Source organism: Micropterus dolomieu, linkage group LG15, assembly GCF_021292245.1.
Source record: "Micropterus dolomieu isolate WLL.071019.BEF.003 ecotype Adirondacks linkage group LG15, ASM2129224v1, whole genome shotgun sequence".
NCBI lineage: Eukaryota > Metazoa > Chordata > Actinopteri > Centrarchiformes > Centrarchidae > Micropterus > Micropterus dolomieu.
In genome coordinates this window covers 19,805,084-19,876,748 of record NC_060164.1, presented here as the reverse complement: position 1 = coordinate 19,876,748, position 71,665 = coordinate 19,805,084, and the positions used below count along the sequence as shown (strand labels likewise).

General features: G+C 41.2%; 1 protein-coding gene and 1 pseudogene across 2 annotated transcripts in view; both read right to left on the bottom strand.

The window, feature by feature from the left end:
* rgs17 (regulator of G protein signaling 17) overlaps positions 1-20,933 on the bottom strand; it is a 27,567-nt gene extending 6,634 nt beyond the window's left edge. Inside the window, exons 1-5 of one of the 2 annotated variants that reach the window (XM_046070045.1) lie at positions 20,727-20,933; positions 17,827-18,228; positions 12,589-12,719; positions 658-732; positions 312-543 (exon numbers count right to left, since the gene is read on the bottom strand). In XM_046070045.1, coding sequence (XP_045926001.1) covers positions 312-543; positions 658-732; positions 12,589-12,719; positions 17,827-17,829 — 441 coding nt within the window. In that variant the 5' untranslated portion in view covers positions 17,830-18,228; positions 20,727-20,933. Of the gene's footprint in view, positions 1-311; positions 544-657; positions 733-12,588; positions 12,720-17,826; positions 18,229-18,515; positions 18,656-20,726 lie in introns of those variants that run through there. The other variant, XM_046070046.1, reaches the window with a different exon arrangement.
* An 11,542-nt stretch (positions 20,934-32,475) lies between these two features.
* LOC123984518 lies at positions 32,476-65,106 on the bottom strand (annotated as a pseudogene).
* Between the last annotated feature and the right edge of the window lie 6,559 nt (positions 65,107-71,665).

Genomic DNA, 71,665 nt, shown 5'->3' with positions numbered 1-71,665 from the left:
CAAGAAATGTCAGGGCATCACCAAAGTCATTAGGATTCATTATATGAGGACTATGAATGTCTGTACCACATTTCACAGCAATCCATCCAATAGTTGCTGAGATATTTCAGTCTGGACCAAAATGGTGGACTGACGGAACGACAGGCCGACACTGCGGCCCCTAGAGCCGCAGTTCTAACATGGCTAAAAGCTGGCTGCTGTCATTGAGTATCTAGAAAGTGTAAAGTCTTGATTTCATGTGATATGGTCATGTCTTTCTCTACTTCTATGGCGGCTCACTTATGTTGAATTAACACATATACAGCCGGTACCTCTTTGGGTGACAATATGGACACGTAGTCTTCGTATATGATCCTGGCCTTCTCCTCCACCACCGTGGGGTCCATCTCCTTTTTCAGCTCTTCGCAGGCCAACCAGAAAAGCAGGTTGTCCTCGCTGTACTCTGAGCGCAGGAATTCCTGGAAGACTTCCCGGCCCTTCAACGAGCGCAGCATAATCTCAAAGCTCCGTGACCACGACAGCAACTCCTCTAGAGTGGGGTGTCTACATTCGGACATAAAAAATAAAGGAAGACATGCAAGTGTGTGAGAGTGACACAAATACACATAATCACACTGATGCAGAATTCAAGACTGGATGGAGGATGGATGGACATACTGTTCTTCAGCAGCTTCAATACTGTCCATCTTGGTGCAGGTCTGTCGTTCACTCCTCTCCATCCTGTCTTCGTTCCTGGATTGGAGACAAGGGCGGATTATGCATGCCAAAACAAACCCCTGGATGTCTTTCTGGCACTTTCAATGGATACATTTGGAGTTATCATTAGATTAACTTGAGGATGGCAAGTTCCAGTAACATTAGAATTCATTTCCATCCTCTTTTATCTTCATATTTGACATTAAGGTTGTTGTTAATATCAATTTACGGCTGCACCAAGACATTGGTTGTGACCAATAAGAAAGGAAAAAAAACTCTAGAACACTAGAGACAAAATCAGTGTCAATGCTGATTGACTTTGTCTGTTGTTCCACCAGCTGTCAAAATACCCAAATGCACTCTGTTAAAACCCTGGAATGGCTTCATAATGCACAGCATTGTGAGCAGGTGAACCACGGAGCAAATAAGTGTCAGCCAGGAGTTTTAATTAATTATATCTACACACTGACAGCATGTACCAGTGACTGTCAGCAAGCATAGCCGCTTTGGGTTAATAAACACTTTATATATTCCGGCGTTCCAGCATTTTACACTCTCATCTAAAGCTGTTCCTAACTTCACTCTCCACTGATATAATTCAAAATGCTACAGGGCAACAAACAAAAACCAAGGGATACCATTAAAATAAGGCTGTGATGCAGGCCACATTTACTATCTGCGGAGCTCTTCCAACAGTAGATTTACTTTTTAATATAGGCTTACATTAAGCTAAATCTACACAATGTAGAACAGCATAGATAAAGGAGAATTGTGATTTAAATATAGGATTCAGTATCATCAGATACTCTGGCCCCACATGGATCAGGATGCATGCATATAGCTGAGAACAATTAAAATCCATCAAAACTAAAAGTAAAATAAATGTTTTTGTACATGTTACATGTGTTAAAACAACCAATACACAAACGCATGGCTCAACAAGGGCCAACTCCTCAGGTCAAGACTCTGCAGTCCACTTACATCTGAAGGACAGAGGACACACGTTTGAGGACCACCAGGTGCACATTTTAGACAGAGAAGATGGATGCTTTGAAAGAGGTGTCAAGGAAGCCATCTACACCAGGGTTGAGAAGCCGTCATTGAACAGGGGAGGGGGTCTACGCCACCACTTATCCCCCACTTACAATGCTGTCCTTTCATCACTTCCCAGGAAACACAACAAACGTAACCTATTGGCCTCAGGTGAAGATACCAACGATGGTCGTTCAGTCTTGGCCACCGGTAGTCTTAACGACTGTAACGACTGTCGTCACAGCAACCAGGAACACTAACGAACCAGCGGTATCGATGACCCTGGTCAACGACCCCACTGAGGTTAAATAGCTGAGTTTCCCTGTCAGTCAGTCAGAACTGAAGAAGTCCTTTGGATGAGGGATGAAACGTCTTCCAGTATCTTCAACCAAGTCCAGTTGCCCTTCATTTTAACCTTCGTTGGATAACTATGACCTGGATGACTGAGAATCTTCATAGGCTACATGTGTTAATTGGACATTTTTCTAACATTATTGTTTTGCATATTAACCCCTAATAACATGCATTTCATACACATATCACCTATACTAGTAATATTGGGGTATTGTAAAAAAGAATGTATGTAGTATAACCTTTAGACAGATTTTTTAAGTTCTACTTTTTCATGCAAAATACTTTTAAAGCCTCAAGGCAACTGATAATGAAACAACCTAAAGAGGTCTGATTTTACACATGACGGTCAGGCTACTTGTTGTTGCATGATATCTTGTGTGGCTCTGGAGGAGCTTTCCAAAGTCACTTCAGCTTGGGCTTAGAGACTACAAAACAGCAACCCTGCATTGCAAACTGGGGACGCCAGGTTTGAAATGGAAAGGTCTAATCACTTCAGGACCTGTACGCCCCCAGGACTCTAAAGCGAGCAGGAAAGATTGTAGCTGACCCCTCCCACCCTGGACACAAACTGTTTCAGACTCTCCCCTCTGGCAAGTGGCTGCGGTCAATCAGAACCAAAACCTCTCGCCACAAAAACAGCTTCTTCCCATCTGCAGCTAGCCTCATTAACATGCCCCAGGTCCCCCACTGACACTCCCCCCTTTCAAATAATACAAATGTCTCTGCACATATAAATATTATTTCATTTTATTTTGTATCAGGCACAAACCTGGCACATTGCACATATTTGTTGTTAATTGTTAATCATTGTTGTTCTACATTTTTATACTGTCAATTTATATATTTATGTACACAATATTCTCTTCTGTTGCAATACGTCTGCACAACACAAACCTGGAATAATGCACATGTAAATATCTGCGACGTTGTTATTTCTCTGCAAATAGTTGTATTATTTTTTTTTCTATTCTTTTTATTATTCTTATATAACTTTGCATAGCATTGTTTATTCCATATTTATATATTTCTACATTTATTTATGTCAACTGTATGTTTGTCTACGTGTAGCACCTTATCACCAAAGCAAATTCCTCGTATGTGTAAAACACTACTTGGCAATAAAGCTCCTTCTGAGTCTGATGAAAGACGCAATTGAGCTGAATTACTATGTGGGATCCAATGTTTCTGGATACTAAATATTATACTAAATATATTAAATACATACTAAAGAGTAAAAGTGAGGCCTCTGCTGCTTCAATTTAGACCATTCTTTTTTAAAATAAGTCACTTGCAAGTCCCCCAACTTTATAAAAGTGCAGGACTAAACTGAAATTGTTAATAAGGGGTCACAACACACAAAAGATTTGAACCACAGCTCTGCATGCATTTATCTCTCCATTCTTGAGCTGAAACTACTAGTTGATTAATCAATTATTTGGTAAATGGAAGATAAATCAGCTACTATTTTGATAATCAATGAACTGTTCCAGCAAGATACATCACAGAACATAATCTAGGGTCTCAGTTTTGAGGATTTATAGTGATCTGTACATCTTTGGTGTTTTGGACTGTTCAGACAAAAAAGCAATTTCAAGACCTTGAACTTTTGAAAATTGCTATAGTCACTTTTTAGTCAGTTTTCTAACATTTATAGATATAGATTATCGACTGATCCAGAATATAATGGACAGATAAATCAACAATGAAAGCGTTTGTTAGTTGCAGCTCTACTCGCAACAGGAAGCATCAGTTGGAGATTTAACCGACGGAATTAATCTACAATAAACATTGACACACATTCAAAGTCGATAAAACAATGAAGCTTCAGTTAAAGCCTTTATGTAAACACTCGAAACACACACGGTAGCCTCTCTGTCTATCGTAGCTCAGTCACACTTGCCTAGCCCACAATGCAACACACTGAGCTGTCTATTTTTGTCCCGCCATGGAGGATCTTTCCTTCCTCTTGCTGTCTCTTGTCAAAGTCCCCATTGTGCGGCATTAATGGGCTAAGCTAGCCACAGCCCCCCGGCGCACTCACAATACAGCTAAATATACAGGCTGTTCTTCACAGCTGTTTTGCATGTGATGTGTGGATGGAAATAGAAAGCAGCCCAACTAGATAAGGGCCTTGTGTGAGGAAAGGCAAGGAGGGGGTTAGAGGGTATTGGGTGGTGGGGAGGGTTTAAAAAGTAGAGAAAAAAAACGAGGAGAGAAAGAGAGGATGGATAAATAAACTAGATGTAACATGGTGTATGTCGTGACCCATTAACACACACACACTCACCCTCAGTCTCTAAAACTTCACCACAGCAGCAGACAAGATCTCCGGTGACTCAAACACTCACACAGATCTCTACCACTTGACTCATGGTATGATAGTAAAAGAAAATGTGACACAGAAAGAATTTGGTGTTCCACAAGGCAAATTATCCCTCCCAGCCTTAACATCAAAACAAATAACCACATAGGGTACTAAAGACAATTTTCTAAGGCTTGTTCTGGAGATCTGACACCGGCATTTGATCGAAAAACGCAGTCACAGAGCACTCACTACGGACCCAGTCCACAAGCTGCCACCACTTCAGATGAAGTGGTGTGAGAGAAGCAGCACATTCACCATTCACTGCCTGAAAACAATGTTTCATTCACTGCTCTCTCCCGGCAGCCACAGTGAGGCAGCTGTAGGAGCCACACAGCAGCTGCTGGTTTTGGTGCCTTGCTCAGGGGCAGCGTGGCACAGCAAGTCTTTGTGCAGTAGTGGGACACTCACTGACACATTTTTTTTTATCTTTAATTCGAGAATGTCTACAAGCACATCAGATGAACCAGGTAGAAATTAAAACTTCTCTTTGTCAATTAATCTGTCTATGGCTTTCTCAATTAATCAACAAATCGTTAGGTTTATAAAATGTCCACCACAATTTCCCAAATCACAAGGTGACATATTTAAATAGCTCACTTTGTTTTTGCTTCCAAAACCCAAAGATATTAATTGTATACTGTAATCATAGAGGAAAAGAAAAATAGCAAATATTGACATTTTGAGAAGCTGGAACCAGTGCTGCTGATTCATTTTTTGTCGATCTGCTAATCAATTAATGGACCAATCCTTTCAGCTCTAGTATGAAATATATGCCTTTTAATACACTGACTGTCTGAAGTGTACCACTAGTAAATATAATTAAATGCTAATGTTTTTTTTACTTTGGACAGAGCCAGTAGCTATGATGTTTATGTGTGCAACATAGGGATGAAACAATTACCGGTTTAACGGTAAACCATGGTAAAATTCCCGACAGTTATTATTACCGAGTACCGGGTATGGTTAACCGCGCTGTTATAATCTCACGGCAAACACTGTCCAGCGTCTCCCGGAAGACAACAGTGCGGAGATTTTTCAGTCACTCTGACGTCCGGTCGTATTTTTAGTTTTTATGAGAGTGCTGAGGGAAACTTGACTGAAGAAAATAACAATGTAGTGAATGCAGGGTGAGTTAACTTTTAGCTTTGGTTTGTCTCTTTGACTTGCTAACAGCGTGTAAACTGAAGCTCTCAGTGTTAGCTGCTCTTGTAAAAACGCTACATGTTGTTCTGTTGCTGTGTGCGTCGTGTGTCGGCAGAGTCTAATCGTCCACAGCGCATAATAACACGTTACGCTGTTTAGTCAACCAACCAGCATATCTAGAAACGCCACAGACTCCTCTGTATTTATGTCAGTTTTTGGGCTCATTGCAGTTACTATCACTGTCTTCTAAAGACTTTTTTTCATTTGTTTTCATGTAATTGTGCACGGGGTCATTGTATTACCTATAAAATATAAATATAAAATCTTGATAGTGCACATTTTTATATGTATAGGTATTTGCTGTTATTTTATTTTTTATACAAACAAAATGACAACTGTATTTGTAGTTTTCAATATAAAACTTGCTGAAATGGTTTCAGTGTGTGTATCATTACATTTTAATATTTTTTCGCACAGTTTTACAATACTGTGATAATACTGATAACCGTGCTAATTTTTGTCACTATAATCGTGATATGAAATTTTCATACCATTTCATCCCTAGTGCGACATTACTGCAAAACATGTGAAACACAGTGCGATTTTGAGTTTTAGTTGGTTAAAACTAGATAATGTTAGCTTGCCTGCAAACACCGACCAGTTTATAACTACCTGACATAGTTGTAACTTATTTTCAGTCATAAATTTGTAAAGCATATACTGTTGGTTGCAATCTGAAACCTTACTGCTAGAAGCCACTAAATACTACACAACACACCTTTAACTTACATTTACTATAAATACATTTTGAGACTGTAAAACTAAACAAGATAACTTTGTGATAACTTTCATCAACCACTGTATCAATACAACATAATTCAAATAGGCCAGAAGGGAACAAAGCTGAAGAGAATAAATTGAGTGATGGATAACGTTAAGTAGTATAGGCAGTGTAGCACAGACATTTGCAATCAAAAAGCTGATCTACATCAGAAAGCTGATTTGTGTAAACTTTAGTATAACAGATGTAAAACAAGGACAACACATAGCTCTCAGAAGGAGGAGGAGGCGAGAAGCAGCACATATTGGCACAATGGCATCCTGGCTCTGGCTAAATCTACATCTGTCAACTACAGTGGCCCTATCCACACCCTGGAAGAGGAGCTAGTATGAATGAGTGTATTAGTATAATATTATAACATTATACTAAAAGTATATTGTTACTATAATAGTAAACTGTTAGTTTGATATTAATATGTTAATTATATGTTGTTACCACTTACTTACCACTATTATAATATTAGTTCCAGTTACAGCTGTTTCATTTTGGGGTTGTTTTTTATTCATTAACTTTATGCAAGATAAATGTTCTACATGGTAGTTAGTCTCTAACTTTAATTTTAAGTAGGCTACTAACTTGTCAATAATCGTAACTATTTATGCAGAACGATTTGTTCAACATTTGGAAAGTTTGATGTCAAACTTTCCAAATGTTGAAATGTTGAACAGATCAACCAGGCTGTGATTGATCTGTTCACGAAAAGTGACATTGACGAGTGCATCGGCTTTATGAAAAGTTGAACGTGTTTCAATAAAAAGGCACAGATGTAGCTAAATAGCCAGCTAATGTTAGCCAAACCCAAAAGCTGCTTATATTTTCCCTGTCTTCTGTCTTACAGCTTCACCTGCTGACAGCGCATCTTGCTCTTGTTTTTGAGTTGCGGGGCTGTTTAAGCGGCCACAGAGCTCAGTCCGACCATGTTTTGAATGATTAGCATGGTGGAAGGTTACGGTCGGTTGTGCTCGTAAATCAGTTTTCCGGTTCGCACGGATCTATCTTTAGGGGCGTATGAGAGTGAAAGGCTCGCACGGTAGATCCTTGCGCCTAACGTTACACAGGATAGATTAGATTCAAATTTATTGTCATTGTGCATGTCACTGGCACAAAGCAACAAATACAGATAGCATCTAACCAGAAGTGCTTAAGCAGTAATTAAATAGAATATACATTATTATACAAGTGCAAAGTATGAATGATATGTAAATATAAATTAGGGCTGGGCATGTTAATGCGTAAATGCCGACAATTGTTTTTTAATCGCACATTAACGCAGTTTTTTTTAATTATTATTTCCGTTATTATTATTATTAAGTCCGTTGCTCACTGGCTCTGAATACACATAGGCCTACAGTAAAACCATGGGACACAGGAGAGTTGGGATGTTGATCAGCCTGCAAATAACCCTCCCAAACAAGTAGCGGAGAGAGGTTTCGCCAGGTTCTCTCAGGTGAACAGAAGGGGAGACTGCGCTCCGCGAGCGAGCCGTGCACAGCCGTAGCCTTTTTAACTTAAATTAAAATTATACATAGGCTAACTTTACGTGATAGGCCTGCATTTAGTTTTGTGGGGATGCTCTGCCATGTGAATTCCCCCCTGTTGAGGTCCTGATAACTATTTAGATTCTGGAAACTCACGAACAGCGAGGATCAGTCTCTCTTCCAATGATTTGTGCTGTGCGTCGCGTACAAAAAGTTCAAAACCCCGCCCCCCTTAGTAACTGTTGCTAAGTCCGACAAACTGTTGGCGCTGCCACTGTCTGTTACTGCACTCCCCGGAGAAATATTGTCAGAATTGTTGGAAAAAGCGATCTCATAAAGAAGCAGACAGTTTTGCAGTTGCGTTATAGATTTTAAGGTTGTATTCAGGCTGTCAAACTGACTCAAACAGACGAGAAAAAAAATTTAAGATAGAAGCTAAAGTCTACCACTTACACAGTACAAGTGAACCACGGCACCCCCCGACGACTGAGACAAAAGACAACGATATAAACGACAACAACACTGTTCCTGTAAAGCTGGGTAGGCCTCTATTCATTATTACATTAATTAAAAAAGCAGAACAGTAGGGCTTTATTACCTTACATTCAGTAGGAAGTTAGCTAGCGTTAGCTAACTAAAAAACATTAGGAACAATCCACAGCCGACATTTTTCTGGATTTATTTCAGGTTTTGGAAAGAGAATAAATCGTACTTCTCCTATCAACCTCTCTGGGTAGCGACTGTAATTATTACAAGTGACCCAGGAAAAGCGTTTGACCATATCTTAGAAAAATACAGCCAAAAAAAGCTAGAAAACGACTCCTTTTGCATTAGTCAATGGAGCGCAGCCATGAAAGTGTCGGACCTCAGTTAGAGCGAGTCCTATACTGCGCTGTGATTGGCCAGCTGCGTATTCGGGGCGTGGCTTACCGAAGGGTCAATTCAACTTCGGCAGCAGGCGGGTGTGTGCGTGAGGCGAGCACGACCGCGACAGTTTCACGGGACTGCACCCGCTTGTCGCTACACCTTGTGCTCGACCACTTCACCTCACTGTAACACACTTGCTACTGAACATAGACAATTTTCTGCTGCTCCCTGATAAAAGAAAAATGTTTCTGCTGATACCTGCTCAGAAAAAATCCCAAGAAAACTGGACTCTGATGGTAACTTGTTTTAACAAGCTAGATAGGGTAAGGTAATTCCCTGGCAGTGGCAAATAGCTTTGGTTTAATATTTGATTTGATTACATTAATGTTAAAGTTGAGATTTACAAGAAATATTTTATTGCTACTGTGTAAAGGGAAAACTGCTGGTAAAAAGCACCTTATTTGTTTAAAGTGTTTGCAAACCACGTTATTGCACTTTTGTGTATATAGCAGTACATTTAAAAAATGTACATACGAAAGTGTGCAATACACTACTTTAGAATTCATTATTTAATTTTGCACATAACAATGCGATTAATCGCGATTAAAAATTTTAATCGTTGCCCAGCACTAATATAAATATATGTATACATGAATGTCTAATGCTACTGGTAAATACAGGCTATGAACAGGTTATGATTATGGCAGTACGGTATGAATAACTATATAATATGTACATAGTGCAAATGTGATTATTGTGGGGATTATACAGTATGTACAGTAGGAATGTCTATGTCTAGGAAATGATTTACAGTCTATACAGAATGTGCAGTACAAATGTACAGTAGTGCAATGGTATGCTTAGATGAAAGGTGCAGTTAATAGTGCAGTGGTGTCAAAGTCCATTATGGCAGTGCAATTGGTAAGTGTAGCTGATTCAGTCCAGGGGAGGATGGTGAGTATGTGTGTGAAGGGGGGTGCGGCGTTGCGGGGCAGAGTTCAGCAGAGAGACAGCTGTAGGGAAAAAGCTGTTCCTGCGCCTGGTGGTTTTTGTCCGTAGGCTCCTGTAGCGCCTCCCAGAGGGCAGGAGGGCAAACAGTCTGTGTGCTGGGTGGCAGGAGTCTTTTCTGATGTGTATTGCTTTCCTAAGGCAACGCTTCCTGTAGATGTCCTTAATAGCAGGAAGTGAGGCTCCAGTGATGCGCTCGGCGGTTTTTACCACCTTCTGCTCTCGATGGTGCAGTGGTATAAGTTCACCAGGATGTCTGAAGAGAGGTGGTTTTTCTTCAGAGTCCGCAGGAAAAAGAGGCGCTGGTGAGCCTTCTTGACCAGGTTGGAGCAGTTAGTCGTCCAGGTGAGGTCCTGCGAGATGTGGATCCCCAGGAATTTGAAACTGGTCACACGCTCCACCATTGATGTGGGTGGATGAGTGTCAGCATTCCTCCTGAAGTCCACGATGAGTTCCTTAGTCTTCTTGGTCTTGAGCAGCAGCTTGTTGTCGGCGCAAGCACCGTGGTGTCATTTGCAAATTGGATGATGGTGTTGGAACCATGTCCAGATCTGCAGTCGTGGGTGAAGAGGGAGTAGAGGAACAGACTCATCACACAGCCTTGTGGTACGCCAGTGTTAAGGGTGAGGGTGGAAGAACAGTTGTGGTCCATCCGAATATGTTGGGACCTGTTGGTCAGAAAGTCCAGTAACCAGCTGCAGATAGAAGCACTGATGTCCAGATCTGTGAGTTTGGTGATTAACTTAGAAGGGATAACAGTGTTAAATGCTGAGCTGAAGTCTATGAACAGCATTCTAGTGTATGTGTCACTATTGTCCAGGTGTGAGAGGACAGAGTGCAGTGCTATGGAGACTGCATCTTCTGTCCTCCTGTTTTTATGGTAGGCAAATTGGCAGGATTTGAGATGTGCCAGGACCAACTGCTCTAAGCACTTTGTGATGATGGGGGTCCGTGCTACTGAGCGGTAGTCGTTGAGACAAGTTGGAGTGGAGTGTTTTGGCACTGGCTCGATGGAGGTGGATTTGAAGCAGGTCAGCACAACAACAACAGTCGCTGATGACCTAAATGCCTTGCCACATACATCGGGGGTTGGTCTTGCAGCACAGAGTCTGTCCCCTCAGGCCACACTTTTAATGTCCTCACTGTCGGTTTCACATGTTGGATGAGTGGTGAATACTTAGTGTAATAAAAACCTATGATCATAACTCACTACGTCCTGCCTGTCTAGTAATATTGGCTATGCAATATAAATAAATATGTTCACCCACACTTTTACCGTAAAAACTCTTTGGACAAAAAGGATGTTCACATTGACAAAAATATCTACAAAATGTAATACCTTGTGAAATGGCAATTAAGACTTTTTAATACTTCTTAATGGCCTTAATTTTCACTAAATTTATTTATTACCTTTTAAGACTTTTTAAGACCCTGCGGACACCCTGGTGAAGAGTAAAATCATCCTGTATACTCCCATAACACACCTTTACCACAGTCCTGTACCATATATTGTTCCAAACATTCAACTACCAAAAACCTATTTCTCTGCCTGCAAAATCACTGGCATGGACTCCAAAGGACCCATGGTAATCAATGGTCATTTTATCTCACCCCAACACAGTCCATACCCAAGGTGAGACAGATAAATATAGACTGCAGCAAATACAAAAACAGTACAGTATAAGTGATGCTCAACAGTGGAATACAAATAATGAAGTACATTTGATGGGGATTTTGCCCTAAAACTGACTTAACATCTGGCGTCATTGCTCAACTCTGAAAACTTCTAGGTTTCAGATTTCTAGGTAACTCAGCATCAGTGTAACATCACAGATTAGGCAGCACAATTAAGAGCAGGATCAACTGTTTGTTGTCTTTTCTTGTTTCCTAATACAACTAGCACTGTTTAAAAAATATTAAGGTGTAGATTGAATGTTAAGAGCCAGTGGCTTTCCCTCATTAAACACAATAACAATACAAAAAAGATAAAAATAAATATTGGCTGTTTAGTAATACAATATTTAAAGGAGCTGTATTCTTGGTATCTCTCTAGTTATATGATTTTATGATTATCAAATATGGTTCCAACACTGCTTTTTGCTGGATGATTTTTTTTTAAAGGCAGCTTCAGAACTACCCCAGTCAATGCATCAAAAGCAATGTTGCCAATTCCTCTCCAATCAAAAAAACTAATAAACTATAAACATGCTAAAGGTCACCAGATGATGTTGTGCCACAAAGTCCCTACATCCTATAAGCCCCTGCTTTTGGATAGCCCTTTATAAAGTGGCTATACTGCAGTTAACAATTGGCTATGGAGTGCTTATTTACACATCCAGTAGTTATGGAGCAACATCATTCATTATAATTAATTTGGCGTTGTGTTTATGTCTAATATTCAATTTCTTTTAGCTCTGTTTTGGTCTCTACCAACTCCTCACGGAGTTCACCAGATAATCCCTATCTGTATCTGTCTGCCGTTTGGTGCTGAGCAGGTGGTGTACAGTGGGTTTTTAGAGCTTTTTCACAGTAAACAGCTGCCTACAGAAAGTGAAAACAATACTATGAGAGCAGTGAGAGTAATCAGTAAAATAGTTGGACAGCTAAACAATGAGCTGAAACTCACTATAAAGCTCTGTAAAGCCGAGGGAAGCAGCAGATTCAAGTGATAATTCTCTGTAGTTTAATCACTACAAGTGATGCCTTTCACAGTGTCATTTGATACACTGTTATTCGAAAAATATTGATTAGAGCTGCTTTAAGCACAGAATTCGGTATAATATGGCAGTTTAGTATTTTCTTACCAGAGACACTTGCAGCAGCCGCACCAGCAGAGGCAGCAGGTGTTGGGCCGGGGCTGTCCAGGGGCCTGGGGTGGGGCCTCGATGTGTGCCGCCTGCCTTTTTCTCATCTCCACTCCACTCACACTCCGGGGCTTCACAATGAACACACACAGAAATAAACACAGTTAACTAGCCTTCAAATGACTAATAATATAACAGAGAGACCAGTTCCAAATTTGCTCCCAATGTTTTACTTGTGGCTCACCAGTAAATATATCTTTTTTAGAGAAGGAAAAAGAAATGGTGTGAGTTAGTGTGTGTGTGAAAGAGAGATGAAGCAAGAGAGAGAGCACTCGAGCAGGACAGAGAGGATTCCCTTCCTTGTACGGTACGAGGGTTTCTGGCATTAAGCCAAGCTTTTTACTTGGCTTTGACAGACACCTCACATACATTTCAATGGGCACAGAGACATAACAGGGAAGCAGGGTCTACACATCACGCACAGACCTTTTTTTATATAATCTATGCAGATATGTGCAACAAATACACAAATTCATGCATGCTCATATTAACCCATCCAGCTCTTTCTATATTCATCGTCTGTCCAGCCTGAATCCTTTGCACAGGCAGGAGATGAGGATTTAAACCGGGATACACCACAGGTGTACACACCTAATGTATTTTATACAGTGACTATGACACTAAATGTACTGCTGTTGTCTGATGGATTTTGTTTTAAATGAGACAAGTGCCTCTTTCCATTGCAGATATCCAGTATTGATGATTCTGTTTCTGAAATTAGCTCTTTGGTTACACTTGAGTCAACAGTTAGCATGGCTGTGAGGCTGAACTTACCACAGTGGTGCTTTGCACTGAATGCTAATGTCAGCATGCTAACAATGACAATGCTAACATGCTGCTGTTGCGTTTTAGTGTGAATATGTCATTTTAGGCATTTTGTGGAGCTGGTTAACTAAAGAGCTCCTACAAAAAGTTATATAATGTTATTGAGTGGAAGGCTCAGAGGCCTTCAGGACTAAAAGATAAGCAGGAAGAAACTATACGCTCTAATTTGATAAAATCTCACTTTCAGCTGCTCCTTATGTATGGACTGTGCAGTGTTTGCCAAAACTTTCCATTTGAACAGTTTAGCAAGACTTTCATGAGCCACTTCTCTGCCACTGCAGCTACACTTGCAAATGTTTTACCTATCAGCCTCAAGTAATAAAAGTGTACACCTAACAACTACGTAGTCCCGCTTTATTCTCCCTTAATGTCACTGTGGGCAGTCCTGTGCTGGTCATTGCATGGGGTTTTTTCTGGCCTTCAGAGAGCCTTTGAAGGTGAATGAAACAGTGGATTTGGCCTTACAGGTAGAAGAGGTGTGAAGAGCCACTTTTAGGCCCCATCCACACTACTCCGTTTTAGTTTACAAACAAACAAAATTAAAACAAATACGATCTCTGTCCACACCAGCGTTTCCGCTGCGTTTTGGAGTTGAGCTCCGTCTACATTAAAACGACTGAAAAAGCACAGCTAGGACCCGTTCAGGTGTACTGGGCATGCGCGTGCCAGTGTAAACATGAAGCAGATGGTCTATTCCGTAGTTACAGAAGATTTGGCTAAAGAATAAATAAAGACTAAGCATCAGACCAGGTTTTTTTTTGTTGCATGGATCAATAACGAGCTGGGACTGTTACTGAATGTAACACAGGAGTGTGGCGGCAGAAAACAGACAGTTGTAACAGTTGTTGCAAAGTAAACGGTGACATGCACAGTACAAGTGTAGGCAGATGAGTGTTATTTGCACAGTACAGAATATTTTAATAAAAATATGATGTCAAAAACCCGGTCAGCAGTATTGTGTTTCTGCTGTGCAAGACCCAATCAGAGAGCCATGCGAGAGCGGCTGCGTCATCGTTTCTAAAGTCCTCCGTTTTGGCCCGTCTTTACTAAAACGCCCTCCGGAGTTTTGAAATGCAAAACGTGGTCGGCAGCGTTTCCAAACTTCTCTGTTTTAGGTCTTTCATCGTTGTAGTCTGGACGGGAGGTGCAAACGTAGCAAAAGGTCTCCGTTTTAATTCGAAAACGCAGTAGTGTGGATGGGGCTTTAATGTCACACAACAGCCCTGACACGACAACAAACACTTAAATGAAAAGGACTCATTCGAATGCCTGAGATAATGGTAGTATACAGTCCAAGTAGTAATGCTGTTTTTCATATTCCTCCAAGTGGAAGATAATACTTTTTCTTATGAAAATGCGGTTTTCTTATGAGCTAAACAGGCCGGGAAAACCCTTATCCCACTGTGCAGTTAGCTTACACTATAACAGCGCTCTCAGATAGTCCAACAGCCAAATCTACACCAAGAAACACCACGAAGATACGAAGAAGCTAAGGAGAGGATGCCATGTCAAAACAAATTCCTCTTTTGTTACCAGATGGACGAGAAAATAATGAACATAGACATTATTTCACCAAGGGAGGTAGCGTGAAAAATGAATTTCAGGTTTGTAGTCTGTGAATCAAAAGTACGATAAATTAAACAGAACTCTTACCTCTAGAGTCATGGTTCAAATTAAACTCCACCTTAAACACTTAAAAATCCAAATAAAAATAACTGCGCTCCAGTACCAACAGAGGAGCCTTCTCTCTTCGTTCTCGTTCCCTCTACCCTGCACACACACACACACACACACACACGTGATTTACTACAATGATGATACATGGCAGGTAAGCCCGAGACAACCAGTGTGATATGCAAATGTCGTCGCCTGGCCAGTGGAGTGGCCATCAGTTATTCAGCGAACAGGCATCATCCGTGGAAAGACGCTGCTAGATGCAAACGACAGCGAGGGAAAGGCTTTGTTCTAAACCCGGTGAAGGAGGGCGCATTTACAGGTCATGCAAATATGGAGTGGAAATACAAATACACAGAGATGGGGGGGGTGAGATGATGAAAAAGAGATTTAGATCTGCAATACGGGCATTGGGCTGTTTATTGACATGACCTCCCTCACCTTTTCCACCTTTTATTAATTTATACATCATTTGTAATTGCTTGAGGAGGCAACAATTGGAACTACCAAAATATTGATTGTCATATCTAACACAGTCCAATTAATTAATCCAATCACCCAGCTTTGAAGCATCCACCTTTTTGTGCAGGATGACACATGGTGACAAAAAGGTTAATAACACTATAACAATTCAAAATTATTTGTTTAAGACATGTGTAGCACTTCGCTTCATGTTTGGTAGGCATAGTAGTCCCACACCTACTTTTTTCAAATTTATGTTCCCAGGAGAGAGCGGGAGAGTTCGCTCTGTAGATCAGTTTTAATCCTCAGTTTTGCAATAAAAAATAGACTCACCCCCTGATTTACCAAGGCAGGCGCACACCAGAGGCCTCTACTATGAAGCACCGTTTGTGGTTAGCGAGGTAACTTCGGGTTCAACCCTAGGTTTTCAGGGTAAGGACGATGGTTCACTTCTTACCGGGCTATATTACATAATTGAAAGTGTTTCTTTTTTATTGGTCTGTTCCATACCGCCGAGGTTGCAGCTGGAAGAATAAGGCTAAAATTGTCATACAGGCCATAAGAATACATCTAAGCAATACATTCATTTAATGGAACACACAAATGTAATTATAGTCAGAGCTACTCGTGCCTTAATAATGGGGCAGTGATATTATAAGCCTATTAACGTGTGCATTCACACAGTTGGCGATCTTTTGTCAGCGGTCCTTCCTGCATGTGGCAGCTGCAGCTGTGTTGTTTTTAGCCTGGATTATGTGTTTAACTTCTTCGTGTTTGTCTAATATTATACTTTGCTTTTCATTTGTAAAATAGGATGCTATGCTGCCAGTAGACTAGTCCATGTTTACAAATGGTGGTCATATGCGGTAAACCCCTTTTATATGAACGAGCTTATGGCTTGATCGGGAAAACCTGGGCTGACAGCAGTCTATGACTGTCAGCCATCAGCAATCTATCCTTAGCCCTTCAATTCGGAGGAGGAAAAATCCAAAACTCTTTAATGGGGCATACAGCAGATGCACTGCGGTGCTCAACAGTTTTGTTCTTCTGTCATACCTTTCAAAAGATATAAAGATTGTGCTAATGACTTAGGTTTTGCTGATAACTTTGTGAACTGTGAGGCTTTACATACAGACAGCTGTGTGCCTGACCAATCATGTCCTATCAATGGACTTTGATGCAGATTGACTTCAGGCAAGGTCTAAGAACTTCTCAAGGATGACCTGAGGAAACAGTATGCATCCAAGCTGAATTTATAATGTCTAAATAAGTATGAAGGAATTTCTGTGTTGCACTTTGTCATGATTGGGTAGTGCTTATAGGCTGATGGGGGAGTTATTTAGGTTATCACAATCTTACTAGTTTCACAAAACAAATCTTACATCCACTTGCTAGCTTTTTATGGCACTTTCAAATTAATTTTGTCATGTTTCAGAGCGGATGGAAATGGACCACGAGATGCGGTTAAAAGCTCTTGAAAAAGCAAGTAATTAAACCTTGATATTTTTTCCAAGGTCTACAGTGAATTTTCACACTCAACAGATATATTGAAGAGACATTTTTTCCCCCATAGTTGAGTAAGTTGACTATTTGGGATACAAATATCCACTTCTTTCTCTCTTTCTGTTTCTCTTTTTTTAACTTAAGGAAGTGAGTGAGTGGAAAAGAATAAGACGTTTATTCCACAAAATCATTTTTGAAACACTTTTTTTGGGGGGGGGGGTTTACAATTTTTTGTCAATTATTAGGATCAAAAGCTTTCAGCTTTAAATAGTTGCAACATCAATGAGCAGCAGAGTTATATAAATAGCCACTCTTTGTTGCAAAGCAGATTTGAGGGGCCGTCTATTATAATACAGGATCTGATAAGTTGGGCTATATCGGGAGTGCAAAAGCTCTGGGCTGGAATAACTATGCTAAACGAATGTTGTTTGTTCTGCAGAAATTAGAAAACCTCCAAAACCTCAATCATAAATTGTTCACATTTCCATTCGCATGTTGATTTTTAATTTGATTATTTAGCTGCATGGTGTTTTACATTGAGACATATTACACCTCTTTGAGGAAAACATGAAGCAACTCAAACTTTTTTCTTTATCTTTTCAAACACAATTGGGCGACTATTACATCCCTCTCATTCAATCAACGTAAACATGGAGACTACTAGAAATAAAAACAATAACGCAACACAATCATACTGACAGAAGTCAAACTTACCATGAATTAGTGAGTTCCTAAAAACAGGTCAGACAGAGCAGTCATGGTGTGAGGTAATAGGTTGCTGGACAATAGCAGGCTGGTTGACGGAGTGGCTGACTGGTGGACTGTCTTAGTGTCTGTTTGGCTAACGGACAGGCTGTTTGGCTTGCTGGAGACGCAGGGCAAGGCGAGGAGCTTCTTTTCACCACAGGGAAGAGAGGTTACTGCTCTCACCATCCCTGACCGACAGGCACAGAAAGGGACACTAGAGCTGAGGTGAAACGTCTGCTTCCTGTCCTTGTTTCCTTATTTCGCTCGCTCCTTTTGCTTCACTCGCCGCCGTCTCCTACGCTGCCGTGGATCTCGGTGAAAGGGTCATTTATGGACTGGAGAGTACAGGGAGCAGTGAAAGTACAGCATCTGAAAAAACACACGGGGCAAACAAAGACAGGAGCATTTTATCCACCGAGTAAAATAAAGGTGCAGCCATTTAATATATCCGCTGTTTACATAATGTGTACAGTGGCAGATGCTACAGGGAGAGCAGAACCTGATTTTCAATACACTACAGACTGCATCACAACACATATGTAATCTAATATCAGCTAATATTCATTTTTCAACATAAACAATTTAAAAAAGAATCCCTTAAATTAGTTTTGTCACCAGAATTGTGATTTAATAAATTAATAATAAACTTAATCAACCTGTCAGTGCTTTCTAATGGACAAACTACGTAAAGGCCACACTGTTTAAGGGCTGAGACAATTAAATGACTAAACAAGTAGTCAATGAATGAACAAAATCATTCTTCAACCATTTTGGTCAACGGTTGATCATTAATCATGTCTCTATTGTTTTCTTCTTGTCAAAAAGTTATTTTAAGATGCTTCCATATGCTCTGGAAAACTGTAATTGGGCATTTTTCAAATTTAAACAAATTCTAAAAATAAATAATTAAATGACAGCTTAATCAATAATGACAACAATAGTTTGGTGCAACCCTCTACTGTTTCTAAACTGCCTCAAACATATATTTTCTGCTCTACAATGTTCTTGTTACTTATTGGCCAACATACACACAATAGCAGTATACTATCTGTGAGAGGCTACGGGATGTGGTCAAAATAAGATGAAATAAACCAAATCAGGAAATGAACCAAATGCAGTAAATGATTGATGATGCTGTCATCATCATTACATTTTCCCATCACTGGTTCCACAACCCAACACTCAATCACAGTCAGATGCCATTTTATAGTTTGTGTCCCTGAAGGAAAACTGACTGAAGGCTACAGAGCCTCCCTGGTTGCTTTCTTGCTGCATGTTTTCATATAGGAATTACTGTTCCAACAACTTGCTTACTCAAAACAGCAGCTCAAGTGTTGAAATGGTGATCTCAATACTGGAGACCCTTTATGTTACTAAAATCACTATTAGCAAGTAAAAGACACTGAAGAAGAACGGAAGAAAGTACAGATAATCTCTAAATTATTAAACATTTGAGTGATCTTTAAAATTACATTTACAATTAAACATCCTTATTTATAGTAGGTTCTCGGACCATTATGTTTCTGTGAATTCTTACTTGAATTTCATTTATCTTTAGCTTGCTTCAACAAGTGAGAGCTTGTAGCACAAATCAAAGCTAAGAGTTCACATGGCTTAGCGTAGCTACCATCCCTCCTATATGACACAGCACGCTGTCTCAATACTGTTCTACTGTAAAACCATTCCTCTACAGAAAGAAGCATCAATACTGTATCTAGTCATGCCAGTTTAAACTGGTTTGAAAACAAACATGTCCCTTGTAAGTTAAAAGTATAAAGAACGATTTTGCATTGCTGGGTGTGAGAGTTTTAACTGCCTGTTCCCAGGAGGAAGACGGCCACAGAATAACTTAAGTAACATGGTTCCTAAAAACGAAGAGAATTACCAAAATGCTGGGGGGGCAGCATCCTTATGATGCCTTTCTGTATTATGTATGAGCTGGAGCCTGAGTCTGGTCCAGCCTTGTTAACAATCAGATATCACTCAGTGTCTTTAGGGATCATTAAAGTGCTACTTAACCCGGCCACTGTAGACACTAGTACTCTGAGTTTCAATGTTATACATAGATACATCTTCAAGTAAAAATCTCCACCCTACAAGCACATAACAACGATCTCAAATACGTTGATAAGCCTGCTGGTAATCTATGAAACCTCTCTGAATGAAAAGGCTGAATGAGATGTAGTGGCATCATCACCTGGGCTCCTCTGACTCAACACACCCATGGGAAACTGCAGTGTGGGTGCTCCCTCAGCTGTGCACTACGTGATCTCTTTCCAATGCATGACAGCAGAGGAAAATGGGAGGGGAGGAGGGGGTTGGGGGTTAACTAAGTCTAAAGCAGTAGCAAAATTAACTTTAAAGTGACGAGAAGTTGACGAGATAGTTTTCAGTGGATGCGCGGATCTGTTGCATCCGCCTTAAGGCCTGTGCATATCTTCAGATTAAAAAAGTAGTCAGACTCATCGGACCCTGCTCTCTCCCTCTGTGTACTAGCTCTGCTGGCTAGCTGCTGGGTGTTTTGCATGGTTTCTCCTGCAGCTGCCCGAACCATCTGAGCTCAGCCGCTGCAGGTCCGGTGCAGCCCGGGAGAGAGAGAGGAGAGAGAGACAGATCTCCCTCCCAGCTGACACCACGGAGTGATAAAGCTGTTAGAGAGAGAGGGCTGCACACTGCTGACTGTCGGCACCGAAATCGTCCATAAATCAAACACCACCCACTTTCTACTTGCTAGCTTTAGCCGACAGATCCGCTATCTCTCGCAGTGAGAGGAGGAGGAGGTGGCAGCTGAGCAGGAGCTAGCGCCGTGCTAACGTCAGCTAGCACAGCCCGTGTGGAGCATTAGCACAGAATAATCAGCATCTTACCCCTTTCTGTTGGGCTGTCAGTGTCCTAGGGTGATAGGTGTGAAAACGTGATGTCCAGATGCTTATTTAACGACATCGTAAATGGGAATCCTGCGGTGTAATGTCCATCGCCGCTGTTTTTCTGCCATCCGCCCCACTTCAGCACCGAACGCCGCCGAGCCAGAGCCCCTGGATGCACTGCGCAGGCGCGCTGCCACTGCTGCTCTGTGCCTGCAGAAGATGCACTGCTGAGGCTCCACACACAGTTTAATGCACGGAGGGTCACATTACATCTCTGCTGTAAAACAACTAAGCTCCAAACACAGAATATTTACATTTAAAAACTAGCTGCATTGAGTTTATTCAATAGAAAACTTTTCCAAAACACAAATTCATCACCTGTCTTGGAGAAAGAGAATCTCAGTAAGGTGGTATTGGCCACTATTCATCCTAGAGGACATTTATCCTCAGGTTATAAACCCGTAAAGAATTTAAAAAAACGCCTCCATAAACTCACACAAGCTTGTTTTGCATCAGAGCAATTTCTGTAAGAAAGAGTCTCTTCAGCAATGTTAGGCTACATACATTTATTGTTACAACATTTTACAAGAGGGTGTCACTTCTGTCAAATCAAATCACATACTATTTTGCATTATTCCTCTTGATTCTTCATATATATCCTTCTATTGTGTTTTGTATCTCATTTGTTTAACATTTGCTGTTTCACTCTGAAGCACATTGAGTTTACCTGGTTATGAAATGTGCTATAGCCTACAAATAAAATTGATAAATAGTAGTGTGCCTATTCAATGAATTTATAATGAGCTTATCATCCTTTATGATGTATATATATTTGCAATTTTTTATAACAACTATACAGCATAGTCTTAGAGTGCATTATATATATTTGCATGTGGCTATGTGGTTGTTGTTTATAAATTTAGTGAAACTTATCAGCAGGAACATGGAAATACACAATTAATATCTACAATAGACTGTTTTCTGCTCTCCTGGTACATGACTGTTAAACAAACAGAAGAAATAACCTGCACAGGGCTGTATGGATCACTCCAACGAATCAGCTGAGACTGTGCCGGTTTTTCATGATGTAGAAAATGCTGAAATGTGAAATGAAGATTCTTCAGAGACAGATTATGAAAACATCTTCGTTGTAATCTGTTTTAAATTGGCAATCATTTTGTTTGAAGTCAGGTGGCAAGACCTGTAAATGGGTGTTGTCACAGCTGCAGCAAAGTACTGCAGAATCCAAAGCTAAAGGTATAATTGAAACCAATACTAGAAACTGCCGAACAAGATTAATAATTTCAGTCATGACTGTTGTTTCAGTCAACACTTAACTGCTGAGTACAGTATCTATCAATAAATCCACTCATTTGTTCATTTATCTCTGTATATTATCAGAGCTCTGTGTAAGAAGGCACACCATCCTTTTCTGACTTTGTTATACTTTTTTTTGTAGCTTACACATTCATGCGTCATCTACTCAGTCAAAGTCACACTTTCAAGAATAAATCATTATTGCTGAGAACATCTGAATTAGTCTCTCTGTTTTTTATTGATTGGATGTTTCACTGAGTCAACATGCATCTGCAGCGTGAACGTGAAGCAGAGAATCTCCTGTTCAACTATATTTTCCTACCATTAACACAGGGGGGCACCAAATCTCTGTTCTCTGTCTCTCTGTCTCTCTCTCTCGCTCTCTCACACACGCACACAGTGTTCTGATGCAGCAGTGACAAATCTGTGTGTGTGTGTGTGCATTAAAGAAAATTACAAGAACATTATCACTGCTACAGTGACAATTAGAGTCTTTTGTCTGACAAATAACACATTTTGTTTGCTAACATAACAGACAAGGGTGCATAAAGACGGCCAGCTCCTGGTTTGGTGCTTTTCAAATTGATTCTTAAGGCAGAGCCATTTATAAAAGGACAAAAGTGAGCACTGCATTAAAAATTTACTGGAATGGATGTACATAACCTGTTGATTTATGTCTGCTAATCCTCCAGTTTTATGCATCTGACACACTCAGTATTTAGATATGAAGAAATGGGGCTCTCTAGAGAGAGGATGTTGAAAAGGTCATGAGAGAGAAGCCAAGATGGAACATTGACACCGTTGGCTAATTAATGGGGATCTGAAGTGCATCAAATCTTTTCTTCGTGCACTGTGGAGTGTTGCACTTATTTGCTTGTGAAAAGGTTGAGAGCAACAGAAGTATGGCTCTGCTTCATTGTGGCTCTCAAACATGCAGCAGTGAGAAGATAGGGGGAAACGTTTAATAAACAAGACGTGGGAACACATATCTGTGCGAGAACACATTTCTGTGGATCTGAATTTATATACTCATGCACGTGTTATGGGTTGTGATTAAGCAAGAAATGAGTGTGCGAGCATCTGTGTTTGTAAAGGAATCAGTATAGGTGGTTGTGCATGTGGATGTTAGTTTGAGAAACAGAAAGAGGGAAACAACATTTACGGGGCCGCAATGCTTTAACAGAACTGCTAGTCGGAATGCCTGTGGAAACCACCCCTCACTGCCTGCGACAATTTCTGTAACTTTCCAAAACTGACAGTCGATTATTCACATCCACTTTATGTGGTGATTGACCAGGTGTGCGGTGACGAGAAGGGTTGGAACTTCTCTTCTCAAGCATTTCATCATTTTTCATTCTTTAGACAATCACTTTTTGGGTGTTTAAACAATTATCAAGTCTCAACTCTCTCTTTGACAGCTGCTTTTCACCCCGCCTTCCAGTACGGAACAACTGTAAACACTTCTGACTTTTGACCTGGCTGGACGACATGTGATACAAACTAGTTCTGTTCAACCGTGAGGTGACCCTTAGAGTCTACAGCCATGCAAGCAGCTCTGTAAGGCTATGGCCTACTTAGGCAGGGCAGTGCTAAATGCTAATGTCAGCATGCTAACATGCTAACAATGGCCATGCTGTTTAGGAGGTAAAATTTTACCATGTTTGCTATCCTAGTTTAGCGTGTTGGCATGCTAATGTTTGCTAATTAGCACTAGCTACAAACTTGAACACATTGGAATTTTTGACCTGATGATAATGCTAAAAGAAAAATTAGGGACTCACTAAAGTGATTTGGATATGTCATGGGAAACATGAATGTACAAACTTTTGTGGCAATCCATCTCGTAGATGTTGAGATTTTACACTGAATAAGTGAAAACTTGGACCTGCTGGTGGCAATACATGAATAGTAGAATATCATGAGTGTGCAAAATATCATGGCAATCCATGTAACAGTTATATTTCAGTCTGGACCAACAGACCGACATTGCCACTGGCGTGGCTATAAGAGAAGATGTTTATCCCCTCAATTACTAATTAACCTGTAGACCCTAATACCGTTGCTGCTTTAAGACATGTCAGTGGAGTTATCTTTCACCCTGTGGTCAATGTGTTTGTGTGATCTATCAAGCCGAGACAGCCATCTGGGGCTTTTCTGGAGTTAATTCATTTGACGGCTGTTTGTGTGGATGTGTGTGAGGATCAGCGAGATACAAAGGAACGAGGTGAAAGACAGATGGACGTACAGAGAGGGGCAGACATGCTGTTTGGAGCCAGCAGCCATGCTTATGGTACCTCTCCGGTTGTCTGAAAGTATCACAGACAAAGCATGAGGAGTGAATGCACATTTGGAAGAGCAGAACAGATTGGGCAAATCAATTGCTCACAACAACAGAAAGCGTCTGGTTTCTTCTGTGCGTGCATTCTCTCCCGGAAAAACAATGATCGTGCCTGGCTGAGTCTGAGTGCATAAACAAAATCAAAGGGGAAGTGAGTTAAATCTACATCAAGAAATAAGCAAGTAAAAAGAGGGTGACATAATAATTTGTTGAACGTAAATTCAATAAACACTAGATACGGACACAGACTTTCTGTATCATTGTTCTAATAGCTGTGTAAGAGTATTTGTACCACATTTTTGTATTTAATATATGCAATTAAAATCTGGTTCACATGTCTTACCTCCCCTCAACAGCTCAGCATGGAGATGAGAGCATATTCTGAATTTTAATGTTCTAAATTACACTGAAGAGGAAAGAAAAAACTCATGAAAAAGAAATTAGATGGCTGTTAAAGATGCAAGAGCTGCCTCTCACCAAATCTGTCACATTCAAAAGCTCTGGTTCAGTAATGCATTCAGCAGTCACTATAGCCCTTTTCCACAGTGATTGATTTGAAGCCTGCCCAGGCGAGTGTGACATGTTTATACTTTTTTCACGAGAAGGGTAGATAATATAAGGCTTGATACTCCTCTGTCTGGGCATGACCCAGCTGTAAAACTGCAGTTTTTCTTATACGTAGAAATTTTTAGCAAAATTCAATTTACCCTCATAGAGACTGCACTCTGCATATTACAATACCACTTGCAGTAGCCCAACACTGTCTTGAACTACGTTTTCTTTTTCTATTCAGTCTGAGTCGTTACTTATCATACTTATACAAACAGTGATTTCAACTGAACTCATGTCAGACCCTTGTTGTCCATCTTTTTAGCTGCACTAGCAATGTGGTTCTAGGGATTGTAATGTCAGTTGGTCCACCTCTTTGGTTCAGACTGAAATATCTCAACAACTAGGCTATCAGAGGATTTTCACAGATATTCATGTTTCTCATACAATGTTTTTCCTTTTCCTGTAGCGCCACCATGAGGTTCTCACTTTTAGTATTTTTTGATGGATTGTGATGATACTTGGTTCAGGCATTCATGTCACGCTCACAATAAATTGTAATAAATTGAATCCCTTAAATTTTCTTCTAGTGCCTTCATCAGGTCAAAATTTAAATTTATCCAATTGTTTGGTTTGTGACTAAATACCACCTGGAAAACAACTTACATTTCCTATAGCCTCAGCTGTACTTTGTGTTTAGTACTTATTAGCAAACGTTAGCATGCAAAAACACAAAATTAAGATGGTGAATATGGAAAACATTATAGGCATACTCTGTAAATAGCATTTAGCTCAAAATACAGCTTTGCTTTAGTACAGCCCCAGAGATGTTAGCATGGCAAGTTCAACAAGACTCTCAAAATGTTCTCAATGAATTTCTTGCCACAATATGTTTGTATTTAGTTCCTGATTCCTGAGACAGCAGCTCATTAATTACAACTCACTAAAATACCATTTCCTGAGGTAATTTTTGTGTTCCTGTGATATTTACCACAGGATTGTAGACATAGATCATGTGAAACAGATTCTATGGTGTATTGCTTAGTAAATCTGTCTCTCTGTTAAAAAGTTACACAAAGTTAAACTTGCAAACTTGACTTCCTGTTGAGGCGGCTGTAGCTCAGGAGTTAGAACAGGTTGCTCACTAATCACACAGCTCAGCAGTTCAATCCCGTGGTTCCTTCAGTCTGCATGTCAAAGTGTCCTTGCACAAGATACTGAACCCCAGTCAGTATAGCTGTTCCTTCGGTGTATAAATGTTAATTTCTGTTTCTAATGAGTAGTTGGCAACTTAGCCTCTGTTAAGTCTCTGTGTGTGAATGGGTAAATGTGAAAAAGCACTTTGAGTGGTTGGAAGACTAGAAAGGCGCTATATACATACATAGTACAGACCATTATCTTGAACAATACTCTATTTGCGTACCATCTCTTATTGTATGTGAGATCATAGTTGTTTCAGCTAAACCCATATCTTTAATAAATTTTCATTTTAATAGGCAAATGTCCAAAAGGAAATGAAAACACAATTTCATGTTGTTTAAAGATGGCTTTTCATGGCATTTCGGCTTTCTTTGACACAGACAAAGGGATTGGTAGTGGGGAAAGGCAACAATGGCACCAGGCTGGATTCAAACTAAAAATTGTTGCAGTTACCTGGTAGGTGTCTTATCACAGTGAGATGTGACAGCTCTGAAATTGCCCTTTCACAGGATTTCACCACTGCCTACAACAGAGTCTCTACACGCTGCTGTCCTGAGGCCTGACTGACAAAAGCCTGCCAAGCTGTAGGTGCAATATTCCTGGTATTTTATATTTCTATATTATATCAGATGTGTATGGTATGATATAGCTGTAAGTATTAATGAGGAAAGCGGCAGCAGTGTTCAGCGGGGAGGGTTTTTTTACTGTATAAAAGTGGTTTGTACCCACTTCCCTGGGTTCAGTAACTCCTATTTGCATTTACATTGCAACTTTACTTTATTATGTCACTTTTTAGATTAGCAAGAAGGTTATTCTTAATTATAGGGAAGGACTAAATATACATAGTATAGGTATTGTTATTACAGTATGTGAGAGTCATGGCGATGGCGTACTGTGAATATGCTTTACAACAATGAGAAAGTATGAATGGATTGTTAAGGGCTCTAAAGATTGTAAAGCGCTGACACATTTTTCTCATTATACTTATGTCCACTTACAGCAGGAGGCTTTAATGAATAATATATCCTATGACTGATGAATCCAACAGTGTAAATTACAGTATGTTTCTGAGAGGGAGACAGTCAGAAGGAGATTAAAAGGACATCAAAAAATGTATAGTCTCCAACACTGGGGCATTTTATCAAATAGAAACAGAACAATATTTTCTCTCCACACATACCCTCCAGTCCTCCGAGTGATTATTCTTTTACAGAAAAAGTGTTTCTAAAAAATAGTTGAAGGTGTAAACTTCTTGCTGCTAAGCAGCAGCAGCAAGAAGAAATAATTTTCTCTCGTCGATGGAGCTACAGTTTATAACCTCAGTGGGAACAAAGCCTGAGTTTCTCTGCTTCGGAGACAAACACAAACCATTATTACTTTGTTCCAATGCTAAAACGGAAGCATATTGTGATACTGATGTTCAGACTACACAGTGGAGCAGATGGTTAATTGATATAATCAGCAAAGAACGTCCTCGTACATGCAGTAATAAAATGGGAAGTGCTGAAACCCTTTGGAAGATTAATGGGTCTCCAAACTATGGGGAACTGTTATGTTTCAATGCTACAGCCTTGTCAAAGTGCAATGTAGAACTCAAATAAATTAAACACGAGATATGGAGGTGTGGAGCAGGTCCATGGTCACAGTCTAGCCCACACAGGACAATTAGTTTCACCCTGAGAGGTGTAGAGGCAGAATACAGCATTTTTCACCTAACTTGTTTCAGTTACAGGGAGCTGAAAATAAAGAACGCTTAGAAATGTAAATGTGTTTCTGTGGTAGTTGATCATTTTAAAGTTACAGCTCAAGTTCAGACTGTTTTGAAAAATAGTGTGCACAGTGTTTCTCATTTAATTGGACACATTTCTCTAAAGGTTTGTGCTCTCAGTCAACACATCCATTAAAAAACACTCAGTTGTGCTCAACCAGCCTGGAATTAAGTGCTGCTTTCAAATGAGATAACTTTATAACAACCAGGTACGTGATCCATGGATAAAACAATACATGCAGAGACACACAGAAACACACACACACACACACACACACACACACACATGCATGCACACAAAGGATTTCTGGTGTTTTTTTCTTCACTGGACTTAATTGAATTTTATTATTTTAATAGGGTTAAAATGTTAGCAAAATGTTGCAACATACACTGTTTTATATGGTAATCTTTTGTCGTTTTTGGTAATGAATCAGCCTTCTGCAGCATATTTATTATCAACCATATTATCATGCAAAATATTATACAGAATAAAGAGGGGATATACTAAAATATATTAAGAGCTAAAAGAAAGACTTCTATAAATTTTTGTTCACAAATTGTGACCTCCGTTGCAGAGACTCTGGGAAACACGGACTATGTCAAGGTAAGCTGTGTGATTATAACTTTCACACCATATTCAATAAAACAGTGAACAAATGCCCAACTGAATCAAATTCCAACCCACCAATTTAAAGACACACAATTAATAACATTTTTTTTATAGTTCATGTTTACATTTGACAGGGACTGGGTGTCATTCTTGGCTTACAAGTTTGTTTTAGCTGAAATGTAATATTGAAGAGGGTAGATTTTTCATTTGACATCAGTGTATACAGCATACAGCGAGAGAAGTCAGTGTTCTGGAGCTGTCATCTCTCGTCATTTATCAGTCCTACTGAAAAAAAATAACTACTGCAGAGCACTGCTTCGGTGCTGCAAACACCCCCCCCCCCACACACACACACACTCATTACTTCTATTTGGCCCTCTCTCTCTGAGTCTCTCTGTCATACCTCCTTAAAACTATATTAAATAATTAATCTTCATTGCGGTGGAGCTGTGCTTTAAATTCATCATTCATTGAGTCCACCTAGACACTCACTACTATTCGCCAGCAGTTTTCCAAGTCAGTGAGGCTTTCCATCTGCTCATGGCTGATTACCAAATTTGGGAGATAACCATTTTGAGATAAACGTCTCTGTTTTCTTGATTAAATGTTCCAGATGCAAAATAACCAATATGGTAATTTAAAGCAAATTCAGCTTATTTTTCCTTCTGAGTGACTTCAAACTTACTAAAATGCAAATGTGTACACACACACAATAGGATGGCCTGCCTGAAGTGTTTACCAACATTTCTCAGACGTTTCTCATTTAGTATCCTCTGAGATGTAAAAAACATATTTTCCACCCTACACCCTTGGGCATAATTTCATCCACATTTCTCTGCATGACATGTTTGGTATCTCTGGAAACTTTCAGATTTTGACTTGAGTTAAAAGTTGTCGTTCCACATGTTATGATAAGATTGATAAACTCTCGTATCTGTTCAGTCATTACTGTACAACTTGCAAGCGGTTAGCCTAGCTGGGCTGGAAACAGAGGGAAACAACAAGCATTCCAATGCTTGACTTTGTTAAAAACTTAACTTGAAAAATTTTTCTGAAACTCTTCAACTAATTCCACATTTCCCCATGAATTGAGGGTCTAAGGCTAGAGAATGTCAAATATTGCACAAATTGAGACCCCATTGTGACTTTGGGCTAAATAAATCACATTCACTTGACTTGCCTTATGACCTTTGGATTCTGAAAAGGTTGCTGTAACCACTATGTCACCTCTGCAATCCCTTGATTCCTGCAATATGGACATATGCACATATGGATGGGGCCATTCATCTTGCGCTCTCCCTGCAGCTCTCCTGCTGGATCGAAGAGAACAGGACAGTTCGAGATAAACTGATGCTCTTGTGAGTGTATTTGAGTGATATCTATTGTTCAAAATAATTGTTGAAACTCAGTTTCTGCATGTACACTGAGCTCTCCTGTGCACATTTGTTTTAAGACCACTCCTCAACATCTGTTGTGATTTTGGAGATATAATTTAAAGTTTCCTTGAAAAGTTCACACACATTTTCTCAAACTATTATGTCAACTTTTATCTCACACATACCAAAAAGAGCAGACAAAAATGGAACACTTAATGTGATCTACCGCCAGCAGCTGGCTAACTTAGCTTAGCACAAATATTGGAAAGATGGGGTGAAATCCTACCAGCCTATCAGCACCTCTAGCTCACTAATTAACATGCTGCATCTCGTTAGTGTAATCCGTACAAAAACTGAAACATAAAAAAGACAATTTGAAATTGTAATTCCCAAAATGTTGAACTTTTCCTTTGTATGTATTTCTTGGGTACTCGTATAACAGAAGTTATACTCGTACCTCTATAACAGAAGTCTTCCTCTGTAAGAGAGACTTAACTGAGATCTCTATACATGAAGGAATGTCTCGGGTTAAGTATGTAACCCTTGTTCTCCGAGAAGGGGAATGAGACACTGCGTCGGTGACGACACTATGGGAACGCCTCTGGGCGTGGCAGGGCTGAAATCATGAATGAAACTACTCCAATCCTATTGGCATTGCTAGAACGGTAGCGTGTGACGGCGTAACTGGAGGCGTATATGAGCACGCCGGCACACCGGAGACATTAGCTCTTTGCTATGAAGCAAGGCACTCCAGGCGGGGCGAGGTGTGGTCGACCGACGCAGTGTCTCGTTCCCCTTCTCGGGGAACAAGGGTTACATACGAGACGTTCCCCTTTGAGGGAACTCGAACTGCGTCGGTGACGACACTATGGGATTGAGAATACCCACTATTCCACGCCGAAGCCTCCACCTGCCCCCCCAGTGTGCAGAAACCTGTAGGCACGACTAGGAGGAGAGCGCATGGGTGCCGGGTGCAGAAGGAAGGTCCAGACTGTAAAACCGGATGAAAGTGTTAGGAGTGGCCCAGCCAGCTGCCTCACACAAATTCTGGAGCGAAGCCCCTATGAGGAGGGCCCTAGAGGCCGCCATGCCTCAAGTAGAGTGTGCCCTCACGGCCATAGGTGAAGGTAACCCGCGCACCTGATGGCCAGGGAAATAGTCTGAACAATCCAGTTGCTGATCGTGTGTTTAGAAGCGGGGAGCCCAGCCTTGGGGGACCCGAAACACACCAGCAACTGGTCTGCTTTCCTCCACCGGGAGGACCTCAGAGTGTAAATACTCAGAGCTCTGACCCGGCAGAGCAGATGAAGTCTCCCGTCCTCCGCTGTCACATGAGGTGGGGGATGAAACGCCTGCAGCACCGTAGACCCTGCCAACCTGGACTGAACCTTAGGGACATAAGTTTGCAGGATGGCTCTGACCCTCCCCGGGGCAAACTCCAGGCATTTAGGAGAAACCGAAAGTGCCTGGAGATCCCCCACCCTCCTCAGAGAGGTGATAGCGAGGAGAAAGGCCATCTTAAGGGTCAGGTGCTTGGCCTCAGCTGACTCCAGGGGTTCGAAGGGGGCCTCAGCCAGCGCTTCGAGAACCACTGCCAGGTCCCAAGTGGGAACCCTGGAACGAGTCACGGGTCTCATCCTCCGGGCTCCACGGAGGAAGCGCACGACCAGTGGAAGCCTCCCCAGAGGCCCATCTCTCAGAGGGGTGTGGAACGGCGCCACGGCAGCCACATACACCTTGAGTGTGGATGGGGAAAGGCCAGCAGAGAAACGGTCCTGGAGGAACTCCAGTACCATAGTCACCGGGCAGGTAACTGGGTCCACCGCCCGTTCTCTACTCCAATCCTATTGGCATTGCTAGAACGGTAGCGTGTGACGGCGTAACTGGAGGCGTATATGAGCACGCCGGCACACCGGAGACATTAGCTCTTTGCTATGAAGCAAGGCACTCCAGGCGGGGCGAGGTGTGGCCGACCGAAGCAGTGTCTCGTTCCCCTTCTCGGGGAACAAGGGTTACATACGAGACGTTCCCCTTTGAGGGAACTCGAACTGCGTCGGTGACGACACTATGGGATTGAGAATACCCACTATTCCACGCCGAAGCCTCCACCTGCCCCCCCAGTGTGCAGAAACCTGTAGAAACCAGGGGTTCGAAGGGGGCCTCAGCCAGCGCTTCGAGAACCACTGCCAGGTCCCAAGTGGGAACCCTGTAACGAGTCACGGGTCTCATCCTCCGGTCTCCACGGCGGAAGCGCATGACCAGTGGAAGCCTCCCCAGAGGCCCATCCCTCAGAGGGGTGTGGAACGCCGCCACGGCAGCCACATACACCTTGAGTGTGGATGGGGAAAGGCCAGCAGAGAAACGGTCCAGGAGGAACTCCAGTACCATAGTCACCGGGCAGGTAACTGGGTCCACCGCCCGTTCTCTACACCAGGTGGCAAACACATTCCACTTCAGGCCGTACGTCCTTCTCGTGGACGGGGCTCTGGAGCTGAGCAGCGTCTCGACTGTCGCCGCCGTTAGGCCCGCCTCCAGGAACTGGGCCCCCTTAGGGGCCAGACCCACAGTCTCCACAGGGCGGGGCAAGGGTGAAAGACCTGGTCCTCCGCCTGAGACAGCAGGTCCCTCCTCAGGGGGACCTGCCATGGCGGGCCCTCGAGGAGCGATATTATGTCCGAGAACCACACTCGGGCCGGCCAAAACGGGGCTACCAGCAGTAGACTGACACCGTCCTGACGGACCCGCTCCAGAACCCCTGGGAGTAGAGCGACTGGGGGAAAAGCATACAGGCGCAGCCTCGGCCATGTCTGTACCATGGCATCCAGCCCTAGCGGGGCTGGGGGCGAGAGGGAGAACCACAGGGGACAGTGTGTAGTCTCTCGAGACGCAAACAAGTCCACGTCTATGGGGCCGAACCTTTCGCATAATAACTCCACCACCTGGGGGTGGAGTCTCCATTCCCCGAGCCTCAGCCCCTGTCTCGACAGCAGGTCTGCTCCCTGATTCTGGGTCCCAGGGACGTATGTCTCTCTGAGGGACAGCAGTCTCTGGGACCACAGGACGATCTGATGTGCCAGTTTGCATAACGGGCGCGAGCGCAGACCCCCCTGGTGATTCAAATAGGCCACCACCGGCGTGTTTTCGGTCCTGACAAGGACGTGTCGACCGCGGAGTGCGGGCAGAAAACTCCTCAGAGCTCTGAAAACCGGCAACATTTCCAGGCAATTTATGTGCCAAGAGAAATGATGCTCCTCCCAGGAGCCTCTCACAAAGCGGCCGTACATGACCGCGCCCCATCCCGTGAGTGAGCCGTCTGTTGAAATAATTGTTCGCCGACAGATCCCTCCCAACATGGGACCTTGGGACAGGAACCAAGATTTCCTCCATACAGACAGGGAACGAAGGCATCTGCTCGTAACCTGTATCAGACGGAGCGGATTTCCCCTCGGGGAGAATCCCTTGGATTTTCGCCACCACTGCAGGGCTCTCATGTGCAGCAGGCCAGACAGGATTATGATGGACGCTTCTGCCAGTAGACCCAACACCCTCTGAAAGTGTTTTACAGTGATGGTGCGGCCTAGCTTCACTCTGGTCATTGAGGACAAAATGGACCCGATGTGTGCAGGCGACAGGTGGGCCCGCATTGTCGTCGAGTCCCACACCACCCCTAGGAACGTAGTCCGTTGGGCGGGCGTCAGCACACTCTTCTTCGCGTTGAGCCGCAGCCCCAAATGCTGAAGGTGGGCGAGGACGACATCTCGCTAACTCCCGAGACTGAGCCAAGATGAGCCAGTCGTCGATGTAGTTTAATATGCGGATGCCCTGGAGCCTCAGCGTGGCCAGAGCTGCCTCCATGCATTTGGTGAACGTGCGAGGAGAGAGTGCTAGGCCGAACGGAAGAACCCGATACTGGTACACTGCGCCCCCGAAGGCGAACCTCAGGAACTTCCTGTGAGAGGGACGGATGGAGATGTGGGAATATGTGTCTCATAGATCTATCGTGACAAACCAATCCTCGGATTGGATGTGACTGATGATGGCGGGGATGGTGAGCATCCTGAACCTGAATCTCCTCAGAGATTGGTTCAGGGAATGCAGATCTAAAATCGGACGCAGTCCTCCGTTCTTCTTGGGAACTATGAAGTACCGGCTGTAGAACCCGGACTCCCTGACTGGCGGGGAAATGAGTTCTATGGCCCCTTTCTCCAGCAGAGAGCGAACTTCTTGTCCCAACACCTGGCTCTGCCCCGCGTGCACCGCAGTCCAGACCACCTCGTTGAACTTCTGCGGGGGGTGGACCCGGAACTGCAGCCTGTAGCCATCCACTACGGTGCACTACCTCGGGGCTGGTGGCCGGTGTTATGCGTAGGTCCCTGGTGGCACCCTGAAGCGGAGGACCGCCAGGGAAACTCGCCGGCGACCCACGGTGTGTGAGCCCGATCGTTTTCCAGCTGCAACCCCTCGAGGCGGGCAGACTGGTGAGAGCTCGCTGGTGGTTAGCGTGTCCCGAGCACCAAGACGGCGGGAAAACAATGTCTGTTGCCTGAGCCGCAAGAAGGTAGGGGACCTCGGTAAGCATCTCGGGTGGCTGTGGGCCACCTGCCATGTAGGCCTTGCCCACCAAAGCAGGTGTTTTGTCCGACACAGCTTGGTGGGGAGCGCCGACATCTGAAGGAACGAAGTGAGGGTGGGAGAAAGATAGCTCGCGAGCGCTTCCTCCCCCCAAGGCATCGTTCCGTAGCCGTGCTGCTTAGTTTCTGTCATGCTGCTGTAGTCCAGCAGAGGGGACACAGTCAGCCGTGCAGAGCAGCTTTTTTTTTTTTTTTTTTTGGTCAGTTCCATGATTTACATAACCCATTGTGCAAATCAGGAAAGAACGCGGGGGTGGCGCTCGGGCTGCAGAAAAGCTCATAGAGGTTACTGCCGGCCCGCGGTTCCTGCCCCGCCTCTCATAGCTGCGCGGTCTGATGACGTCGGCCCGGCTCCCGGAAGTCATCCTCCATGATGCTACGCACGTCTAGCTCCTCAGAATCAGACTTTGCAAGCCTCTCCAAACTCATACCTCGGGCGGGAGAAGCCAAGAAGCGGACTCCCGAATGGGGAAGAGAGGGGGCGGAGTCAGCAGACGAGGAACGGGAAAAAGCCTCAGCAGTCCCGATGTCCTCGAAGATGTAGCGCTGGGCGCCCCATGACCGAAGCCGCCGCGCCGCCTCAGCGACCCTCGGGCGTCGAGCCGCGGGGAGAGCGCATCCGGCCGTCTTCTCAAAGTTTGTAGAATTGGCTCAAAAGCACTGATCAAAACATTTAATAAAAGCACAAAGAAACATAAAGATACAGATTTTCCAACTATAACTCAGGATTTATACTTTAAATACATTCAATCTGAGATCAGTTTTTCACAGTGTCTTAAGGTGCATTGTTTGTGTGCCAGCAAATTTGTGAACAAAAAGGACATTGAGAAGTGTGGACTTGTAGTGTGTTACCAACAGAAACAAACCGTACAGTAAAAATACAATTAAACACCCTTCATGCCGTGTGTCTGTGCATGTGTGTAGTTGTGCGTCCAGTGTGCACATTCCCTTTTTGTGGCCCCGGACTACACATCATTTAGCAATGTCAGCCTGACATCATCACTGTCAAATGTGTTGATGTGTGGTGAGTGGTGTGTTTCAACACTGACAGCTGACAGCAAGATAGTTAAAAATGAATGTGTAAACAAAGGACAATTTAGAGTCACCAATTAACCTGACCTGCATGTCTTTGGATGGTGGGAGGAAGCCGGAGCACCCGGAGAGAACCCGACACGGGGAGGACATGCAAACTTCACCTGTGACGACAAAGGTTGTAACCCACGGCCTTCTTGCTGTGAGGCGACAGTGCTAACCACTGCACCCCTGTGTTTTATTTTATTTTATTTATTTTATACCATATTTTAATCACTTAATTAATTTAAATAGTTAAGATGTGTAACATGAAGGGTCTACAAACTTTCTTTTCATTATGCAACCTTGTGTTGTACTGACACCTATAGAGCATGTGAAAATCCATTATCAAACAGAAGTAATGCATCATTTTCTGCCCCCTGAAACATGTCCCCAGTTCAAAATCAGAAAATTCTTATAAAATTTGAAAATATTTTCCTCCCCTCAGCATCCAATTGGTCAGAAGTTCTTAGATTTTCTAGGTCACTCAAACAACATTTGACTCACAAACATGTATTTGTCAGAATCAAAAGAGCAATCCTGTGTTCATGATAATTTCCCTTCAACTTGTTCTATGGTGCCTCTGATAATAATTTGAGCCTCATTCAATCTCTGCCCATCCCCCCGCCATAATGTTGCTACTCATGACTCATATCCTTGTTGGTCTCCATGGCTACGCTCGTGTCTATCTTACCAACTGGAGGGTGCTCAATAAACTAATAATTGTCTCCTCTCCATCCTCTCCCTGCCTATCTTTTTACCTCCTCCCATATCTGCCTCTTCCTCTCCTCAGGATCTCTAGTCCTCACCTGAACCTCTGACACTAACAACTTGCTCAGGAAATGACTTTTGTCAGGTTAATATGAGCAAAAGGTCAAATAATAATTCGTATCCCACAGATGAAATAATAGTTGAACTCCTCAGACACAAACCCCTCTCTGTGTGTTTGGGCAAATTATCTCATAGTCCAAATGAATTGTGGAAAAGTTGAATTTGTATGAAAATACCACGTTATCACCTTAAAGTTAGAATCTTTGGAGATTTTCATGAAATATTTTTTATACTATTTAATGTATAATTTTTTTCAGCAATGGACAGTCAATGTATTTAAATTCAGTTATTACCTCTATGTATTTCATTGCTAGTGGTGGAGCGTTTGCACACCTGAGGGATGCACAGGAAATCACTTTTTTCAATTTTGTCACATCATTATCAGCCTTAACGTTCCTCACTTCCGCTTCACATCAAAAGCACACAGGGTGGCTTTTATTGTTAAAGCAGCCGCCACAAACGCAATGTATTTGTCATTGCAGTTAAGGTTGCATGCCTCCAAATCCTCAGCAAGATAACTAACTTTAATTAGACCTTCATAGTTGACCCATAGGCAGCATTAAATCAGATTATTTTTGACTGAGTTTGTTTGGCTGCATTGTAAGCAGATGCAACTGTAGGAACTGCGGAACATACCTTATTATGCACAGGGAAGATCAAACATCAAAGTTAAGTCACAATAAGCAAAACACATTTTTGAGTGGAGGGGACTTTACAAATTTTGCAGCCTGTCAGTGTTATTTCTTTTTTATTAGAGTTATGGTTCCTCCTTAATCACTGTGTGCAGCAGTCGTGTAGAGAATAAAGGTAATACAACCCCTCAGTTGTATTCATATTTACATTTGACATTGCTTTTTTTCAGGTAAGTTTGGGTATGTTGTCGGTACCTACCGCTCATCTCCTTGCGTCTCCTGCCTTTGCCACACACTCTTTCATCTTCTCCTCTTGTCTCTGAGCTTGTCTCTTCTGGCTTACAAATTTCCTTTTGCCCTTTTCTTCAACCAGCTCCTCTGCTTCATTTTACATCCATCAGAGTAGCTTTTACAGCCTCCTTTCTTTGAAACTAACATTAATTTTTCAACATCTGGATTTTCTGGCTCCCATCTCTGCTCCTTTTCACACCTATATACAAGCTTGATCTGATCAACACCATTCCAGAGCCGTATCACCCACTTCTTACCCTCCTATGCATTATACATCCTCCAACTCTGACATAATATGTCCTCCATTTCATCTGACAAATTATCACATTCCCACGATCAGAGTGTTTTGTAATTTTTTTATCTCCTGGATCTGCTTGCATCTTTTCCCCCATCACTGTTTTCCTTGAGTATGTCCTGTCTGTCTCTCTGTGTTGTGTGGTGTTTGTGGGCGTGGCACTGATGCCCTCTCTTGGTTCATCAGCAGCAGTATAAGTACAGTGATTGGCCAGGTTTTGCCGATTTGAAAGTATTCTGGATTTGATCTTTTCTCTCAAGTTCCCCCCACTCACTTTTTCAAACAATTACTTCTGTCACTTTTTGTGTAATGTCATGAATGCCTTTGAGAAGAGGCTGTCCAAAGGTGTGCTGTTACCCCCGTTTGTTGAAATATGTCACAATCCTGTCCTGAGGTGTTTTGTGTTATATTAGTTTGGCCATACGTTCTCTGTGTTTTGATTTTGGTTTCTCTGGTGTCAGAGTTTTGGTTTCATGTCTTAGTGTTACTCCTGGTCTGTGTACTTCTGTGTTGGTTGTTATTTTTGCCACATGTCTGCTCTGTGTTCTGTTAGTAGTTCAGTCTGTTCTCCCTGTTACGTCTGTAGTCTGTCAGTATGATTAGGTTTTATTATGTTGTATGTTTCTTCTCTTATGTCAGTTGCCTGTGCCTTATGTTCAGTTCTGTTCATGTTTGGATCTGTGCCGGCCTAATTCTTGTCGTATTGTTATTATCTGGTGTTGGTTTCATACTCGGTTTCTGTCTACCTGTCTAGTGTTATTGTAATCTCTGCCTGATTAGTTGTTCATTGGTATGATCATTCTGGTGTTTAGTGTCCATTACCTAGGTTATGTTTGTTCCCCCAGTTATCCCTCTGCATGACTGTCCCTCTGTTTTCCCCTGCTGTCTCTGTGCCTCGTTAGTCCTGATCCTGGTCACCTGTGTTGCTCCCGCCCTGCTCGTTAGTCACTGTGTGTATATATGTTTGCTGTGTGTCTTCAGTCCTTGTTCGGTCATTGTAGCTTGTTTGACTTAGTTTGTTTGAAGCCTGCTGAGACCTTTAGTTGTTTGTTGATATGCCTAAAATGACATGTTGACCGCATAAGGGCATATTAGCATATAAGTCAGGAACCGGTATGATGACGTTATAGGGTAGCACCACAAGACCTCGTAGAGAGGAGGTCAGGGGAGATAGCTGGAAAAAGCATGTGACTTTGACAACAATGATATTTCCCCAACCCTAACCAACAGGGTGGGCTGGGATAATAATTAATAATCTACTGTCAGTTCACTCCATTCACAACAGGCCGCGTATACTGCAAGTGTTAGGTTGAAATAATTTGTTTATGCCATTAACATATATTATAGTTTTAGTTTAAAAAACCCCACAAATAGTCAGCCAAGCGTCTTCAGTTTCAAGAGTAAAGCTGATGAGTCACGGGGCAACTTTTTGAGCAATGTTGCTGGGCAATGTTGCTAGTGGCAAGTCCGACTATGTTTTGAACGGATAGCGGCGGTGCGGGGCAGGTGGCAGAGTGGTGGGGGAAGGGGGGGGCTCCGCCACCCGCCCCGTCCAGCTTAGCACCAGCAAGATTGCCCAGCAACATTGCTCAAAAAGTTGCCCTGTGTATCATCAGCTTTAGTCAAGTGCACATCCATAATTAAGGCAACTGGAATAAATATTTATATATATATATCTTTTTGTGCACTTTTGGAGTGTTTGTTTTACACCTGGCATTTCCCCAGAGCTCTGACTGGACTAATGTTAATCATCATGAAGCTCTGGAGTAACTGGAGTTACTTCCACCTGACCAAACAAGTATCTCTTTTTTCCAGGTTATATCCATACATATGCATCTCATGTTTTCCTACATAGCATGATTACGTTTATTAAAACATAGAATCAACTCTGGAGAGTCAGTTGTGATATGACACGCTGGGGGCAGCCCTGCTAGTATGTCTTTTTTCTTTTTTAAACACCAACCTGTAAAATGACAGATATCTGTCATTTTACAGCATTTAGTTACTCTTTCCTCCCGGCTTTTCTTCTTTTAATACGTTCTCTCAACTCTACCTTTTCTCTTTCTCTTGTTCTCCTGGTCATTTCTTCTCCACACTGGTCAGCCATGCACACTCCACGCAATGAGTGAATGATGTATTGATTTGCATGTGCATGCTACCAGTCACGTATGATGAAAGACAGAGATAACACCATCAGGTCAAAGCAGGTGGGGTGGCTGACGGGCTACAGTTCTGAGGGACTGAAGCTGCCCTGTGTTGTTTTCTCTTTGATTTACTCATTTCATTTAGCATTTTAACACTGGTTTGATACTCCAATCAGCTTGACAGACCACTGGGAATTCTCCTGGTGCTCCTGATGGCCAGTCAAGTAATATTTGTGCATAAACCTAACCAACCCTACATTAACCTTAAACTTACATTAATAGATTTTTTGTTTTAATTATTGAAAGTTTTTTTTTTTTTTTACATGTTTATTTACAGCATGTTGAAATGTGTATTTTAATAGGCTGTATACTAACTTAACATTTTGCTGCAAAGCTTCAACTGTGAGATTAACAGGAAATAAATGCTGATTAACAAATGTTAGCATCCTAGCACGCCATGATGTTGAACAATGTAAACATTAAATAGGTCATTTTATGCTTTTTGGCGTTTTCCCTCTCCTTTATTTAGTTATATATCTTTTTTGTGCATGTAATAGGTCTGCAAAGTGAAAAAGCCCAAAGTCCAGGCCAAAGGGAGTTCCCATCTCCCACAGAAAACTGCTCTGAACTGCCTGAAAACAGCTTGTTTGTAGCCCAGCCTTTTCCCATTGATCCCTGTGACATCACATCTAAATGCACGTCATAACGCTTGCCAAGCAGCTAGTCAGGCACGCCCTCAAAAACACCGAGCGCAGCACACACCTCTCCTCTCCCTTCCAAACACTAGCTACCCTCCAGGCAGTCAATGGACATAAAGTTGTTTCTGTGATGTAGAGACAGAGCTCAGTTCAAACTTTATGGATGAAAGATACTTTGTAACTTTGTACTCACCACTCTGAAGTTCTTGGTCCAGTCTATGTTGCTAAGCTGGGAAGGGGATATACAGCTGAACCGAAGCCGTGTAGATTCTTGTTACACCCACACCACAGGTGAGCAGTATCTTGCACACTAGTGTACAGCTAGTCAAATTTGTTAAACATAGACAAAAAGTGTGTTATCCCAGATGTGTAATTATGTTCATATCTTTTAAAATCAGTACAATTACTGCCACATCAAGCAGTTCCCCAGAATTATGGTCAATGTGAATGAATCATCACTGGGCCTACTGTAAGTCTAAGTAAAAGTGAAAGCAGAATAAGTGATTTTCATTAGTCACAGAGTAAATTGTGAACAATTCGAATGCCAGTAATCCATCCTTGGAAGGGAATGTATCTAATAGCTGCAATTTCTGATCGGCGGACATTCAATTACATAGTCCATTAAAAGTACAATGTGATTAGTACAAACTGTATGAACTGGTAGCCTCTGACTCTTACATAATTAAAGGCCACTGACGCTGCCAGTGTTGGTGGTGAAGAAGAGGGGTTAAATACTTTAGTAATTTCGCTCAGGGCATCATCGATATTATGCAAAAGAATAACCTATCCACTGGACCCAACTCAGACTGCAATGAACAGAATTTTCTTTCTACCTTTTCAAAAGTCGCTAGAGGAAATGAAAAATATAATCCACTTGCTTCAGAAGTCTTTTCATCAAAACAAAACACGCTATCTATTGGTTTAGTCATACGCTTAGCCTCCCTTTGCTATCGCCTCTGCTCAACTGTTACCTCAGAGCAAGTCTCTGTGAAAAGTATCTCAACTCTGTAATTAAAAAGCCTAATTAAAACCAGGGGGATGATCTTCCTCTGAGTAACGTCTGCCCACTCAGAGCAGAGGGAGGGAGATGCAGTCGTGAGAAACCTCTCGTGGCGAAGCTGTCGGCAGTGTGACAGACAGACAGACGTTCCATGGGGAGGGGAGTCTGAGCCGAGGCGGGGCAACGTCGATACCTGTCATTCTGACTGAGCTGTATTCACTGGAACTGCCCATTTAAATTCTAACAAACTAATTAATTACTTAATGTGGGAAACATATCCTGCAAAAGAAGTTTGAAATGAGCATGTCGTTTCTTGAAGCCAGCTGTGGCCTCTCGGCACGGCAACTCCCACAGGCCCAATCAGTCAAAACCACGTTCCTACATCAGACCCTTCACATACATCAAAATGAGTTGCTGGGTTTGTGGTGCTCACAGCCTTTGAGGAAGGACTCCAGGGCCGGCCTGTAGACACTGTGTTAGGCACAAAACATGAAGCTGGAAGGATTTTCTTTAAATAACAGTTGGAGGTGGATTTTTTTTCTGGACTGTAACAGAAACCTGCAGCAGCCTGAGGAGAAACACACTAGCACACAGTCCAAACAGAGAAGGATGGGGATTGCTGAAGTGTGTTAATGCTAACCAGTAAATACTAAGATAAATAGACACCACATGGAACAACATAGATCAATACGTCAATAAGAGCCCCTTCAAATGAGTCCAAACCTGTCACTATCACACTATTGCGCCACATATAAAGGTTGTTACTAATAGCTTTGTTAGTGGTTACTAAAATGAATAATTCTTTGTATGTTATGTAGGCAATTAATAAGGGTTTCCAGGTCGTGAAAAATGTGTGTGGTTATTTATCCTCCTTCAGCTTAGTACTGCACAGCTTTGTCTTTTAGCAAGAAGAACCTCTAAATGGACAGTTTGACCACTTAGCTTCTACAAAAGGACAGCTGAAAATCTAAATCACAAACCGTAATCAGTCAGTAAAGCAATAGTTAAATGTTTTGGGAAATATTCTTATTTGCTTTCTTTAGATGTAGATGAAATACCACTTTCATATCGCCGTGTTCAGTACAGAGCTAGAGCTGTTTAGTCTGGACAAAAGCAGTAATGTTGTTTTATTACAAGCTGTAATATTTTGTTGATAGCAACACTTAATCCGCTGGGTGCCTGGATACCTCACTGTGACGACAGCACTTCTGATCACTGCTCCCAGTAAAGAAATACTTACCAAGCATGATATTGTTATCGATCTTCTCATGTAATTCTTGGAAAGAAAATTAATAGACACAGTTTGTAAACTATTTCTTTAACATGTACAGACTTTCTTAATTACAGATGACTTGTTTGCTGATGAGTGAAAAACTCATGACCCTTATTAATTACTTTATTGACAACTGCATCCTTGATGGCTTATAGAAAATTCGATCCACAACACTTTAATAGTAACATGTCTAACGACTCACTAGTCAGAGAGTGATATCAAAATCTACTTTAAACAGTCCTTACTGTCAGTTTTACTGATGATGATGAGGAAGGTGGAGCATCTTCTTCACAGAGGGAGAGAATTTACTGAACATCCTCATGTAAAATATTAATGCAGAGTCTGTCACACACACACACCAGTTGTAGTTTCTTTGTATTTTTCACTTGAGTATTGTTTCAGTTGACATTAATTTTCCGATCTACCCTGTGAATTAATATATTGTCGTTTTTTTTTTAACTGTTTGGAACTGTTTGCCTTTGTTGTATCCTTATAAAGCTAAACTAAACTAAAATACTTCTCCCCTTTGTCAACAGCATGGCAACAAACCAGACAGACACTTTTATGGGCCATAACTCAAAATCTCATAAATCATTTTTGGATTTGTTGGTTTCATTTCACGGTTTCCAGTGAGTGGCTGTGGTGATCAAGATCAGTCGTGTTTAGATAGCTGTGTTCCATACACTTTTACAGTGAGTTTAAAAATGATGAATGTCACAGCTTCATCCAATTCCCGAAATTCATTCTGTTTGTTGTTTTCTTCCCTGCCATCTACTTGTCATGTCATTTCTAATCCAGCCACCCCCTCCTGCCCTACAGTAACCCCTTTCCTGCCATTTCCATCGCCTGACCTTCCCCACCAACCTGCTTACCTGTTCCCTATTTCCTTCATCATGTTGTCACAAAGTATATATACTGGCCTTTTTTTTTTACCTACACTTTGCCAGATTGTCTAGTTTACATTCGCCCTAGCCTTCCAGCCTTTGTTTTGCCTGCCTGAATCTCAGCCTGATGATTCTCTGTGTAACCCCTTTGGATAGTTTTCCTGGTTTTGTTAATCTGTCTTTGTGTCGTGCCTTTGGGTTCTAGAGTGCTCTTTCTCTGAAAAGACAATAAATCAAACTGTGTACATTATGGATGCACAAACAATGTGTGTCTTGTATTCCACCAGCAGATAAAGAGATGAAGGTGACATAACATAACAATTACCTTCATACTATGTTACTAGGTAAAAGCAGCTGGACAGCAGCAAACAAAGAGCAGCTGCTGTGGCAAACAATTGCTGACAGATCGTGTTTATCTGTTAAGTGTGCTGTCACGTTTTGTTGGTGACATTAATCAGACGCAGGTCTTGCATTATTAAAACCCAAATTTAAATTCTGGTTTTCAGATTGAGTAGCTGTTGTAACAAGATGCCCATGTGGCTTTATTACAGTGGATGACCGAGGTCAACACACTGTAAGGTAAAACACTGCGAATGAGGAAAACAAGACATACAGGAGGACATAAATCAGTGATTTAGAAGAAAATGCAGCCAATTAATAAAAAACGAGATACATATTCATGAATTTTAGCAACGTTGCAGGTTGTACAGAACATAAAAGAAGTCTCCACGAGACACTAAAGTGGTGAAGGTAAGTTGTTTTGCATATGTTTTTTCTAGTTTTCTAAAGTTGCAGTGCATTAAGATCTCTGAAACGGTACTTTAAGGTGAAGTGAACATAAACAGAGTTGAAAAGCGAGTTGAGACATACACATATGACAAAACAAGCATGCTCTTTAACATACTGTTTTGGTGCATGCATTTGGTATTAACAGGTGTTACAAAATGTACTTACTGCTTGATTTATGTTTGGACTACAAGCCTACTTGGCAAAAAAACAGAAAGTCAAATTTCCTCGTATGAGAGGTAAATGAGAGAGACACTGAAATCACAGCCACCACTCAGCAGCATGATAAGACTAAAATCACGCAGATTCTCATTTTTATCTAACAGTAGTTCTCCACCTCAAAAGTTCTCCACCTCTGCACAGTTACAAGTAGTGTTGTAGTCAAGACCAAGACCGGTCTCGAGCGCTACAACACTAGTTACAAGGAATAATCATCTTTTAGTATCCTTGTTACTGTGCAAACAAGACTAAAGCTGCTTTCAAAATTGCATACTAACATACTGCCTACATACTCACTCAGTATGTACTGAGTGACTACTAAATAAACGATTAACTATGCCATTACTAGCACTAGACTGTTCAAGATTCAAGTAAGACTGCATCGTGCAGCGTGACTGCATCACATGATCGCCATTACACAGTCTGATAAGATGCAATGAATTTTGGCTTAGTTGAGTACGTCCAGTAAGCTCATGGTGCATTCTCAGAAATTCTTGCTAATCTAGTATTCACAAAATCCACACACTATGCAGCTGGAACGCACCACCATAGGCCTTCTCAATTTGACATCAATCAATTTGGTGCTTTGTGGTAAATGCTAACATGCTGACGTTTGGCAGGATATAACTTTTACAACTTTCTCTATCTTAGTTTAATATGTTAGCCTGCTGACATTTGCTAATTAGCACTAAACTCATAGTAGAGCTGAGGGAATAATAACAACAACAATAATTATTATTTATATAGCACCTTTCATACAAAACATGCAGCTCCAAGTGCTTTACATTTAAAAATGAATAAAAACAAGAAACAAAGTAAATTCAAAACAAAGCAGGTAAAGAAAGGGTGCTTAGCGTTGCAGGGAACTCCATGGAGACTTCATGTGAAGCACGCATATTGTAGTGTTACTAGTGGTACTAGAAAAAGGTTAAGTTGAAGAGGTATGTTTTTATTTGGCATTTAACAGAGCCTGTCTCTCTAATATCTTTGGGTAGGTTGTTCCACAAGTTTGTAGAATACCTGAAACGCACACCAATTTTCTTTTTGGTGGGGTTTTGAGTAACTAAAAAACAGCTGTAGAGTATCTAAGGGCTCATGAAGGAACATCTAACAACAGGGAATATGTGATGCACGCCGGTCTTTGTACACAAGTAGAATTCTTTAAAATCAATTTTAGAAGCTACAGGGTGCCAGTGCAGTGTTGCTTTTTTTCTTTTTGTTTGTGTTAGTAATCTAGCAGCTCTAGAAGACAGGCCCATAATAAGAAATTGCTAACTGCAGAGATGGAATTACTGGAGCAGGCAGAGCATAATACCAAGGAAATAAGGGAGGAGGAATTGAGTTTTGTCAGGCATCAGCCATCTGGATAGTGGAGCAGATCTTCAGATTTTGTTTATGATCACTGATGAGACATTAAGTAGACTCACAAACAACCCTGGGATATATGGCATATGCGTTTATGTTTAAAAATCTATAGCATCATAAATTATTTCAACACAGTGGAGTGGTGAAATCCACAATTAACAGAAAATTCGACCTGTGAAGGTGTGAGCTGTGATACTAACTGTGCATTCATACTGTGAAATCTTCTTTTTATTGGTGAACTTTAATTGGTGTCTTGTTCTCCATAGACAATTAAAAACTATTCTAAAAAGCAAATCAGTTCAAGCAATTATACTTCTGACTTCAGTGAGAATTTTCATTTATTCAAGGGAGCTTGATTGAGGCTGATGCTCAATGAGGTTTAGGCAGTCGTACTGAAAGGTGAATCTTTAAAGGAATAGTTCGACAGTTTGGGAAATACATTTAGTTCAGTTCGGTTCAATTCAGACAACTTTATTGAGCTCAAGAAGGGCATTTTGTTTGCTTACAGTCCATACACATAACAAACTCAAAGTATAGAGGTAACAGATCAATATACAAAGGGCAATGCAAGGAAACAACGATCAGGAATAAATAAAATAAACATTTAGTCATAGTTCATAACTGAGTTTAGAAGTCATTTCAAATGACTACTGTCTGTGTTTAATAGCCTGATAGTAGAAGGGATGAAGGACTTGAAGTGCAGTGGTTTGTTCTCCTAAGGGGTAAATTATAACAGCGGCCTGAGGGCATTGCAGGGAATTTACTGGACAGAAAATGGTCAGATTGGCAGATAATTCCTTTTGCTTACTGGACTGTCTCTCCCAGAGGGTGCACAAGTCTCTTTGCTGGGCTCCAATTATCTTGGAGCAGACTTTCACAATGCCATTCAGGCAATTCTTGTTCTTCACAGACAGCCCATTAAACCAGCAAATAAATGAGAAAGTTAGAAGACTTTCAATAAATAAAAACTACATGAAATCACAGACATAAAAAGAGTTAAGCTTCCGCATTAACTGAATTCTCTGTTGTCCACGCTTGACAACAATCTGTGTTTTCATCAAATTTAAGTTAGGAGTATCGACAATTGCAATGTCCTCGACATGCATAATGCTATAATCAAAAGCTGATCAGGTCATTTAAAATAAGAAGCAAGTTGCTCCATCAAAATATGAGGCTGCCAAAAACATGATGTTTTCCTGTTTACCTTAAGACATGTTTAATGTTATGTGACTCACATAATGAAAGTCCCGTACCCCTGACACTCCAATACCATGGGAAGGCTATACAGCCCATGTTGCAACACATTCACAAACAACCTACTTTCACATTTACGTATGAGGACATGTTGCCCAAGGACACACATTACCATTGTTAAGCATATTAAGAATATGAATATGAATGAAATATTTACTTAATTTTAAGTTAGCTTTGTTACTTCAATCACCTCCAATACTGTGTGTAGGCTATACAGCCCATGTTGCCCACACCTGTCCATCCAGGATCTCACTTAAACTCTTCACACTTTACTCCTTTTTTGGCTCTTTTTGCCCAAATGTCACATCATATATGCAAGCTGCTGGATTCCGTCCATGTTTTGTTCTGGAACAAGAACACACAACAGGTGGCGTCTCGTGAGATTTGCAGGGTCAGCTCTTCAGGTTTGTCCCAAGGTTTAATCGAATCCGGACTGGACTGTATGTCCACAATGGGAAGGAGTATACTTACCTTTGTACTTATATTAACTTACATTGTAGTTATTTCACATTACACATACATTATATAATTACTTTATTACATCTTAGATTATTGCTACTCCTTATCCTTCTGACTTCATCCCCTTCATCCAACTCACATTTTTGGTGTTATTGCAGCCATTTGTTTCATGATTGATGGCTTTGTATTGCTGGAAGTGTAACGTGTATTCACAAATAATTCTGCAGGGACAGGGACATTAAAATCTCACGCATACCTTAAGCTGCGGTTTGGATGAGCAGGCAAAAACTCTTCGATTAAAGATATAAGCAATAGCAAGACATGCTTATTAGTGTGTGTGTGTGTGTGTGTGTGTGTGTGTGTGTGTGTGTGTGTGTGTGTGTGTGTACACATCAATACAATGAGTCAACATCCTTTGGGATTTATTACCCTCATCTTTTCGGCTTGGCTGGTTGGTGATTAGGAGAGACTCCCTGAAGCTGCTTTCCTGGAACACAGTCAGAGTGTGTGTGTGTGTGTGTGTGTGTGTGTGTGTGTGTGTGTGTGTGTATGGACATAAATCTGAAGGGCTGTTGTTTGTCCATATAGGTATGACATTGTTATAGGTGTCAACTCTACTTTAAAGCTCACTGAAACATCTATCTCTCTCACTGTCTGTCTATGATTATGTTTTCTGTGCTCTTTGTCTCTTTCTCCTTTTTCATATTGTTCCTCTCTACTCTCATCCCTCTGACACCATATAATGGTTGTTTTGTACAAAACCTGACAATTGTAGATGATGGCGTGAGCCTGTAATCTGACCCAAATGCCACTGTGATGAAAAAGCTCTCCCACTCAGCACAAACCCTGCAACATGTAGAGCCAACACATTTTACAACAGAGGCAGTCGTAGTTATTTACTGTAGGTGGTGCAGGAAAAAGAAGATGACCCTTACGTTCTGCTGTTTTTTTAATTGCAGGACTTAATGGAGAAAGGATCATGGAGACGAGGATGTTAAATGTTACATGTGTATATTTGTATCGACATTTATTTTTATCTTTCAGATTTTATCTTCTACCTACCGCATGTTTGAAACTATGTGAAATAGTGACAAATACTTTAACGGATGTCCCAGCTGGGGGCAACACATATGGCGAACATGCTAACAAACAGTTGCCTTTTTACATATGCAGCAGATAAAGTGCAATATTTTAACGTTCATTTGGAGCCATGTGTCTGGACACGTGATGAATGTAAGTAAAATATGCACTCTGCATTTACCTATGTTTTGATCTCTACCAACTTTTGAGGGAAATATCTGTCTCTTTATCTGCTATATGTGCCACTGTGTTCAGCAGCTAGTCGCAAACCTTGTCTTTTGCTGTTTGATGTTGAGCAGGGAGCTGTCTCATTAAAAACAGCTGCTTGCTGTTTTAACAAAGTTAAAAAGGTAAAGTTGTCACCCAGAAAAGCAAAAACTATTGGCTGAAATATGCTAAAACACATTGTAGAGCAGAGAGAAATGATAATTATCTGGTTTTTCATCTTTTTCATATTACGTAGTAATTTGATCCATTGTTGATATAAACATATTGGTTAGTGCGTCTTTAAGTGCACAGTTGCTTTTTTTAATGACAAAACTACTGTATGCATTTTATTATGTAGAAATGTTTTGATGCTACAGTTATTTGTCACCTCAACATACTAGTCAGGTTTGCATGGTCACCTTTACTTTTGTCTATTTAAAGCATTTATACATTTAAATATATATATTTTTAAGGGAAATTCTGCAGCATGTGGGTTGTGGAAGTGGTTCGCCAATATTAGAGAACATTTCATTTTTGATTCACTGAAATACCTTTTACAAACATATCACAACTCTCACACACTTATCAATTCCCACAGTGTTAGTATCAGCAGTGCGTCAGTCATCAGTAATTTATTTAAAACATTGGGGGTTGAATGGAAATATATTGATTTGTGAACTTTTAGTTTGGCTGCTTGCTGGAAAAAGCCTACCACCATAACCTTTGCAGCATGAATCTTATGAAGAAATATGACTCAGTGTGCCCTTGTGACTACAGACAGAAGCTCATCTATCCTGTGTTTTTAAGAGTTTAAAAATTAAGTACAATTTGTTTGTTGACCTTCAGGTCACTATTGTAAAAACTATTTTCTGAAAGTGAGCGCAAAATAATTGGCATTCAAAATACATAATCATTTTGTAAAGGTAAAACATGAGTTCTGTCCTTGAGAATTTCCAATTCATCCCATTTTTCACAAAATGTAAATGAAAATGGGTGTATTTAAGAAAAAGAAATAAAAACAGTTCTGTATTCACATAAATCTAAACGCTGGAGCAGAAGGGAAGCAGGCAGCTGTGTCATTCAGAAGGGAATTACTGCACATATCAACCAAATGTGGAGCAAACATGTTTATTAAGTCCCATGTTTTGCTGGGTTTATTCTGCTGCTGTGCTGTATGTCATACAGTATATGATCAGAAAGTAAAAGGCCTGAACTCCAAATAGGCCCCTTATAAAAATTTAATATGTGGAATGTGTTGGCTTCAAAGATGTCTTTCCTTTTAATTGCGCAAATCAGAATAAAGATAACATTATGCAAGCATTATTCGTTTTATTTTTAATATCAACTCATTATCTGCGCTTGGTATTTAGGCATCGTGGAAGGAACAGTTGTACAATAGTAAGTACGAACTACAATAAAGCTGCAGCTACTGCTAAATCAATGTATTTTTTCAATTTAATACAACAATACAGAATGTGAAAGGAATAAAATAGGGACACTGAACAAACTGTGCTTTGTAAGTGAAGTTTTAAAGGCAGAACCTTTTGTTTATGCAGTATTATTTCATTGTCTCATTTGCTATTGCAGGAAAAACAAAAAAAATGAGGGTAAGAGAAAGTGACAGTAGATACAATAACACTTAGATGAATAACTGTGAGAAGTTGAAACTGACCATGCTTTCCATCAGGCTTTCTCACTCTCTCTCCTCAGTGTCAGCTCCAATCAGCCACAGGTCAGGCTGACATGTTGACAGATCTGTCACAATGAGATGAGGTGTTGGCAGCACTTGCTTTCAGCCTTGCTTTCTGCTCTGTGTGGGTGTGCGGGCTGTTAATAAAATAAAAATCACACCTGACACATGTTTATCAAGCCACACACCCCATCACATGCATGTTCCCAACAGAAAGCAGGCCAGATATCATCCTTATATTAGTGAAAGAAGAAATGCACTTGGAAGATTGCACAATGTTGTTTCCATGGATACACAGAAACATAAAATTCAAAGGGATGTTGTTGGGGCAGATGACCCATGTTGGTATGTCTCATTATCTGAAGGGTTTTGAGTTCACAGAGCAGTAAACAGTATTATCATTATACAACACAAAGAGATTTTTTTTATTGTGCCACAGCCAGGAGCAGCTGGGAGAGGAGAAGAGAGGAGTTAAATCTCTGTGGGACTCAAACTACATGGAGCCTAGCCAGCCAATTAAACTGGCCTTTTCAGCTCTGATGACTCTACTATGACAGTAACTATATTTGCACAGGTGTAAATACAAGTGAAAGATTTTGGTCCAGGAAATACAGATGTACAGCATGTATAGCATGTTCCTGCAACCTCATTTACAGCATGTACCCTTATGGATTGAATCAGAAAGCCAAGTCAATTGTTTAACCACATCACCATTTCCCTCAAGAGACCAAAACAGCTCAAAGGAGAGTGAATATTGGGCTTACACTCATCAGGTGTCCAGAAACATGACTCCAAATGAGAGTTAATGTTGCTCCGTAACAACCCGATGAGTAAATAGGCATACCTTTGCTAACACACTTAAATAATATGTCAATGTTGTGTTCACAGCTTGTTCCACACCCTCCAGTGCCCAAATATCTATTTACTAGGTTTAAGTAAAAGTAGGAACACCACCATGAACAAAACTCATTTAGAAGTGAAAGTCCTACATTTGCATTGGACTGGCTCATATTTTCTGAAGTAAAAGTGCAGAAGTTCTACCAAAAAAAGGTACAATATTTCCCTCAGAAAAGTAGTGGAGTACAGGAGAAGCACTGCCCTTCAGTCTGTGTCAGATTGCATAAACGAAGAAGAAATACGTACAAAGTTTTTTTCTGGCACTTTCTTTGATTCTTGGTTCGTGTTCCTGCACAGTGCTGCAGCATCGATCTGTCTGCGTCTGTACACGCTCATTATCTGGAAACAAATTTATTTCAATGCCACATATATAAACCACAATATGAGTACAATTAATTAAAAAGAATTTCACAATCTCATTTTGGCGGCGTTCATTGCCAGTGTGACCTTGGCTAAAGGGTGCTCTGATGTAATTCTTTTCAGAGAAGGAAAACAGCGGCAACCTGTCTGTGTACCTCTTTGCTTTTCTAAGATTAATGTGTCATTACTGTTTGATTTACTTTATTTAAATTAGAAAATAGGGTGTTTTCCAGTGAACTGTGCTACTAAATTAAGGCATTAAAGGAGATATAAGTAGAAGTATCCAGAGTTAAATCTCTTATTCCTTGTTTACTGTTGCAGAAGAACTAAGTTTCTCTCCTTAAGCAGCAGAGACTTTAAAACGTATCACCTAATCTGTTCTGCAGTGTGTCTGTATAGTGCATCTATCTACTGTATACATTACACACCTTGCAAACTACTGAGTTTGTATTTTTCCTTATGTCAACACTCAAAGCTGATTCTTACTGAAGCTGCTGACTTTATTATCAGATCCTATTTGTCTGACTGCTCTTATTCTAAATAGCCATTCAAAACCAACATAAATGCACTTACACGTTCTGTATATTAGAACACCCACCTACACACACTCATTGAATGTGTGACGTATATGACTTGTGAATGAATTTTTCAGTGTAAAATTACATCATGGAGGTTAGGATGACTAGCCAGGTGAATCCGGTCCCTGAGCTCATGTTTAATTTGTTCTGGCAAATGTGTCTGCCCCCATCTCATTCAGACACATTTCCACCCATCCTGGATCTGGTCGGGCCAATTACTATAGCGTTAATCTAATAGGGGGCGGGTTTGGTACGATGACTGACAGAGGGGTGTCACCAGTCCGTATTTAAAAAGTCACCTGTCATACATTTTGCTGCTCGAGAAGACAGGACTCGTCTTCGTGCCAACTTAAGTCTGCCCTCACACAGACTTACTGGTAACTGTTGAGGACATTGCAATTTCTCCTTCACCAACCGTGAGGAACCTTGGTGTAGTACTGGACAATTAATTGTGCTGCACCACCAATATCACTGCAGTGGTCCGATCCTGCAGAATTGTTCTTTACAACATCGGCAGATGTCCGCAGGCCCTTCCTCACAAGGGAAATCAGCACAGCTCTTGATCCAAGCACTTGTTATCTCCTGCCTTGACAACTGCAACTTGCTTCTAGCTGGACTCCCTGCTTCAGTATATCAAACCGTTGCAATGAATACAGAGCGCTGCAGCATGCCTCATTTTCAATCTAATAAAGTTCTCCAATATGAACGCCCTCTTCCATGACCTCCACTGGCTCCCTTTAGCAGCTCTGATCAGATTTAAGAGAATGGTACTGGCCTACAAGGCTGTCAATGGAACTGCCCTCACCTACCTCCAGGCATTAGTCAGACCTTGTGCCCCAGCTCGAGTGTTCTGCTCAACTACCTCTGCTGACCGGCTGGTACCGCCATTGTTTGGAGCAAGCAAAAAGTTGTTTAGGTAAGTCACAACTCTTCTCTGTCCTCAGCAAATTTCAGGACAGCAGAGTCACTCACCAGCTTCCACAAGAGACTCAAGACTTACTTGTTCAGAGCTCATCTGGACTCTGCATAGCCTTCACCCCCCCACTTCCTCTCTCCACCCCCCAAAAGAAAGAAAGAAAACAAACATCTTACGCACTTCTGGGGTGGGTGGGAGTGGATTTTTTTTATAACTCACCCGTTTAAGTTGTATTAAGGCTTAAAGTTATGCATGATTAAGGACGTGGCTGCTTTGAATGACAGGTCCAAAAAAACAAAACAAGATGGCAATATCCAAAATGCCAAAAGCTTCAAAACTGTAGTCCACACCAATGGGTGACATCATGTTGGCTAGGTCAACTTCTTTTACCTTCTTTGACCAAATATGAATAAAGATTGTTATTGCATTGGCTATTTCCTCAAATGTTTTCAGAAACACTGTTTAGCTGTTTGTTTGTAACCAGGCCACCATTTTTTTCCTGCTTGAAATAGGACCAAGCAACGACTCAACTTGCATGTGTTGTTCTGTGCCTGGAACTGTTACTGTCATTCTTACTGCTGGTTCACTACCATTCTATGCAAGCAAAGAACAACATCCCCTGTTGGTGGCATCGGAAATTTGCATATTCCATTGCAACCAATAGTGAAGAAGTGTGTGTGATTGGCCCTTCTTGGCTGTAGTTCTCTTGGTGAACCAAGATGGAGGAGACATAAGTAAATGGGAAATGTATCAATAGTAAGTGTCACTTCCTGCATTGCCCACATTCAGCACAACAAGACAAATATCGCCTCAGGAGGTCATAGTCAATGCGCCTGCATTCATGTGCCTTGGATTTAAACAGATGGATAGTTTTGCATGTTAAGGAAGAGATACCTGTTTTAAGGTAAAACAGCTCAGTGTCATTGTGTTTATGGCTGTTAAATGAACAATGCAAACATTTGTTCTATGATCAATAGTTCATTGATCAGATTATAGTGAGTTTATAGTGTCATTGTGGGACTTGGCAGCAGCTCATAGAGGTGCAGGTGGATAGGTGTTACCTGTGGTTTTGAATGGAAACTGCATCACATCGTTAAACTTCCTATTTGTTTGAGAAAATCACACAGGTGTACAGAATCTCACTGATACATGATCTCCTGCAGCTAATCAATAATATATCAATTATCCAAAATAATAATAGTCCAAGCAAACAAGGAAATCCAATGGAAAATCCAAAACAGGTATAGTCCAAGGAACTAACAGGGAACAGGACAAGACAGCGCATGACAAGCTACAAACCACAACAATGACTGGACCAAGACTGAGGGAAACGCATGCAATATATATAAACAGACATAATGAGCAGGGCGGGAGCAACACAGGTGACAGAGATGAGACTAATGAGACACAGGCAGGCAGAGAGACAGCAGGGGAAAACAGACAGACACTAACAGGTTGCAAAACACAAGACAAGAATCTAACTGTGGCCTGTACTACGAAGGAAGTTCAACCTACTCAGAGTTACTCGGGGTTATCAGGCAAACTCAGGGTTGCCAAACTCTGACCGCCCACATTGGAGTTAAACAGTACTATGACGGTGGATAAGATATTGGTTAGTTGAAACCGTGTTAAAGGCTATATGTAAGTTTTTGATTTTAATAAATCAAATTTTCATTGCCTTATTGTCAGTGGGCTCAAAACTCAGAAATGAAGCACACACCTGTTTTCTTCGTAATATTCAGTTTATGTTTATTGTGGTTTTACCGATACTCAGATACGAAGCTTCTCCACCTCTCAGTCGCTGTAACTTACGTGACCCACATAATATAAAACACTGCAACAAAACAGTCACAACAACCCAGAGGAAGGAAGAGCCATCCACTAACACTAGTTACAGTAAAGTTACTGACTGCGGTCTAACTGTTATAAAGTGTGACACAGTCTCGTTATAATATTCAGTCCAGCAGTTTCATTACCCACCCAGTACATGTAGCGGTGCTGACATTGCTGAGCCTCCGGAGACAGATTCACAGATAGTAAAGATGGTTACTGAAAGCAGCAGGTGAGCTAAAGCTGTAGCACGTCGGCTAAATGCAGTAAATGTACCGTGATCATGTAACGTGCATAGATTAGTTCAACCTGCAGCTGATAAAAATATTACTGTAAAGTTGCAGATTGTGCCGATATGCGGCTTGCTGCGCTGAATGAAGTAACATTACGGAGCCGGTGTAGACCTGCCTTTGAGACGGGAACGTTGAAATAACAGAGCCTGAACATGTCTGAGTGAAAAGCCACAGCCTGCATGCTGGTGTTTCTGCATTTATTGCAGGATATCTGTATGACAGTGGTTGTGTTTTGGATTATGTGCACTCATGACTTCAAGCGAGCATGCGTATGGGCACACGCCTGGTTGCAATCTTACAACCGCACCGATAGTGGCCGCTGGAAACTACATAATGCCCCTTTAACCCTGTGTTAACTTAATTGGAGTTGGTGCGCATTCGCATAAAAGGGGCGTGTTCGGCCGTGCAGGCAGAGTTTTTTCGCAACGGCGCATGCTATGTATTTCTCCAGAGGAATGCACGTTGGTAGTGTCAGGAAATTATGAATGTAAAGACAAATTAATGGCAAAATCTAATATCGTGGCGGCTGACAAAGCCAGGGAGGCTTGTTGGCGTCGCATTGAGTAAATTTGTAGCCTAATTATCTTCACAGCGTTCTTATTGTAGTTCAAATCTCTATTATGTATTTTATGGAAAAAAGGAGCCAACCTGGAGAGGGGGAATAATGCGAGACAATTTAATTTCCAAGATTAATCTACAAGTAAAAAACTTTCTCCCGCAAAACATATTCTCTGACATTATAGTCACACATTTATGAGAGAAACTTCACTTTGCAAGGCTGCAACATCACACACACACACACACACACACACACACACGTCTGCCGTGTAGTAGGCCTATGCATGCACTGGAACGTTATATTAAACTTTGCAATCGGATTTAGCAGTGAGGAAATAATGAGTTTAGCCCACGATCATGCACCTTAGAGACTTTTCACACTTTCTTTTTTTCAAACAGAATTTCACACTTTCACCTAGGATTTTTTTTTTTCGTTTCGTATCTAAATATGTGAAAACAGGAGAATTCAATTATAGACTACAGATGGGCTACATCTAAGAAACTATCCTGTTAATTAATCAAGATTCCTCTCTAAAATCACAGAGGCTGCAGGGCTCGCTGTCTGAACGTAATGCTGTTGTGTTCAGAACTTCGATGCAACCGCAGAGGAACAAATCAGCATGAAATCCAAACATATTATGAAGTGAGTGGTGTGTATTAATGGCCTACTTCTCATCATTAACCTCGAGTTAACCATGAACAAAACCTGCTCGGAGCAGTTTAGAGATGCGGCGTAAATTGCCATGGCAACAGACCTCGGGTAACACCTATCCACCTTTCGTAGTACAGGTTAATCGGGAAGTTACACCCGACGTCACAAAGTTACTCCTGAACTTACCTGGATAAGCCAGTTACCTCGCTTCGTAGTACAGGCCACTGGAACTCAAAAACACAGAAAAGACCAGACAGACCAAGTGAGAAACACAGGCAACTCCACAAGACAGAAAAGACAAAGATAACACAGAATGATCATAAACAAATGAACAACTAATCAAGCAGAGATCACAATTAACACTTAGCAGACAGGCAGACAGAAACCAAGCATGAAAACAAACAGAATCAGATCAGAATCAGATAATAACAGAATGAGGCAGGAACGAAGGCATGCACAGATGAACACCAAACTAAACAGGAAACAGACTAAACAGCACTAAAGGCACAGAGTAGACTACAAACTAATAATACAGATAGACTACAACATAAGACAACAGACAGGACTGAAAACCAAAGCACAGACTAAATAACAGATACACAACAGACTAAAATAACAAAAACTGAGAACCAACTAAACAGAGCAGACAGGCACACAGTGTGACAATTATATTCAGGTCTCAGTAAACCATAACAGTGTGACAGTGAGCTACTATGCACAACATGACCCTAAAGTCAAAGCAGCTAAATGGAATTCAGCCAACATGCATTTCATTATTTACACCTGTGAATTTTCTACTGTGACGTGTCCAAATGGGACATTGCTATGGAGTTTAGTGACTTTGTAATTTCCAGCATATAGCTCCACCCAACTTCAACGTAAGCAAAAGTCTAATCAGCCAAAATAACCAAAAACACCAGCTGGATGCCAACACTCAAAAATAACCCAACTCCCAAGTCTTAACCCTGAAATTTAATGGTCAATCTTGCATTTTGTGCTTTTCTTCTTCAAACAGTAGTACATGTACACATGCTGTAAGCACTGGGGTTCATAACTATTCAATACCGCAGGCTTTGATTTATATCTGTCATTATCTTTGATCACATCGCAAATTGATCACGGCTGAAACGTGACAGGAAGCAGTTTTATTGATGCCTTCACTGCCTGGGACAAAATCACAGTGATTTATATGTATGACATGCACAACAGCACTGTACATTTGTGGGCACAGCTAGTATTAAATTCAGAGTCAAAGAGTCATTTCTGTCTGGGTTATTGCAGCGTAACTGGTGACAATACATGGTTGAGAAGTAAAAAGCAGATGCCTCATTACAACCTCTCTAGAGGACTGCAAATTAAGTTTGAAGCACACAGGATACCAACCAGTCTGCATTAACTAAAACACAACTGAAAAAAGCTTGCATATTGCAAGGGCCAGAGAAATTAATTAATCTGTACCTTAATGCAAAGGCTAAGGCTGCTTCTGGTCTGAATCCCTGCTGACACATGGTAAAACAACTCCACATTCAAAACCAGACAATGTAGTTTTTAAATTGCCACAATATGCCACATTAAAAAGCATTATGTGCATTATGTGTTTTATGTGTATGTCTTCTTCCCTGTAGTTGTTTCTGTGAAAATGTGTTTGGTGGAGGCAATTAATATGTCCAGAAAAATAAAATAAATTGGACCCACCCACTCATCACTGGCTCTTCTCCATTTGACCTAGTGCTAACCCCAGTGATAATCCGCTGGCCACCACTGTGCTCTGGCTCACTCAGTGTGAAGAGGGTGAGAGATGGGGATTGTCTTGATTGAATAGTGCTATGTGTTGAATGGTTTTCTTTTTAAAGCAACAGCCGAGTGCGGTGCTGATATACGGTTTTACACATCAAAACTGAATTTAAAATTGTAATAAAAGCTACATACTTGGATCACAGAACAGTTTAAATTAGTATAATTCTCTCATTCTGTGGGCTTGGAGAGTTACAAGGTCACATCATGAGAGTTTATTTTAAACGCCTACTAACAATAGATTTCTTCTTATCTCCTTCAACCAGAGTCATTCACCCGTAAAGGTTACCTGTGTTTCAGCTCAACAAAGGTGCTTTTAAATTCACGGAAGGTAAGAGGGTGAGATTGTAATTTAGCGCAAATGAAAAAACACACTTGCACCAAAATTGGCTTTGAAAGGAGACATATATAAACAATTTCTCTAAGGAAATGATAACAGATTATTATTCTTTAACCTTGGTATAAGAAAGGAGACTGTGACATGATTCAGAAGGAAATTGAATTTGCAGATGCAGAGGGAAAGAAAGGGCTTACTGGAGGACAGTAAGTAAGCGTGAATGTTGAAGGTGTGGCAATGAAAAAACAACAGATAAGAAAACATTAATTCAGGAAAAGATGTTCTTTACGTATGTAGTATGAAGTTTACAAAAAATGGAATTCAATGTTTACATGCAGGTTTCTATAAAATGGGTTTGGTAAAAGTAAAGTTGCAATTAAAGTACAAATGGAACATGGATGTAGGCTTCTGTACTGTGAATTTATCCTGAATATAAATACAAAGGAAAATATACACTTTATACATGTTAATTTTTATGTGGGCATCTGAAGATTACAGCAGTATGTGATTGTTGAACACATCATTGCAAAACCATGGCCATTAAGCCTCTGCTCTTCTGTGTTCCACAATATTTTGGTATAGGTAGTAATATTTTAGGTATATAAAGTAAGTGTTAAGAATAACATTAACAACTGTCCTGTTCTATTGTCAGTACATAAGTTACATAACTAATCTACGTTGACATACATACATTAAAATTGGTCAATGCTGACTTTTTGTTTCACACGGGATATGAACAGCGGCCCCCTGGGTGAAAACAAGCTTCCAGGAACGCTGGGCTTTAAAGCCAAACTATGAAGTTACATCTTCCAGGTTTGTAACATGTTGCACACTGGCCTAAAAATACTTTTTTCCATTTCTATTGTGAAAGAGACGTCTGTAAATCAGCGTACATCAACGTCCCAATACAAACTCTTAAATAGTCTTTATTTAAATCTTTATGTCATTAAGTTGTGAAATTCACTAATAGCCAAATCCAGACTTATTGTCTTAAATATCGTGCATCAGAACTGTGAGACCGTGCCTCCCTGTTGGTAGACGAGGTTAAAAGTAAAGTTAAATGAGCTTGCTCAATGGGCTGCACCAATGCAGCGGAATCCCACCATCTTTATGCAGACTTTGACAGTCTTTATACTACATCATCTTTCCTATTTTTCTCTATGACATTCGGCCATATAATGACACATTGACTCTGCACAATATAAGTCAGTAGAGAATAAATGCAGTGAAATGACACGCGAAAAGCAAAGAAATGCACTGTGATAACACACAAAATAACTTGTTATTCAAACTCCATTTATGATTGGTTCTGAACCCTGAGTCTTCTAGTTCTTACTGTGACATGTCAAAATGTCACCCCAAAGATGTTGGATGGGGTTGAGGTCATGGTTCTGCGCTTCCACACCAATTTTTCAAACTGAAACCATTTCTTTGTGGACCTCATTTTGTGAGCAGGGTCATTGTCATGTTGAAACAAGGCCATTATTTTCTTAACCAGGATTATATACTGAGGATTATAACAAGAGTTAGATGAGAGTATACCATGTCTGTATGCTAAATATGACACTACAGCCAGCAGCCATTAGCTTAGCTTAGCATAAAGACTGGAAACAGGGCGAAACAGCTAGATTGGCTCTGTCTAAAGGTAACAAAAATGTGCCTACCCTCAGCAATCCATCCATCCATTTATTATCTGTACCTGCTTATCCGTGCTGGGTTGTGGGGCCCTCTACAGTCCAACACCTTTAAATCTCACTAATTTAAATGTTAAATCTCTCTGGTTAATACAAAAGTACGGATTTACTGAGGGGTTATGAGCCAGTCCTTGGCATGGCCAGTGACCTCCTCTTGCTGCTAGTTGCCTGTAACCTCACACTGACAACAATACTTTATGCCAAACTAAGCTAACAGGGTGCTAGACAGATATGAAAGTGGTATCAGTCTATTCCTTGAAGCTCCCCCTAACTGGAACAAAGGGGCCTTACATAAACCATGAAAAAGAGACACATCAAAAGTATGTGGACATGGGTGTCCACTGCATCAGACTTTGATGCAGGATCCCGTCACAGACCTGAAATTAACATTTGTAGTTTAGAAAGCAAGAATGCTACTTTGACATAAGATGTAAAAAAACAACAAAAAAAACATATTGCAATTGAACTTTGTAAATAGTGGTAGAAGCATTACAAATTTTGTTCAGCTACACTTGGGGTGCATGCTGGGTGTGAAGATCAGCTTAGGCTTCATTAGGTTGGCTTATTTAAAAATAACTACCAGACACCTGATTGTTGTTGTGGATAATAATCTGATTACAGAAATGGCTGCCAAGTTGCTGGTCTGCCACTCAGTTCCATTATCTTATCGTTCCAGATGGATATGCCAGTTGGCCAATGACAAATTGCCTCAAACTGACACATGCAGGACTATTTTGTCTGTGGCTTTCTCCGTTGTGCCACCCCGAGAAAATCATTTGAGTTAGAGTTTTTGAGTACATCTAACTGGAATGATTTATTTATTTAAATCTGCAACACAATTGTTTGGAGAAGCAGAAAAGTACATTGAAAAGCTGTTGTGTATTCTGATCAGACCAGACCTTGACTTAAAGTGGTGGTATTATGCTTTTTGGCTTTTCCCCTCTCCTTTATTGAGTTATGTATCTTTTTTCTGCATGTAACAGGTTTGCAAAGTGAAAAAGCCCAAAGTCCAGCCTAAAGGGAGTTCCCATTTCAGAAGCAGTTTTCAAATGCAAGTCTGAGTCCCCCTTGGGTCTGTGTGGTCATCGTCCACAAATGCCCAGTGACAACCTCCACATTAAACTGAATTATATAATTAACACTAATGAAAAGAGAGTTCATAATAAGTTGATATTATAATGAGTGCCGGCCCTCATTAACAGTGTTCTTCCGGCTCTGCGGACAGTGAGTGTCACGTCTAGGACGACGGCACAAAATCTCTTAAAGGTTATTAATTAAAACTCATTAAGTGGCATTAGTACCGTAAAAACTGATGAGATACAGGATGCATCCTGAGCCCAGTTAGTATGAGTCTGTGTGTGTGTGTGTGTTTGTCTCCAGTCTAGGAAACATCAGAACGGATACTAACAACTGTCCAGTTATAAGTGTGACAAACTGAACAAGGATGCTAGATGTGTCATTAACTCCGATGCTAAACAGAGTTTTTCCATTTTGAAGATTTAGTAACAATGAGGTAACAAAAATAGTCTGTATGGATAAAATACAGACACTGGATGAAGGTCTGGATGAGTGTGTGTGGGCAGGTTAGTGTGTACTTATAGTCAAGCTAGCCTGGCCGTTCAAAGCTCTCTCAGTGGGTTCATTGCTTTGGGCGAATAAAATAACATGAAAAGGTGTGGTGCGTAATGATAAAAACTGAAAGAATAAAGGGGGAAATGTGAAGGGAGGAAGGTCAGACTGGAGAATAAATGAATGAGTGAATACTTGAGAGGAGGTGAGACCGAAAGCCTGTAAGAAAGACAAGGTGATAATAAATTTATCAAATGAAGGGAAGAAAGTGAAAAGTGACAGAAAATTATCAAATGAGTTATTCCCTGAAACTACAACTGAATGTTATAATCTGAGGTGCCATTTGCAGTAAAAAAAAAAAAAAGGAAAAAGTTGATTTGTTGCATACTTTTTAAATAATTTTACATCTTTGGGCTTGAGGAAGCTATGAACTCATTCTAAGTCAAAAGGTTTAAGGCCAAGGGAAATCACAAGTCATTGTGAGGTTCAAAGTTGAGAGTTGTTTTTTGATTCTTGTCATGTTGAAAGCCATCCGATTCAAGACTCAACACTCACTTTGATTAGAGTCCAACTCTGTGTACGAAATCACTCCCTAGTTCACTGATTCACTACTCCCTATCAGCTCAGTTCAGTTCACTTGTTTATTGTAAGAGGTTATTTGTTTTTGTAGCAAGGAAGCATATAAACACAACCATGAAAAATAAAGAAACGAAAGCTTCCACACAAGAATAAAGTGAATGCAAAAAAATAAAATGCTAAGCTGTGCAGGGAACCAAGAGGCAGTTTTTAATGGATTACAATTAAGAGCACTTGTTGTACATGGGATGAATGAAAACGTCAACTTGTTGCACCTCATTTTTGGAAACCTGTATCTCTGACCCAAGGCGGGGATGCCAAGTTTATTTAAGAGAGGATGGCTTGTATTTGATATGGATTTAGCTTTTAGTGGGATTTATCTGCCATAGATGTCAGACAGAGAAGGCTGCTGCTCACCAATGATTTTACTCGCTGCCTTGACAATGTTACCCAGTTGATTCCTGTTTTGTACATTTAGATTACTCCACCAACAAATCAGCGAGAAGGTATGGAATGATTCTATGATTGGTCTGTAAAATAGCACCAACTGGTGATGCACATGTCGATTGGCTGGTGACCGGAACTGGCCGGTTTTCAGCTTAATTGGTAAAAAGTGCTAATGGGTGTCGCATATCCAATTCTGTGCCTTTAATTAAATTTACACACATGCTGTGCTGCACCATGTTTTCAGGATACGCACAGCGACTCAGTAACCAATTGTTGGATCAGACACAAAGACACTAAAACATGTGGTCAGTGAAGTTTTTCCACAAGACACAACCCTCGCAATTTGTAATATCTGTGAGGCCAAAATAAACCGTGTTTCCCACACGGACTGTACTTGGGTGGACCACCCAGGTATATTAACACTCACCAACATATATTTGGCAGAGACACAGAGAGAGAGACGTTGTCTGGTATTACATTAGAAAATGTGGACAAGTGGATATTTCACAAACACAGACCAGGTAAAGTGAACACACTTTGGTGCAGATGTCACTGGGTACCAAGGAGGTCTCAATTGTTATGTCATTACCGAAAAGCCTCCTCCACACATGGCTCCCCTGCTGCTGCGAAAACAGAGTTGCAGATGAAAAAAATCCTAAATGCGAGTTGTGCTTTTTGGGGCGAATTTTTATAACATACAGCTGACAAAGAAAGTCAACAGAGGAAACGGATACAGCAAAAGAGAGACAGAGAGAGACAAGTGTAGGTGCGTGCATGTGTCCGAAGGGAAAAGCAAGGTGAGCAAATGAGTAAACACTAAAATAAGGTGGAGAATTAAGTAGTGTGGTGTCCGAACAATAATGCTGTGATGATGTGTTGAGAGGAAACCCGCTTGACACTGTTCTTGATCATAAAAGTTTATTAAATCAAGGAGTTCAGCATCAATTACAAGCTCTGCAGCAGCTTGGAGAGTGACCCAGCCCGATGGCCACTCTGTCTCTCTGTACATCAAACATAACATATATAGGATATGTTTAGATATCTGTTAGGTACCAGAGCAGGGTTTGAGTCTGCAAAATAAAAGGTCAAACCCATAGAAGGGTACAGTACTATTCTGAGGTAACAAAACAAGGGGTTAGAGGTCAAATTCTTTACAAGGGTTCAGTCCCTACATAACCACCAATCACTGCTCTCCCCGTAGAAGGTCACTGACCCTCTGTCCTGCTGCTACAGTGCTATTTTAAACTGTTATGAGTCAAATGCACAAATATTGGATACTACAGTAGAATTAAAATGGTGACATAAGAAATAACCTACTGGAAATAGGTTAATGTAACACTGACAATTGAACCCCAGGAAGAGTAGCCAATGCTTAAACGCTGATGCTAATGGTGATCTTAATAAAGAAAGAAAATAATTTTCCATTAAACTAAAAGTTATAAAAATGTTTGTGTAAACTTTCAATTATAGAAATGGATGGAGGCTCGGGCGGAGAAACCAGCTGGTTCCGGGATGTCGGTTGAGACCCAGGGGGGGAATTCAGTGAGTCCAGTGGGGGGTCCAGCGTAAGGTTCAGTAAGCTGAGCTGGTTGGAAGCAGGAGTGGAGCAGAGGCGGGAGTAAAACCAAGCGGAAGTACCTACAACACAGGCAAACCAAGTTAGCAGGGAAGCAAGCAAATAATAGGAGCAATCTGAATCTATCTGGAAGCGTGACTGAAGGGTATCGTTAGTCTACGATCTGGTGCTGAGTGGATCTGATTGGCTGACCACCTGTACTCGACTCCTGCACACTAGATTCCACTCCTGCAAAAACACAAGGGAGGGGGAAAAGAGGAGTAGAGAAAAAAGGACACACCTTGTTTTCTACCATTCCCCTTGTTTACCCTGGGCCTTTCCATCCATCCATCCATCGTCAACCGCTTATCCTGCGTACAGGGTCGCGAGGGGCTGGAGCCAATCCCAGCTGACATCGGGGGAAAGGCGGGGTACACCCTGGACAGGTCGCCAATCCATCGCAGGGCCACACATAGACAAACAACCAGTCACACTCACACCTAAGGACAATTTAGGGTCACCAATCAACCTAGGCCATATGTCTTTGAACCCACGCAGACATGGGGAGAACATGCAAACTCCACACAGAACCCGGTTTGAACCCGGTTTAAACCCGCGATCTTCTTGCTGTGAGGCCACAGCACTATCCACTGGACCACTGAGCCGCCGTCCTAGGCCTTTCATATTTCCCAAATTTGTACCTCCTCGCCTCCTTGAGCCTGTGACCCGGAAATCGATCTCAATGCGCCATCTTGAAGGACATCTCAATTCCTAAAATGCAGCTGAAGGAAATGAAGAGCAATGATCGACGATCGGAGGCTTGCTGGAGGAGCTATAAGCGAGTTGTGACAGACCACCGTCACTACGGTTGATTATGCACTGTGACTGCCATACCAATGAGCCTGCGGTTATCCACACATTAAGTTGAATGCAGTGTTGGGAGTGTTACTTTAAAAATGTAATCCGCTACAACTACTAATTACTTGTTTTAAAAATGAAATCAGTAACATAAACCAAGTACCATAAAAAATAAAAGTAATGTAATCTCATTACTTTTAGTTACTTTTGGATTACTTCAATACCAAATAGGCAAATGAAGACAAGAGAAGTATTAATGAAGTGTTTTCTGCTCAGTGTACTTTTAGAGAAACCAAAATCCATATTTAAATGTCTTTATATGATATGCTTTACACTATGTCACCACTATGGCAGCATCTCGCCCATCAATGACAAAAACATTGTTTTGTAGGTATTCTTGATGATATTTAAGTTTGACATTTGGAAAACCATTTTACAATTTTGATTACTCATTCTGCACTTGTATTAATAATAATAATAATCTTTATTTGTAGAGCACTTTTCAAAAACAAGTTACAAAGTGCTTTAACAAGTGTAAAGACATAATACCCAAAAGACAATAATACAAAAACAATACAAGATAAAAGCAAGAAAACACTGAAAAGACTAAAATACATGTTCAAGATAAATATATAATAAGTAAAATAGAATAAAATAAAAGGGATAATATAAATTCAAATAAGATCGGGAAAGGCTCTCCTATAAAAGTATGTTTTAAGAAGGGACTTAAAAGAGTTCACTGACTCAGCCGACCTGATTTCCTCGGGCAGGCTGTTCCAGAGCCTCGGGGCCCTGACAGCAAACGCTCTGTCCCCTTTAGTTTTCAGTCGAGACTCTGGAACAGACAACAGACCTCTGCCCGAGGATCTCAAGGTACGTGCTGGTGCGTATGGGACTAAAAGTTCAGAAATATAACAAGGCGAGAGGCCATGAAGAGCTTTAAAAGTGATCAATAAAATTTTAAAGTCAGTTCTAAAACATACTGGGAGCCTGTGTAATGAAGCTAAAATAGGAGTAATGTGGTCATATTTCTTTGTTCTGGTTAAAAGCCTGGCAGCTGAGTTCTGGACAGTCTGGAGTCGATCAGTAGATTTTTATGTTAAACAAGTGAAAAGGCTGTTGCAATAATCCAGGCGTGATGAGATGAAGGCGTGTAAAATGGTTTCAGTGTCCTTAGAAGTTAACGTAGATCGAATTTTTGCTATATTTCTAAGTTGATAAAAACATGATTGAACAAGCTTTGTGGTGTGCTGCTCAGAATTTTAATTACTATCAAAGCAAACACCAAGGTTCTTTGCAAAAGCAGCACTAAGGTCCAGAAGTACCAGCACTGAGCACATGCCTTCATCAGCAGACATTAAAAGGTCATTGGTGACTTTAAGCAGGGCAGTCTCAGTGCTGTGGTACTTCCTGAAACCAGACTGAAACTTTTCAAATAATTTGTTATTTTCCAGTACAGTGAGCAGCTGTTTGGACACAATTCTTTCTAAAATCTTTGCAATAAAAGGCAGTTTTGAAATTGGTCTAAAATTTTGATGGAGGGAGGGATCTAAACCAGGTTTCTTTTAAAGTGGGTTCACGCAAGCCGTTTTAAAATAATCAGGGACACAACCAGTAGATAGGGAGCTGTTGAAAACAGAGATCAAATGGGGCCCAACAGAATCCATTACTTTCAGTAAAAACTTTGTAGGTATTACATCAAGTGGGCTGGAGGACACTCTCATTTGTGATACTGTTTTTAAAAGCTCAGACAAGTCGATGGGATAAAACTGGTTAAAACTCTCTTGTTGCTGGTGAGGAACCTCTGAGTAAGAGGCCGCGGGGGTAATAGAGGCTCTGATTGATACCACCTTATTGGTAAAATAAGATAAAAACAATTCAGTCATCATTACTTCCAGCTGAGGCACAAAGAGGGGTTGGGTTTATGTGTAGATCCACAGTATTTAACAGAAACCTGGGATTGTGTTTATGTGTAGTAATGAGTTCAGAAAAATAGTGTTAATTTAGCATCCAATGAAAACAACATGAAGCTGCTGAAGCATAGTGTTTCTGGGGCAGCTGATTACTGTACAAAAACACAACTTTCTTCACTGATTCTGGTGAAACTGGATCATATTTGATGGAGAAATATTAGAAACTTGCACGGGGCAAAGGTGTTTAAGTTACACGGGGTGCGAGGCCTGATTGGGAACCGTAGCCAGGCGAGCGGGCAACGAAAGCTCGCACAGCAGCCTCCCAGTAAACACAGCCTCAAAGACCAACAGGGAATCCAGTAACTCACTGAGATGATTTACACAGAGCTTCTGTGATAGCTTTACTTTTTGCTAAACTGCTAACTGCAGCCTATCTGCCTGTATCTGTGACTGGTTGCTTTGGTCGGTTAGCCGTACTGCTAGCGGTCCTACAAACTTACTCAGCCCCAGGTTGCCAAGAGTCAAACGCGGCAAGAAAACCACATTCGTACTGCATCCCCAGTGGTCAAACTTGCCTCTGTCGGTCTCTGAGGTTGTGCTCGGTCCTGGTCCAGCTGCCGTTATCACTCACTGGGAGCTGGAACCAATCCGAACAGAGTCTGCATGATGGGGTGGGGGTGTAAAAACACACTCGCCGCTACTGGTGACTGTAAATGCCAATCAATGTCTGCGACACATCCCTCCCTTGCTTTGGGTTTTTACCATAGACTGTATATAAAAACATATATGGAGGCAAATAACACTGCGTTTTCTGTTTCATGGAAACTTTCTGCTTAAAGTAATCCCTATGAGTAATCCCTATGAGTAATCCCTATGAGTAATCCCTATGAGTAATCCCTATGAGTAATCCCCGATTGTACAAAATGTACCTGTAATCTGATTACGTCTATTTATTCTGTACTGTACTGTTTTGTATCCTGATTACGTAATGCCGTTACATGTAATCCGTCACTCCCCAACCCTGGTTAAATGATTGGTACCCTGTAGACCCGGATTGGAATCTGGATGTAGTGACTAGTGATCCTCACACGAGGATCCACCAGTGTATCCTTTTCTTTTCAGCCGCTGTGATGTTTAAAAGAACGTTCTGCACTTTACTGTTTGTGTAGCGCCTCATAAAGTTGTTCTAACTGCATTCCTTAATGTCATTTCACTTTGATATCACTGATGTTGTTGAATGTGATGTGTGGATGGGCAGCAGGAATGTAAAAATGAATAGGCTACTGAATAGCGGCTGGCAGGACGAAGCAAAATTTTTCCTCTGTCTGTCCTGTCAAGTTTATTACTGCAGTTTTTTTGTTTTGTCCCACAACATTTGCTGTGACTTTACTGCACGGATGGAAAAATTTAAATTATTTATGTGTAGGCCTATATGAATATTGCATTAATGTCCGATCAGATCCACGCATCACACCAATTCAGCTGCCATAATGCTGCTGAAGTCAAATTATTAGGCTGTAATATCAACCAGAGCCTACAGCACTGATCTGCTGTATTTCATGTTATAATACTAGTGCTCATGTAGTTTGCACACGTCATTTCAACAGTAGCCCAAAGTCCAATGATAAGAGTTTTAATTGGGACTATATGAGATAAATGTTACTTTGTCGTTTTGTAAAAGGACTGATGATGAAACTCTCACCTCATCAGTCTTAGGGCTGAAATTATCTCCTGTTTTCAGGCAAAATGCGCACTGCCAAAAAACAGTTACTGTATTTCTGTATAGTGAATGATTAGGCTGCTGTAATCTGTGACTGTTTTCAACAGATGCTATAATGTTTATTGGAACCTCGAGATGTTTGTACGTGTTATAATGTTGACAGACATGTTTCTGGATTGTGAAGAAATGATCTGTACCTTTTAGTGCCAAAAGCTGGTCTGCTCCTTTGACAGAGATCACAGCTCAAAGTTAAACAGTGGGCAGATGATGCAGCTGTGCAAGAGGTCACATTTAATTGACGTAGCTTTAATACATTTACATTTATCTGATGCTTTTATCCAAAGTGACTTACAATGGCTATTTATGTCAGTGGTCGCACGCCTCTGGAGCAACTCGGGGTTAAGTGTCATGCTCAGGGACACACTGGTGGATTTGTCACAGTGGGGAGTTGAACCTGGGTCTCTCACACCGGCTTCGAGGAAAGGACATCTCATTTCGTTAAATGCATGTTTCCTCGCGTCCCCTCCTCGACTCCTCGTGCTCGCATCTCGGGTGGGAGGGACTAATGCCGCGTTCGAGACCGGTCGGAACTGGGATTTTTCCCAGTTGAAACTTTTGACTTCTGACCTCAAAGCGTTCCAGGTGCAAATGAAAACCATGGCTGACTGTAACAAAGTGTACACACAGCAGTTGCACCCTCAGCAGTATTTTGGTGTTACTTCAAAGGACGGCAGTTTAACTGCAACAACTGAAATAAATAGCCTATACGTACTGTGTACTCCTCTAGCTACATCAGTTGCAACCCTCAAGTCAGTCAATGTTGTAGATTACACTTCCTAATGTTTTGGCATTTTTAACTTTTATGCAGAGAAGATGACTTTATGAGAGTCTTCACTGTAGCCAGCTACCTAATAGGCCTAACATATTTCTACATCAATGTACATGCAGAACAGGTTTTACTATATGATCGTATATGTATTATTTTAATTTAAATACATGTAAATATACTTTTTGTTGCCTTTTAGTTTATGGTTTACCATTTACAATGTGTGCTTCCGTGGGAGCTGCCATTGTTTTGTGATGTCATTCAGCTGCTACTCGTGAAGTCGGGGTACATATTTTTTCTCCGAGTTCAAAAGTAGGAAATCCAGCTTCAAGTGGCGTTCCAGGATAGTTTTTCTAGTTGGAGGTCGGAAATTTCGCATTGCGAAGGATCAAGGAAGCAATAGAAAATTCAATTTCAATTCAATTTTATTTATATAGCGCCAAATCACAACAACAGTTATCTCACAGCGCTTTTCATAAAAGAGCAGGTCTAGACCGTACTCTGTGATGTTATTTACAGAAGCCCAGCAATTCCCACCAAGAGCAGCACTAGGCGACAGAGGCAAGGAAAAACTTCCTTTTAAGAGGCAGAAACCTCGAGCAGAACCATGGCTCAGGGTGGGCGGCCATCTGCCTCGACCAGTTGGGGGTGAAGGAGAGAGAGGGAAAGAGAGAGAGAGAGACAGGGAGAGGAAGAGGGCAGGAGAGGAACAGAGAGAAAAAGAGAGAGATGGAAGGAGAGAGAGGGGAGGGAGGCAGCCTACACACAGAGGTACAGACAGTAAAGGTGATGTTATAGATATAAAATGGTATAGATATTTAAAGTAGTGTTAATGATAACAATTGTAATGTTAATGATTATAATAACAATAGGACTAGTAACAATAGTTGTAGCAGAGGGTGTCGAGCAGGAACACGGGGGCAGCAGGTGACCCGCAGCCACAGATCCAGACTCCACAGCTCCAGAGCCAGAAACACCTGCAGGAAGTGATAGGAGGAGAGAGGAGAGGGACGAGAAAGCACAAGACTACCGGAAAGGGGAGAAGTTGTGTTAGTAACATGCAATAATGGGATGAGGTTGCATACAGAGGGAGAGAAAGTAGAGGAGAGAGGAGCTCAGTGCATCATAGGAAATCCCCCAGCAGTCTAGGTCTATAGCAGCATAACTAAGGGATAGTTCAGGAGTCACCTGAGCCAGCCCTAACTATAAGATTTATCAAAGAGGAAAGTCTTAAGCCTACTCTTAAATGTGGAGATGGTGTCTGCCTCCTGAACCCAAACTGGAACCTGGTTCCACAGGAGAAGAGCTTGATAGCTGAACGCTCTGGCTCCTAGTCTACTTTTGGAGACTCTAGGAACCACAAGTAACCCTGCATTCTGGGAGCGCAGTGCTCTGGTGGGGTAGTAAGGAACTATGAGCTCTTGAAGATAAGATGGTGCCTGACCATTAAGAGCTTTGTAGGTAAGAAGAATGATTTTAAATTCTATTCTGGATTTTACTGGAAGCCAATGCAGAGAAGCTAAAACAGGAGAAATGTGATCTCTTTTCCTGGTTCCTGTCAGAACACGTGCTGCAGCATTCTGGATCAGCTGAAGTTG